This window comes from Arctopsyche grandis, chromosome 9 (genome assembly GCF_051622035.1).
Source record: "Arctopsyche grandis isolate Sample6627 chromosome 9, ASM5162203v2, whole genome shotgun sequence".
Classification (NCBI taxonomy): domain Eukaryota; kingdom Metazoa; phylum Arthropoda; class Insecta; order Trichoptera; family Hydropsychidae; genus Arctopsyche; species Arctopsyche grandis.
In genome coordinates this window covers 14033325-14101719 of record NC_135363.1, presented here as the reverse complement: position 1 = coordinate 14101719, position 68395 = coordinate 14033325, and the positions used below count along the sequence as shown (strand labels likewise).

Here is a 68395-nt window from a genome sequence, read left to right as displayed (position 1 = left end):
TCGCCCCCAGCGCCGCCGACGCCTCCGGCGCCCCCAGCCCCCCCGATGCCTTCGGCACCCCGGGGGCTTCGCCCCCAGCGTCCCCGATGCCTTCGGCACCCCGGGGGCTTCGCCCCCAGCGCCCCCGATGCCTTCGGCATCCCGGGGGCTTCGCCCCCAGCGCCCCGATGCCTTCGGCACCCCGGGGGCTTCGCCCCCAGCGCCGCCGACGCCTCCGGCGCCCCCAGCGCCCCCGATGCCTTCGGCACCCCGGGGGCTTCGCCCCCAGCGCCGCCGACGCCTCCGGCGCCCCCAGCACCCCGGATGCCTTCGGCACCCTGGGGGCTTCGCCCCCAGCGCCCCCGATGCCTTCGGCATCCCGAGGGCTTCGCCCCCAGCGCCCCGATGCAAAAATGAAAAAAATGAAAAAACTGAAAAAATGAAAAAAATGAAAAAACTGAAAAAATGAAAAAAATGAAAAAACTGAAAAAATGAAAAAAATGAAAAAACTGAAAAAATGAAAAAACTGAAAAAATGAAAAAAATGAAAAAAATGAAAAAATGAAAAAAATGAAAAAACTGAAAAAATGAAAAAAATGAAAAAAATGAAAAAATGAAAAAAATGAAAAAACTGAAAAAATGAAAAAAATGAAAAAAATGAAAAAACTGAAAAAATAAAAAAAATGAAAAAACTGAAAAAATGAAAAAACTGAAAAAATGAAAAAAATGAAAAAAATGAAAAAAATGAAAAAACTGAAAAACTGAAAAAAATGAAAAAACTGAAAAAATGAAAAAAATGAAAAAACTGAAAAAATGAAAAAAATGAAAAATATGAAAAAAATGAAAAATATGAAAAAAAAAAATTTTGTTCCCCATACTGGTTGATGGTTGATCGTCCGTCACATACAAATATACAAATATACAAATATACAAATATACAAATATATTTAGCGACAGTCCGTTTTTATATTATTTATAAATGTGTATTTAATTTTAAAATGTTCAATTATGGTTCAGAACCATATATGTATGTATATAAATTTGGGCTATAGCGACATCTATATGTAGAAATTAATAACTATGGTGCTAACGACGCTTCCTGCTTTACCGACGTGTTTGACACTTCGATAAACAACACCCTCTTCATAGGTTAGGTAGCCTAGTTGATTTTTTTTGTGTCAGATTTAAGCTTCACCTTTTTTGAGCCCGAAATGACATAAATTGTGTTACGCAATGTCGGCGGCGACTAGCCAGATCAAACTCGACGCATCACAACAGACATCTTTAATTTTACAGCACAGACAACTAATATGTGAGTTCATATCTAACATGTTACAATCTGCTTTCACAATGTAGTTATGTTTCCACTTGTAAATTTTGTCTCATTGGAAAATATTCATCTGCTTTTATTTCTCCGTTAAATTTTAGATATCTCAAATGTTTGTGTTAAAATATTGTACATATGTATATAATTGTTATAAATAACATATTCATACTTTTTTTTTATCATAATTCAATTTTGGAATAGATACAAATAATCCATAGAAACGATGACTCATAGTATATGTTTGTATTTTATTATTTGCACAATGTAACAACTTTCCATGGTATAAATTTTAAATCGTTTGAATTTTTATTTACATATTAAGTTATGAGGAAATAAAATGCATATGTTGTTAAAATATAGCGTGTGAATAAAATTATAATGATATATGGTTTTGGTCACCTATTGAATTGTCTCCTTATCATATATGTAGGCAAAAAATACTGTATGATTATGATTAATAACGAAGCATTTTATTTTGTTAGATTCAAATTTCGCTCTTCAAATTCAATTTAAATTTTTCACACGTTTTCAAATTAAAATTAAGTGTTTGTCGACGGTCTAAAATCGCACTGGAGTGTTCATGAATTCTGACTTATTTAAGTGGTCATCCAATTTTATCCTTAGATCCGTCTATTTCATATCATAATTTATGTAATGAGGACGAGCTCATCGTTTGAAGTGTTTTACCAAATTGCCAGCTTCCACTTTTCGCCCTTGAACCCCCCCCCCCCCCGTCCACAACGAATAATAGAATGTCAAAAAATGTCTTTTCCCCCACATTATCATAAGGTCGACACGCTATATAAAGTTTATTGGATTTTTTTTCTCTGAAAACGAAGGCCTGCATATATTGACAAATGCTGGGTACTCCGAGACCAATCTGGCAGCCTGTCAATTTGTCAATAAAAGGTTGACAATCGCTGACACATTCAATAAAACTAGTAATCCACGTGGTCTCGTGATCAGTTACTAATCGCATTTCAAACGTCTCATTACGCGAAAATCATACTAATAATTGCAACGACATTTAAACAACAAACTGATCCTTTATCAGTGTTATACATACGAACGAAATGTAATGTGTTGTAATTAGGACGAATTTTTTCGTAACAGTTTGCGGTTAGCTGTTCCACCATTTTCTGTCATTTTTTACTAAAGGAGATCAGGTATTTTTACATATACATACATAAATTACGTATTTTATTACAAATTCTTAAATAACATATGTGTATAAAATGTTGCAATTGATTCTTCACCTTTGCTCTTACATATTTTTATCGTCTTCAACAAAAAGACTCAATGAGTATGCATTTCGAGGTGTTTTTATTGTTGTGTACTATCTACATACAATATGAATGAAAATATGTTTCATTGAAGTAACATATGTATGATATTGTTGAACTATCAAACGTTTTACTAGTCAATATTAAATTGAAAATATCATAAATAATTTCGAATAGAAAGTTTAGTACGTAGGTATACGCAGATACATATGTACTTTTGTATATAATGTAAGTATGAAGACGTAAATTTTGACATGTTTGCACAATTGTGCATGAATTTGACATTGGTATATTTTTGTTTATGTTTCTATCGATTGACACAATTTATGCCTCGTAACAGTTATACAATTATGAACATCACAGAATATAAACTATGATTGATTTTATTAGGAATTATTTTTTTACGATAGTGTCGTCTTTACGATAACTGAGCGCACATGTCAGGTCATTATTATTAATTTCCCATGCTCGAACTAATAATGCATCATGATAGTGGGTATTTATGATTTGACGGCTACTAAATTCAAAACAAACAGATAGGAAAGATACGCTTTGACCTAACCACAAATTGAACGTTATATCTAACACAATAGATAATGTTAAAAGTTTAAAAAATAATAACACATACGCTGGTTAAAACAATTTTACGACAAACGAGTGGTTTTCAAATGCCAAACGACCGTCAACATGTCGAATATATGTATATACATACATGTAATAAAGCAGTATTGGAACAGTTGTATTCATTGCAATACGTCGAATCCTCCTTCGTAATGTAAATCGTAAATAACCGTAGCATTGTGCATAAGTATACTTTTATTTGTTGTTGTTATCGTAATCACAAAACCACTACTATTGTTCCGAAGGAAAAAATCTAGTTGTTTATTTTTTCTATATTCAAATATTTCAAAATCCGACAAACCTACATACATACATATTTTTGTCACAATCGTATCTCTACATACATATGTACATACTTACATAGTTGATTTGTGATACATGTGCTCGTTTGTTGTTTTTTTGATTTTTTACTATTTTTTGTTTATATTCTCCTTCATCAATGGAGAAAGCGTTACGTTAACAGAAAAAAAATTGAACCAAGACTGATTGGCAGCTGTCATATTCGTACTCTTTTCGCAAAGTCGCACCCCGATCGCCCAAGGCATTTAAACTTGTATTATATGAGAACGTTAGAGATATTTCCAAATTATTATCATACTCGGAATGCTTTCAAGTTCCATCCATATATGAAATGTAAAACGCCGAATAAATAAACTACGAGCAAATGTTTAATTTTGTTTTGGGTCGTATCTGTTATTTATATTCGTTTTAATAATAATAATTAATAATGTGAAAAGATCGGCAATGTGGTTATTTTTACATTATTTTTTATTTGTCGTTTGCCACTTTTCGTAATCTAATCGTTTATTACTCGATTATCGCATTATCCTATTCGAAAGCGACCTTGTGATATACATCGATTTCCTTTTTTTATTTCCATTATGTGTATGTATGTATGTTACAGTGAATGTTTCAATTTTCAGTTGTAATATATTCCAACTGGTGTTTTAGGTAATTCATATTCGATTACAGTTGTAATATAATATACGTACATATTTGACGGCTTTGATGTTTTTACGAATGCTTTAGAATTCAATGATGCGTTAATATTTGCTATTACGTATTATGGTACTGAGTAAAGAGTGGACCAAGTTTGCGCCTTTCATTGTTCATTGTTCGCAGTGCATTGTTCATTTTTATGATGAACCTTTTTTTTTTGCACTTTAGCTTTGTACTTTAGCCCTGTTTCCTGGAAAATAGACCCAAAACGCCCTGTTTCTTGGAAAAAGCACGCTTCCGGTCCTGCCTCTAGTAATGAGTATCATATTTACGATAACTCTCCAACTGAATTTACTAGTCGAGTGACGTTTTCACGAAAACATTACCTTTCTGGGTCTACCTCACGGCACCGAAAGTGAAAAGGTCGAAAAAGCGAATATCGGAAGGCAAAGATCGAAAATCGAAAGATCTTAAGTCGAAAGATAAAAAAAAAGGGTGCGTGGTAAACGGTACTACATATGTATGTATGTATATATAATATATATCAGTGGCATGCGGTGAAATTATAATACAGTTATAATTGTTTAATGTGCGCGTGCAGGATACGGGAGGAAAAGCCTGTTCCTCTTGTTCCTGTTGTATTCTGCTCGCGCAAATTAAGTGAGGCTGTACGACGGGCGGAGAGAGACTTTTACCGCACGCCACTTATATATAATATATACTAGCCGTTTTTCATATGTATGCATGATAAACGAATATTTTCGACGGATAAATATATACTATACTTTGACGGTAACATGTATAAAACTGTGTCAAATTTGATAATATTATACCTTTATGTGCATAAAAGTGATAACTTGACCTCGTTTGATATTTTGTGAATTGTATTATGTCTGCACATGTACTTAAGTAATTAATTTAAACAGAAAAACGTTTTTCCAAAAAAATCCAAGTGTGTATGTACGTACATAATATAATTAAAAAATAGTATTTGGTAAATGAATTTAAGCAAATAATCTAATATATAATTTCGAAAGAGACTTACATATGTAAGTTTTGGCTCGTAGAATCCGTGACGTTAAATTTAATATAAAACAACTTAATATTCAAATAAATTCAAACAAAATAAAACTATTCAAACAAATTTTATAAAATGTTAACTAATAGATTAGCAATGTTTAAGCGATTTATATTACAAATATCGAGTGAAGCCGGGTAAAACCACTAGTATTTATACATACGTATCTGACAGAAAATAGTGCTTATTGTTTTCAAAATATTTATACTACATATAAATATTTAATTCAAGAAAAACAATGAACAAGTGAGTATTATTTATTTTATACGACCGCCATTTTGTAAACAAGGAATATTGCATCGCTGAGGAAAAATTCCATTGTATAGCAAAGGTGGTACCGATTTTTCGTTTCTGTATGTTTTATTTTATTTTATTTTATTTTATTTATTTGGAAAATTTACAGTTTACAGTTTATTAGATTGATAGTAAAAAAAATATAATTATGTTAAGTAAACCATTAATAATTTTCACATATAGGTAAAAAAAGAAAAGCTCAAACATTTAAAATAAGAAACAAAAATGATAATAGAGTAAGATAGTTAAAGAAAACAAAAAAAGAAAAAAAATAGAAATAACAGTATAATAAAAATATCAGAATAATAAGAATAATAATATGATAAAAATTATGAAATAATATAAAAAATATAATATATAACAAAAAACAAAAAGACAAAATAAATACATCAAAATAAAAATTCATAATCATAATCATAAACTTTCATTAAAATTAATCATCGAAAAACAAATTTGCAATAATTACTCTAGCTTGTATAGCATTAATATTAAATAAGTCAAACATAGAAATTGTTAAGATTAGTGTGTTGACGGTGGAGCTTGCACGCCAGATGAATGAGCTTCTTCCATAATTAGAAAAAGTATTAGGTATGTAAAGGAGCTCATTACATCTAGTCATTCTATTTGGTACACGCAATGATAGTCTGCTCAATAATTGAGGACAGTCAATCGAGCCGTTAAGGATGTTCAAAATTGTTGAGATGTCAGCTATCTCCCTTCTTTTGACAAGAGGAAGTAGATGCTGACACCTACAAGCATCTTCATAGGAAGTATAGGTTAATCCAAAACGGCTACTGACGTACCTCAGGAATCTCTTCTGAATGCGCTCCAATCTGTCTCTTGCACCAGAGTAATCTGGGTTCCAAACTTGGGATGCAAACTCAACAATACTTCTTACGTATGCACAATATAGTATTTTGTATGATTTTATAGAAGTAAAGCATTTGGAGGACCGGATGACGAACCCGAGGGCCTTCGACGCTCGAGCTACAACATTGTCAATATGTTTACTAAAGGATAGATCAGAGTTTAAAAAGACTCCCAAATCCCTAATTTCCGATACCCTTGTGAGTCTATGTCCGTTAATTGAATGAGGAAAGTCAACTGGACATAGTTTTCTGGTGAAGGTTATGCAGGAGCATTTTGCTACATTAATTTCCAACTTATTTATGCTGCAATAAGCCTCTAGTCTGAACAAATCATCTTGTAGGGCCAAAGCATCATTTCGGTTGTCTATTCTCTTGAAAATCTTCATATCATCAGCAAATAATAGTACATTTGAATTCTGAAAACATTTTTCAATATCGAAGATGAAAATATTGAATAATAGAGGTCCCAAGAGGGAGCCTTGTGGAACACCAGAAGGAATATTCATCCATTTCGATATAAATCCATTTAATGAGACAGCCTGTGATCGACGCGTAATGTATGAGGTGAACCATCTATAGAGATCACCATGAATACCGATCTGTAAGAGTTTTTCAAGGAGAATATCGTGATCAATCTTGTCAAATGCCTTACTATAATCTGTATATATAGTATCAACTTGAGACCGATCGTTCATGGCATTAGTAACGAAATCATTAAATAGTAGTAAATTTGTTGTAACTGAGCGTCCTTTCTGAAAACCATGTTGTTGCATACTAAGAGATTGCGAGATAGCTGGAAAAAGTTGGTCGTACACTAATTTTTCTAATATCTTAGCAAATATACATAGCTTTGATATAGGCCTGTAATTGGAAATTTCGTTTTTTTTTCCTTTCTTATGTACAGGAGATATGAATGCTGATTTCCAGATACAAGGTACAAGGCCCTCACTAATAGATCTTTTATAGATAATGGTTAGTGGTAAAGTTAGGCTTTCAGCACATTTTGAGATAAAAATTGGAGAAATTAAATCTGGGCCTGCTGTTTTATGAATATCAGTTGATTTCAAAATATTTAATACTTTTTCACTTCGAATTTCAATTGATCCAATTTCAGAGGAAGATGTGACAGAACAGACGTTGGTTGGTAAGGGATAAGAGGAAGTCGATTGATTAGAGACCGGTTTAAGGAACGTCGAGTAAAAGAAGGAAGAAAACAAATTACAAATGTCCACCCCCGTATCAGCAGTAATGTCACCATGATACAGAATATGAGGTAGGACGTTGTTTTTGTTCCTTGATTTAATGTAGGACCAGAATGCTTTGGGATTCAAGGAAATGTCGTTTTCTACTAAAGTCATATAATTTTTGAAACATTCTTTCTCTAAAGTTTTTGCCCGATTGCGTAATAGTACAAAGGTATGATGGTCAGCCAGGTTGTTATAATTTTTGAATTTCTTAAAAAATTTGTACTTTTCCTTCAGGACTTTTTTTAGGGGTGCAGTATACCAAGCGGGAAATTTTTAATTTATTTAATTTATTTATTTATTTATTTTTAATTTATTTATTTAGTTTTAATTTATTTATCGTGTAAATGCTCGCGTTTAACGGTCAATTTTCACTTTTTAAACTGAAACGAAGTGTGACGGCACGTCTATTCGCAACACTCTTCAGTCAATTTCGATTTTTATTATTATATATTGTGTTCGTCATTCGCCACGAGCTATCGTACAGCACGTCCAATAATACTTAGAGAAAAAACAACGATACATTACATTATATATATATATATATATATGTATATGTACATAGAAAATCGTTTTTCTTGACGCGAAAATGCGAGCCGAATCCACGCCTGCAATGACGATTTTCCACGCTCCGTTCTATGTGAGTGGATATCTGCATGAATAGTTCTCTTAAAGTGCAATTATTTTTTGTCATTTATCGAAATTCGGGTCAACAAGCGTGCATAATACGTATTCAAAATATGTTTGAATTTTCCGACTTGGTTTTAATGCGGTAATTTTGTAGGAAAATCAAAAAGGCGCGAAGGACGTATTTAATCTGCAGCTAAAAATAATTCCGTACTGATGTTAGACATCGACGAATCATATGATTTAATACGATTTTAATGTAGTGTGTGTTTTTTTTATTATTATTTTATTATAACGATGATTAGATTCATAGTGAAGTCATGTAATTTTAAGTACGGGAAACTTCGCTGTAATAGTTTAGAAAATGAAATTTGAAATTAGTTTAGGTTTTGGATAGAGTTTTATTCAAAATTGATCGTTTTTTTAACCTTCACGGCTGGTTTATCTTCAGCGGATCAAATCTGTTCAAATTAAATACGACTATTATGATTTCGTCGAAAAAAAAGTGTAGGTACACAGGTTGCGTGCAAAATGTGAATTAAATTGTCAAGAGTATATATTATATTGTATATCGCAAAAAAAAATAGTAATTGCGAGGTCAAAAACTCGCATTTCCCGAGTGAATATTTATCAACTTGTGGGGCTGCTAAGACGACCCTGATTTCGCGGCGAAAATCGCAAACAGGTTGTGTGCAAAAGCTCGGAAAAAAAGTCGGAAAAGAGCTGCGTCATGTTTATGAGGGCTTTACGCTACATTCCGATCCAGGCAGTTGTTCCAAATACAGCTCATTTATAAAGAAGTGAAGCCTCGAGGGTTTTTTGCGCCCTTCTGTGTGTGTATGTATTTGTATACGTACATACAGACGTGTGTATAATACTACATATCTCCTTTCGTACTGATCTCGTGTGATCCAGAACCGGCTTGGCCGGTTCGGGTTCCATACTCACACATATGAACAGAATAAAAAAAATGTTTACATTCGCGCCTTATCTGATGAGGGTAATCAAAAACCACAAATATTTCAGGTGCTCTCAATCGCCTAAGGACGAATGTGAAGAATATGCATTCCAATACCGGTAATACTGGTGTTTTTTTTTAAAAACCAAAATTCATCCTTCAGTACTACCGGTATTACAAAATAGATAAACAGTAGTATAGAATATATTAATTTCGATTTTATTTTATGAATGGATTAGTCGAAGAATGAGTCGACACACAACATCCTTTTTTACCTGCTAAGTGTATCATACATTTAAAATCAAAGATAAAACATACTAAAAATATCGGACTTATTTATAAATGCATATATTGATTTGAAAGTGACTGATACATATAAAATATAATAATTTAAAGCTAAAACCATCTTCTTCAAAAATTCTTCAAAGCAAGAAATACGCAAATATTTATTTACTTTTTTTTTGACGCTCGTTGATCAACAGTGCGCGTTCGGTGCAAAAAATCTCGACAGATTATTTTGTAATTATAAAATTAGCTAGTGGTTTTACCCGGCTTCGCTTGGTATTTAAATCTCTTATACATGGCTAATCTAATAGCAAACATTCATTTGTTTTTTTTTATTAAATTTTTTCACCGGAACTGAAACAGGAATCCGAAAAAGGAACTGAAACAGAAATCCGGATTCGGAAGTGAAACACGCGTCGGGATCCGGAACTGAAAAAGGATAAGTCGATATCGTTGTCATAGAAAATTTAATTTTTTCGATAACGTCACGGATTCTACGAACTTAAACTTACATACATACATACAAAGTCTTTGTCGAAATTATATATTAAATTAATGTAAGTTAATTAATGATAAACCGACAATTGGGTCGTTATATTTGAAAGTAGTGGAAGTCTAATTTTCTGTTCCAAAAACGCTATTTCTGTTTGACTTAATTCACAAATTATTATCACTTATTTTAATTCGACATGTCCAGAATCTGGGAAAATCAGAATAAACGTATTACAGGCCACCAGTATTTTTAAATATTCTTAAACGCAAAACATAATATTTAATATTTTGTGAGATTTTTCTCAAAATGAAGAAAAGTGGACTTATGGCACTTTCAATTATAACGGCTCAATTAATAAATTAAATTTTATTGCAGTAATTGCTTGAATAAATAAGTACCGGTAGATACCGGTATTACAAATAGTGAGTTTTCGGTAATATCGATAGTGACAAATGTCGATATTCTTAGAATCCCTAGTTGCATCAATATGTATCAACGTTTTTTGTAGGCTCTTTCAAACGTGCTTTCAGTTTTGTGAACCTCTTAACGAAACGAATACGCACACATGCGAACTATCATAGTTCGCGAATTTTCGGGTGCCAGATGTTCTGTGATCGAGATTTTAGTGATGTGTGCGCGATCAATTTGTGCGGAATAATCACCAAACCATTGTAAAAATATATTTTGCTGCTAAACTTGTACTAAATCAATGTGTATATGAATTTCATATTATTAATATGTAGTTAATTTTACAGAAGGAAGAAATATTGTACGCGATTCCTATTGATAAGTTAAAATGTTCTGATCAAGAGGAATTGATATTTAAAGTTTGAATATAGCCAAATTAAAAGCAATATTATATACTTTTTGTTTGTTGTTTATCGTGTGATATTATAACGAACCTTTCAGTCTTTAAAGTAGTTGGCCTCCAGTCAGAAAACACTGTTCTTAAAAAAATATCGTACTACATACATATTTATATGTACATACTTATATCGTGCATAAATATATACATACAAATATCACATCACTTTTCATGATTTGATATTTAATGTTTCATGAATTTGTTGAACTCACATATTTATTATTTATTTAAAGTTTGGACTTGTGTGGTATTACACGAATACCCAATGCGCCACAATGGTTGAACATATGACAAAAAAGAAACAAAAAGTAGATTATTTATACAGAAATAAAATACAACAAAGTCAGAATAAAACAACAGCAGTAAAAGTTCAAATAATAATAGTTAAATATAAGGAGAAAAATGAGAAAAATGTCTTACATCAACAGTAAGTACCAATATATGTATGTATGTGTGTGCAAGAACCAGTCGTGAATAAAAAACACTAATAGAATAGAAGAGAGAAGATCAAAATTCACTCATACATCACGTCCAATTATGAAAATAATGATGAGCGCAGGCTACCAGTCAAATGGGTCACTGAGGTAGAAAATCTCACACTCAGGCAAGGCCGCAACGGTTTCATTAAGAAGTCGGATAGCTTGAAATAGGAGCCATCCAATGAAGAACTGTGCGCGCAGAGGTACAACCATTAAATGATGTATCTTATTGGTTTTGTATGTAGAAATGACAATAAAGGAGGTATGTAAAAAATAAGAATGAATAGTAGCGCCTGACTTTGAAAGGTTACAAGTTTATTGACTAATTGAATTCCAATGTTAAATGTGCTAAATTTTTTGATGCCAAATTTGCTATTTTTTTTTAATTAGGAGTTTTGTGTAAATTGGGCATTTAAAACTGTCAATTTTCGTCTCCTGATTATTTACAATATTCATTTCGAACACGTTGCCGCTAATTGAGTGTAATTCGATTGCCAATTCGTCGAGAAGTTAAAATGCATGAGTTCACTCGAAAAATGTGTACACAATGATCGCTCCGATGTCAACAATTTTCTAAAGTAAGCTTCCTGTTATTCATTGTGTAATTGCGAGGTTTGCGTAGATCGTTTTGAAATCGGTTGACGACCCCTTCCGGTGAAAATGATCGCAAAAACAAATCGTAGTAAACATGCATTCGTAGTAGAGAATCGTGCATTGTTGGTTCTTTTTTTAAAAAATTTTTTTTTTGCAGTCTCGCAAAAAGTCGATTTTTTGCAACAGCGTAATGATGCTAGAGTGTTTTTGCTGTGTGCACACATACGTGAGTGTGTAATTATTTTACGGTGTTGTTTATTGCTTAATTTGAAATAGTTTAAGATGAATCATACGTGTGTGGAAAAAAAATGACAAATCGCGATGTAAGTCGATTGGTTCTAAATCTCTGATCCTTCCTTAGGACGGTCTCGAAGTTTCGCACGGATCCTTGGAGCTTTTATTTTGTATAATCGGTATTGAAATGAAATGAAAGTGATTATTTTACATATTTCGATAATAAAATGTGTATATTAGTTGGAAGGGACTTCGACATTAAAAAAACGAGACTTCGACCCCATAGCCCTGGTTTATTAGTTTAAAAAACAATGTGCGGTGTGTATATTTTATTAAGCATTTAAAAGGTGCGTCATGAGGTCGTTTTTCACATAAAAATCAAATTATGCTAAGGATTCTTTTGAGCTGTAATCCTTGTCCTCATTTTCCTATCGTAATGTCCCTTATTTTTGTTTTACATAATCAGATTGAAATGATATAATACCATATATGAATAATTCCCTCTTTCTTCGGTTCTTCTATTTCCACTTTAGGTAATAGCAATTCTATTAATTTTCTTTTTATAATGAGTCAGTTTATGTTTTGCATGTTAAAATAACCAATAATCAGGGTGACCATACGTCCCGTTTTGGCCGGGACAGTCCCATTTTTTACGTTCGTCCCGTCGTTTTCGTAAAATTGTTCGATTTGTCTCGTTTTGTTTTCTAAACTTCGTTTTGTTTTGAATGGTCCTTGCGGCCGTATATAAAATAAAATAAACTGATACACAGAAGATTTTTTATTATTATTTCCATATTTTTCCAAATCAATGTGTTTCACAAAAACAAATATTATTAAATAAATATACATTTACATACATTCATTTTACAGTAACATTTAAATATTTTGTTACATTATTCATTTCACACGTTTCTGAAAAAAAAAACCACTTTGCGCTATTATTTTGATTTTAGTTATTTTTAAATAATCATAAAATGAAATATTATATTATATTTAATTTTTTTATCTCGTTTTATGGTCTTCTTTTAATGAAATGTACGTTCTGGTAAAAATTATATTAATAAACAAAAGAAGAAATGAAAATTTTAGTTCCACATAGTTTTTGCAATTAAAAGAAATCGAGAATTTTTTTTCGGAAAATTTGTAATTATTTTATTTGTTAATTTAACACGTTTCAGAAAAAAATCATCATGCGGGGGATGAACATTTAATCTTTTATGTTCCTTATACATGAGAATAATGGGTCTACGGGACTTGACAGAATGTTAAATTACAGAAAACACAAATATCTGAAGGCAAAGATCGAAAATCGAAAGATCTTAATTCTAAAGATAAAAAAATGGTGCATGGTAAACGGTACATACTCACGTACATACTCACTTAATTTGCGCGATCAGGATACAACAGGAACAAGAGGAGCATCCTTTTCCTCCCGTATTCTGCGCGCGCACATTAACACGGGAGGAAAAGCATGTTCCTCTTGTTCCTGTTGTATCCTGCTCGCGCAAATTAAGTGAGTATGTACCGTTTACCATGCACCATTTTTTTTTATCTTTCGACTTAAGATCTTTCGATTTTCGATCTTTGCATTCTGATATTTGCGTTTTCTGTAATTTAACATTCTGTCAAATCACGGAGACCGGAGAATAATATATTCCGAAAAAAATATATAATTCCTTGACAATAATATAAAATTTTTGGCCGTTTAAAAGGGGGCGGGACATTTTTTTGCCGAGCGTCCCATTTTGCAAACTACCAGTAATGCAAAATTTCCAACTTTTTTGAAATTTGCATTCGTTTTGATTAAGGCAGTTTTCCGAGAAAAATTGTAGGATACACGTGCTTTAATACCGTATTTCCGATTTATGCAAATATCGATTACGCAAAATTTCCACGATTTAAGTGCGTTGCGTCTGTTTTTACATACCTCTTCTTGGCTTGCAAGCGATTTTTTCTCAGTCATAATAATATATGATGTAATATGTGACGACTGGAGGAAAATCGTTTTTCCGTGGTCGAATAAGCACGTGTTGGAATTTTGTCGCAAAAGGAGTTGCCTTTGAAACGACCTGGTGATCGTCATTTTATACGTGTCGATATCGAAACGATCCCTCAGGCTTAATCGAATGTATTTTTGAAACGGGTTTTTGCATTCTGTATTGTACCTACTATGGTCTATTGTTTAGAAATTAGAGTGCGCCTACTGAGTCTCATTCTCAAAATCGTAACGCGAACAATTTACAACTTTCTCTAAATTTTGATGTAAGACAAGCAAATGCATTGAATAGAATCGCTTCGACAATCGAAAATGACGTGGCTTGGTGGGTTTTTATTAAATTTTATACCGGTAGGACTTTGATTTCAATACGCGTTGGTTTTTTTGGTACGTAGTGTTTGAACGTGTCGATTGGTTTTCCTTTGTTATCATTTTCCGATATGTATCTATCATTGATGAAGTGTTTCGTTGCATCAATCAATCAAAAACTTAAGAATGGTATTTTTATCTATCATCTAATCACTGCCCAATATATTTAGAGAACTTCTCTTTTTAGGCGTAGGCAATTTTTCTTTTCGCATCCTTGTCATATGTATGTCTTGGCAACAATCATAACTGCACAATTATATACATAAGTCATTGTCATAGTCCATTTTTTTCTAAAATGCTCATTAGAACTATATATGAGATATGCTGTATTATTATTTAGGACTTCTTTACGTAATTTTACCATAGGAACTCACAACGAACTCTTTTTAAAAGCTATTATTAGTTTCACCCAGAAAATTTGTGAGTTGATTTTCAACCACTCTTGTGATCGCTTTTGGTATTTTACCGATATACAGGGGGCCAGATTTCATTAAAGCAAGTTAATGTCTCTGACGTTACTCCTCTGATTAGTAATTTAATCATTAGCAAAATCATCAAAATTTTATCTGAATCGTCTTGTCAGATCGACGTGATGACAGCTGGCTATCCAAACGCACCTTTTGTCCGCCCCTGCGCAACTCACAGGTTAAACAATTGAACAGTAATAGTTACATTTTTCACTCATAAACATATATTTGTTACAAGCTTTCCCACTTTCCCGTATACATTTTTAGTTCTCTATTTATGACTCAGTACCTATGTACATACATACATGCTATATTTTGGAATAGTTGTTGAACGACATACAAATTGAGTTGTTTTATGTGTATTTAACAGCCAAAAAAGGCCAAATTTAATCAATAGAAACAAATAGCACACTTTTGATTGTCAAATCATGAATTTCAAAAAACGGCTCTTTATTCATAGATATAAAGGTAAACTCCTATAACGCGCTGGATCGGTTTAACGAAAAGGCGTAAGAAAATAAAAGAAAATGAGAAATAAGTTAAAGTATAAGTGGGCGTTTATTACGTTTACGTATCTTACGTATGTATATTATGTATATTATGTTTTCTATGATTTTATTAATTTTCTTTTCTTATTTTTTTTCCATTTTCTTGCGAAACAAATCCAGCGCGTTATAAGAGGATTGACCGTAGTCCATTTATATTTTTAATAACAAAATACAATGTTTATTTTATTATTACAAATCTTTAAGGTCTATGCATACTGGTACACCACAGACCGGCAACTGCTCATATACATCAGTATGAAAAGTTTTTTTTGGTACATTATATATGGACATATTTTTATTTTTATTTAATCAATCATGCACACTCGTCTAACAGATTGCTCTAACGCGACGAATAAGTTATACAGATTAAGAATTATTTAAATAGGTATAAAGCCAATTATTAAACATGACATCTATGGTCAAACGATAAATAGCCACAGAGACATCAATGGACAAATTTGTGCGGCATTTTCTAATCAGCGAAAATCGAGATGCTGAATAACTCGAATTTTTACGAAAGGAATGGGACGGGGTTGCCAATTTATTGGAACCGTTTCAATGAAATCACATAAATTGGCAAACTCTGATGTGAAACGATCGACCTTAGAGTCACATATCCAAGGTCTGGCCAGCAGCATACAGGATAGAACCCGTGACGACACAGTTGAAAGCATGCTATATGCTAATCATTGATCTATGCTGCTGGTTCTGATTCTATTTATGTTCTATAATGTGTACATGGCGTAGACTTAACAGCAGTAGCCTACGATAGCTATCCATATTATACAGCAGTACATGGCACCGTAATGTTTCAAGCAAAACCGGTTTTCTTCGGCCACTGTTGAAATATTCACGAACAACGTGATTGTAATGTGTATGTAAGCCGATTTTGTCTTGCACTCGGCCAAAACAAGTCTGAACGTGCCGAAACGTGCACTGCTGTATAGTATAAATAGAAGTATTTTTACGTAGACTACTTGCAGTACTGAACAGTATGAATAGACTTAAATTCTTCATTAATATTAACTACTTTATTTATTTTTAATTTATACCAGGACGGCCTAACAGGTAAGCACAATGCGCCTTCCTGGTCAGGAACATTGTAAATTTGATACAAGTATTATTAGTATTACACAAAGTTAATACAAACATCCACAGAGACATCTATGGTCAAATTTATAAATTTACGGCATTTTATATAATTCAGCTAAATTCGACATTACTGAAAACTCAAGATTTGCGAAAAAATGGGTAAGGTTGACAATTTGTTGGAACCGTTTCAATGAAAATCAGATAAATTGGCAAACTTTGATAGGAAACGATCGACCTGGAGTCACAAATCCGAGGTCTGGCCAGCAGAAAACTATTAGAGACTATTTTCTTCAAAGCATTATATGCTAGTCTTACACTAGTCTATTCTGCTGATTTAATATTAAAATCGTCCGATGTCGTGCTTACTTCTCTGCTTGTGTATGGATACGTGTATTTCTCATCAACTGACAGTATTTTTTTTTATAGTACGAAGTGGCAATAATTAATGTGTATATATTCAAATATTAAAACAAAAAAAATCATATAATATTGCTTTCGGTGTTGTTGTATTGTATTAGTCATCGAGCACGTGACGAATTTTCCCTCCCACAATGTTTATTTTTTATTATTTTCATTTTTATATCGACTTGTTCGCTCATCCTTCCCAGTATTTGCATTATACTTGACGCACTCTTAAGTTTTATTTTATTCAATGTGATCATTTCTGCGTGCATATACATATGTATAAGTACAATGTGCCTAAGTGTACAATATGTAGCCCATCATCACATGTTCTAGTCGTAACGTATTATTCGTTTTTGTAACCATAATACACTACGGCCTGCCAGCGTAATTGAATGATTTCACATTTGTCCATCATTTTACCCACCGACTGGGCACTGTAATTGCGCACGAGGATGATTTGCACTTTGGCGAAGGTGAGTGCAAAAAAGCTCAGAGTGTCTGTGGCAATTTAAATTTAAAGCTCGTACAAGAAGACACACGTATGTATGTATGTAGACTTTTCACGTGACTCTCTCGGCGTGCCTTCGATTATGTATTGTATTTTATTGTTGTTTTTAATGTTTGAGGCGAAATGAAAACATCACGTGACCGATGCCGTAAGTGTCCTCTTTCGCCGTATAATATTTTACACATCGTAAAATAATAATGCACTATTTCACTTGTGACTACTAAGCAACGCGAAATATATTCAAACAATACTCTGTTGAAGGGACTTGTGTAGTATGGGCGAGTACACACTGAGTGGTACGGAACGTCATGTCCTCGGCTCCCCGTTGTGACGGTTCGGTGATTACTAGTCAAATGTGAACCGGTCACAGGACAACCGGTCGCTCTAGATCGGTCACACGTGATCACCCGTCACACTAAAACTGGTCACGAGAAAACTGGTAACACCCGAAAATTGGTCACGAAAAAACTGGTCACACCCAAAAATTAAAAATTGTTCGAATTTTTGGGTGTGACCAGTTTTTTCGTGACTAATTTTCGGGTGTGACCAGTTTTCTCGTGACCAGTTTTAGTGTGACGGGTGATCACGTGTGACCGATCTAGAGTGACCGGTTGTTCTGTGACTGGTTCACAAATGACTAATAGTCCGTTTACCGTTGTGACAGTGGGTGTTCCCCAAACCGAATTCGGGTGCAGTTGCACGTGCAGAGTGCATGTGTTTCTCCTACATTTCTTCAAATATGGGATTCACCGTTATCGTTATGTTCAGCCAGCAGCATGGCTCGGTGGTTGGGCTTTTGCCTAGCACCGAGAGGCGCCGGGTTCGATCCCGTGAGTTGACCTCGATTGAAAATAATTTATTCTGAGTATATATGTAATGCTGCTGGTCAGACTTGGGTATTTGTGACTACAGGTCGATCGTTTCCTATCAGAGTTTGCCAATTTTTCTGATTTCATTTTTGGAACGGTTCCTGAATTAAATTGGCTAAAACCATCTTACCTACTATGTCAACACTATTTGACTACGATTAATGTACAATAAAATTTATCGACAGGTTTAAAATTCATAGATGTCTCGTTAATTTCCAGTTTTTCGGTGTCTCAAAATTCAGTGACTCGTGTAATAAAAACGCTAAATTGTTTGTAATTGGGCAGGAGGGCGCATTGGGGTTTACCTGTTAGGTCTTCCTGGTATATATGTATATAATAAAAATAAAAATGAATAAAATCGATCACTGTCGAGCAATCGATCACTGTCGAAAACACTCCAGGGGGTCATTTTTGAGACTGTGTACCGTGTATATGGGCTAGGGATGCCGCGTTTTTTTGGCATGTTTAAAAGTATCTACATAAAAGAAAACACATACCACGTACCGTCCAGTGTGTTTTCAATGTGTCTTGTTTTTTTTTTTAGATTAATAATACGGTCTTACTATAATATTTTTGGCAATTGAGTTGCTACTACGCATTTATGTAATGTACCTATTATGTATATGCTAAGGAATGGAACTTAAAATTTATGTTTCCTTTTCCGCGTTCATTTTTGTGTTTATTTTCGAGTTAAAGGGCTATAGTGCTTGCGCATAAATTAACGTTCGATTGACATGTAAATTTTTTTTTATCTGTGAATGATTACATTTTTGTCGGGCATGACGTAATATTGTACTGTCTGTTTGTTTTACCTTGCTTTTGATCGTACATATACATACATATATGTATGTATCTTCGAAATTTCGGTTTTTATTATTTGGTGGCGATATTTCTATGTCGTTAAATTATCATTCGGGTTATTTAGTATTGAAATGACTTTGATCACATGATTTCTCGTTAAACTATAATATTTTCGTTCGTGAATAATATAAGTTTCTATTTTTATTTTATTTATTGCCTTTTGTAGAAATGCAGTTTTGTTTTAATGTTTATTTTATATTTGAATTCATATCAGCACAAACAGGAAAAACGTTTTACATATCTTCCACTTTGAAATTATATTGTTTTTCAGTGTTCAATTTTTCTTTTGATCAAAATATTTTTTTATCCCATTAGTTAGACGTAGTTGTACAGAAAATCTACATCATGTGATTTTATTTATATGTATGTATATTCTGTATATGATCCGTTATATTTGAAAGTGGCAAAAGTTGACTTTTATTCATTTCGAGAAATATTTCGCAGAACATAAAATATATAATATTTTTCGTTTAATAATATACATACATAGGTGGCCTGTAATACGTTTATTTTGCTTTTCCGAGATTCTGGACATATCGAAAAGAAGTGATAACAATTTGTGAATTAAGTAAAACAGAAATAGTGTTTTTGGAACTGGAAATTGGACTTCCGCCACTTTCAAATATAGCGGCTCATATATGTATTTACTTATATATAATTTATATATTGTATTCGATCGTTGTATAAAAAAAAAATTAGACGTAGTAATTGTACTGTTTGGACGTACATAATAATGTAGGTGCTCTTAATGGAACTAATCCACGTGATTAGTTAGCTAAAACTAACCAATTTAATAATATTAAGCATATTAATCTCCACAAGCCTGACTTTTTATTTTTTGTGGAATTTTTTTCATTTAGTACATTAAAAATATATTTTTGCATTTTTCTGAAGTTTTTTGTCGAAAATATAGCATGTTGTCTAATTAACTTTTCATACAAAAAAAAAAACCGATGGTAAACATGGCATACCTGGATCTATATATTATGTGGTGTGCATACCATGTATCTAATAATTCTCGTACGTTATATGACAACAAAAATTAACGAAATAATATAATGTACACTGTGATAGACAAAAAGTACCAGACAAAAAAAAATATTTTGAAATTCTTGAGTATTACTAAATTTCAAGTTTGTGTTTATATCATCATCATGAACATTTACAGCCATTTTCCATCCAATACTTGATAAGGCTTCTACAACACGTCTCTATTTTGCGCATCTCTCATCCATCTCACCCCCTACATTTTGCTAATTTCGTCTACCCATCTTCCTTGCGGTCTTCCTTTCACCCTTTAACATTATCTCGGGTACCATTCTAGACACTTCTTTTATCCACCTTTCGTACATTCTCTAGCTACATAACCCGCCCATTGCAGTTTCAATATTTTCACTATATCATCCATCTCACCCTACTTTTTTTTTTCTGATTTCGTGTACCCTTCTTCCTTGCGGCCTTTCTTTCACCCTTTTTCATTATCTTGGGTACTATTTCAGCACTTCTTTTGTCCATTCTTCTAGCCATGTGACCCACCCATTACCATTTCAATCTTTTCACTCTATCTACCATATTAACTACTCTTTTCATACTTCTCACCCACGTATTCCGCTTCCTACCTCTCTTCGTTATGCCGAGCGTACAGCGTTGCATACTTCTTTGAATGTATTGGACTTTTGTAACATTTTTGCGTTCAACGTCTAAGTTTAACATCCATACGTCATCGCTGACAAAACACGTTGATCGAAGATATTTTTCTGAAGAAGCCAAAGTGGCATTCTTTTTATTTAATAAGTAAAACGGCGTTCATTCGCCCAAATGCACTCCATTGGATTCATGTAATACATAACATATTGTTAAAATACCCGTGTGGATTAGTTCCGTTGGATAAAGCTGCGTTCAATTATTAAATGAACATATGTATGTATTTTTATTAGAAAATATGCGGTTTGTTATCACAGGATGTCAGTGTTCGTTCTCATGATTTGAACCTTATCATGTCTCCACGAATATGCACATCATGCTCATAATACTGGCATAATTGTTTACCTACAAGATTCATCTGTCCCAATCGACATCTTTCAAAAAAATTTTCTCGTTTCTTATCATACTGAAATCTTATTATACTATTTTCGGAAATGTCTTAATTTATTTATTTTTGTTAAATGAAAAGTTGATCGAGTTTCCCGATCGAATCAGACACAAGACAACCTTCGCATATACACTTTTTTCGTGTAATATAATATCTACATATGTATACCGATAGTTCACTGTGACATAAATGTATGTTTTTGGTGTTGCCAAGGATGCAACCAGAGAGTCCTAGAATCAGTAGCCATTCACTAAAGGTTCTCGTACAGAAAAACCTTTTAATATCATTTAAAAAGAATTTCTTCGTAATAATGCATACTTAGACAAACGAATAAAATATGGGGATAGGATGTGTTGGTACAATTTGGTTGGTTACCTACAATTTGACGTCAAGGTAAGTAATTTTGCCATCGTCGGTAACGTTTCATTGACCGCCATTGTATCAATTACCCGTACAACGTAAATATTATGATTTTTTTCTGCATAGCGATTATTTTGTGCACGCAATTTGTACATTTATTATTCGTATGTATATATATGTACATAATATGTACACCTGAGCGAGTCGGACATACTATGTATGTATGTATTACATCAGTGCCGGTCTTACACCAAATGGCGCCCTCGGGCAATTTTTTCTAAACACCCTTAGAAAAAAATTATAAAAAATGGTTTACCATCGTCCTTTTTCCGGGCTTGGGACCTGATGAGAGTTGGGCGGATGAGTGTGCTAAAATGGGTTTCTATTGTCAATTTCTACTGTTAACCTTTTTTTGTTGCTCTCTAAAGGTTAACATTAGAAATTGACAATAGGAACCCATTTAGCACCGTCCTTTGCCTATCTTCACGAGTATAATACAGTATAATAAGTTGCTACAGTATCAGGTCATGTCAGCAAAACATAGCAACCCAAATATTTGGATATAATTCCTGTAAATTATGCTGTTTTATAAAATTTAATAGAATGAGTGGAATTTTACCACGACCTTTATTTGAAAGAAAGGCTTTTAAATTGATAGGTTCATTGCTAATAATACCAGATTTTGAATACGCGGTTAGCTTAATTTGAAGATCGGCTCTTGCCAGTAGATTGTTTACAAAATACAAAAACCCCATATCTTTAAATATTCGTTTAACTGTTCGAATCTAAGATATTTTTTTTAGGAATATAATTGCACGTAATCAATTAGAAAATTTCGCAGCGTCGTATAATAGCACAATATTTAAATTGTGGCTACCACAGTAAAATGTTAATTATAATACAAAAAGAAATGCGCCTTCACCCAATTAATGGAATTTGCCGAGTACAAATGTTTGAATTTAGAAAGTAGAGGCGCCTTTGGCGCTCTAATCTAAAATTTTGTAGGGCTTTTGGTGCTCTAATCTTAAATTTTAAAGCGCCTATGGCGCATCGAGCGGCACCCTAACTTATTTGCGCCCCTGGGTGCCGCCCAACCTGTGTTTTTGTGTGTTTTCGCCCTCAGCGTTTTAATTTCTTTACTCTCTCAGCTATAATATATCCACCTTGTCATACTCCTCACTTGTCGTATTCCGTTTCGTAAAACTTTGACGCTTTTCAATTGATTTTTGACTCCATACTTTGTAAAACTTCGCTATGCGCGTACATCAAATTTTATTCAGTAGTTTGTTGAATTAATAAAATAAGGTATCAAAAGTAGGCACCTTCAGCGGCTCTGCAAAATTATTATGATCGCCAAATCGGCGGAACAACAAATTTAATACCAAAAATATTCTAAAATATTTTCCCAGTGTTATTAATGCCACGCTATGAAACTTTCACGACAGACAAATGACTATAGATTCGTTCTTTGCAAACATATATATATATCTTCGTGAATGGCCACCTTTAGTAAGCTGAAAGTCGCCCTCATTGGCTGGTGGACTTTCATACAAATCCAAAACACGCTACGTATAAATGCCATCATCATCGTCGGCATCATCGCAATCAATATATATGTATACATACATACTGTTATTGCTGAGATAGTCGAGGATGACCAAATGGTTAAATTCTTTCGATATATCGGTTCTATTCGACGATTGGGAAAATGTGTACTAATCGATTTTCCAAAAGGCAGAGTGCAAATGCAGCTGTCAGATTTAATATCTAGACTTTCTTTGTTATGTTTGCAAGGAATGCCGACCGCTATTATGACTGTCAAACAATTCTTATGACAATTCCACATTGAATGGCGGCATTGTTCCGTATTGCACTCGGGCAATTGAACCAATAAATCGTGTCGACTTCTTTGAACTGATATCAAGTGCAGTTCATTCACTCTCATCACACACGTGGATAGTCGGTCGTAGTCGAGACATTTTTTTCTCCCGATTTTCCGACACGACCGCGGAAATTTTCCTCGTAGTACTTTGACACACTATATTATTTTCAATTTGGCGAAGATGCTCAGTGATTTGTGTGTGTGTGTGTTTGTTGTATAGAATACTAACTGCTAATGGTATATATTAGTAGTAGTATAATATGAAGTAGTACTGGTTGGCGCCGCTTAATAATACCGAGCCGTCTGCTGTTGCAAAACAAGCTGAAGAATCTAATCGACCAAGTATAGCAACATCGCTGGAGAAATCTGCACAATACGTTCGACTCGTTTTTAGTAAGAAATATCTCCATATATTCTATACATATGTTCTGATATGAAAATCATTCCCAATATGAATGTATGTATGTAAGTGGTATGTAACTGTTTCGATACAGGTTCAATGTTTTTGTGTTGTTCTAATATTGTAAACATTCTCAGACTCGTTTTCTGCATGTGCTACATTTAAATGTGGCTTATCATAAACCGGAATCGCATTTTTTCAATTTTTTTTTATTATCGCTCGTATGATTCATTCGCGTTTATGTATGCTAATGTATGTACATATGTAATTCATAAATATTATGCGAATGGGGGGGACGTCTCGAATGCTTTTGGCAGGCTTTAATTCTTTTTGGTTCGAGTCTGTAAAAGGTGAGAATTGTGCAGATTTTATGTCGGGTTTTTTTCGGAATATTCATTTTTCGAATTTAAAATACGTTTCGTTTGCGATTGCAAGGTTTCCATGGAAGACCGTGACCCAAAAGTTGCCGGTCAAAAATCCCATTGTTTTTTTTTTTATTTGGTACATTTCGACATTGATTATGTACATATGTATGTTGAAAATTAAGATTTAGATAAAATCAATTTACGTACGATTTGACGTGAAATAAAAATCATGATGAAGCAGGGTTGAGACAACTGACTGATGCTTACAATTTTTGTACAATAATTTCAATTGAAATTATAATGTTATGAATTATGCTGATATTTTAATAAAGCAATGGTTTTTTTACAAGATTTTTATTAGTTTCACTTGGTTAGTTCCCAACCGTCCGAAATTTGTGAGCTGATTTTGAACCACCTCCACACTTCCGATCGCTTTGATATTTTATCGAGATACGGAGGTTAGCTCTCATTGAAGTAGGCAAATGTCTCTAACATAAAGCTAAAGGAATCATCAAAAATTACATCGGAATCATCTGTTGGATCGACGTGATGACGCCCCTATTTATCTTCACATGTTGCATAGTTGAACAGTTATAAGTTATAGTTATAAGTAGAGGTAGGATATTCACAGTGCTATCCATTGTTCCATTGTTGTAAATCCTTTGTAAAAAAGGTTCGGCAAACCTTTAAAAATGCATTTACAACCTTTGAACAATATGCGGCACCTTCTGGGTCCGGTGACTAGTTATAAGTAGTGGCCGAATCCACAGCGCGCCGTTTGTTGTTCAATTGTTGTAAATGCTATTGTTCAATTGTTGTAAAAGGTTCGCCCAACCTTTTTTTTTGTACTCTAGCTTTGTAAATACATAGAACCAAACCACCCTGATTCCTGGAAAAAGCACGGTGTCTATCCGCAGTCTAGTTATAAGTTTAACTTAGTTTAACTCTCTAGCTTTGTATTTAATTGTAATTGACAATGGTAAACCCATTTTTGTTCCCAATAGCACCGAGTCGCGCTTACCTCTCGTAATAACAGTTCCTTTTTTCACACTATCTCACATAAACCATATTATTTATTTTTAAAAAGCTTAAATTGTATGTATTTATTATTTTTTACTAACGTCTTCTTAGCTTGCAAACGATGTGGTCGTGTGACGAAGTTTGGGTTCCTATCCGATCGTTTTCAAACTTTGCCATTTTTTTCTTTTCGAAATATAGAGCAAGTCCAAAATTTTTTTGAGAAAATAAAAAATTGGTTCTGGTTTTGGATTGAGATGTTTTATAAAATTTCAAAATTTACCGACTCCGACTTTATTTTATGATTCGACTCCGACTCAGAAATTAAATAGGTATAAATAAAAAGTGAGTACATTAATAGTATATGTGTATAAATTTTATACACAAATAAATACACAAGTCAATGAGAATAAAAAAAGTATGAGATGGAGGAAACAATGGGTTTTGGCCGCAACACATCAAAATACGTACAATTCAACGATTTTATTTATGTATAAGCATTTAAATTCATGATTTTTATAAAGGAATTATTAAATTTAAATTTCGTTAAAGTTCGTGGATTTACTTCACTAAAATTGGAGACTCTAGTTGACGCATACTGTGATATATTAATTAAAGTAAATAATAAAAAGGCATCAGAGTCGGCTGATTTTTCACGAGTGCCAATCGGCTTGAAATGCATTTATTATAAAATATCAGAGGTCTTGGAACTGTAATAAATACCCTTATTTGGGTAAAAATTAAAATCTTGGGGCAATGAATGCTCACATATATCATTTTTCAAATTTAAGGTTGATCCACTATCCAAATATATACATAGATTCATTAAACTATTACGAATTTAAAATTTAAAATATATTTTTACTTAAAAAGAGACCCTTGCGTATATATGTATGTATTTACATATACACGTACTTCTATTTCCTGTTATAAATTAAATTCGTAAGATGTAACAAAATGTGCACATTTTTAACATTTGTTTGAACTTGAACGGATATGAATGCACTTTAAATTATTTTTTTCAACCGTGAAGTAGTCGATAGAATATTTATCCAAATTCGAAAAGGAAGTAAAAACATGCATAAAAAATAGTTTCGTATGTACATATTTATACGTACACAATCACCGTTGTAGAATTCGAACTACCTGTAGCTACATATAGCTACCTACATATGTATGCTTAGTCAACAGTGGTGTAGTTGTTAAGGCCGTGAGGACGGTCAGTGCACCTGATGTGACCGTTGCCAATATTATATAATCAATATTCCTCAAGCGATTAAGCTACATTTAAATATATAATGCAATTAGGAATTCATTTTAGAGTTGCGATTAATTTCGTATGATACCTTTCAGCAGTAGATGAAGTGTAGAAATAGGCTTATTATTATATATAAGTCTATGAATCATCTGTTGTGCAAAATATTGAATTTTATTATCGTAAATGAACTTCACTCTAACTCGCCCATACCCAAGGTACAAACACAAGAAAACATGATGGATGAGTCAGAGTTTCTTGTGTGTGTAATTCAGTTTTATTTTAATTATAAACTGCAGCGTAATTGATGGCTGATGCTCCAACTCGTAAACTTTTTAACGACCAAAAAATAAAAACTTCATAAAAAAAGAAACCACTTATTGGTTTTTGCGTGCTCGGCCCAGTGTTGGCGTCAGTGCGAAATCTCTCGCAGCCGTTGGTTGGATGGTGATTGGCGAATTTGTGGATTGTGACGCAAGAGATCAGCGATGGAATCCGATTCCAGTTTGTATGCGATGTCGCCGTGGTCACGAGGAAAATTCACACGGTAAACGATTCGTGGCGCTCAAAAGGTTAAGCCAAGATCATTAACTAAGACGGTCAAATTGACGTCAACTTTGAGCGTTTGGATCTCTATTTTTAACGGATATGTCCGTCCTTTCTTTTGTGTGTACGTCTCTGGCGGTTCTATTATAAGCTTTTTGCCGCTTGGTTAATCTGTGTTGTTGATATTTTCAATTCATCTATTTTTTTTGTGAATGAATGATTTTTCAGCATCTTATATACATACATACATACATCTTATTACTAGACTGCGGATAGAGAGCGTGCTTTTTCCAGGAATCTGGGTGGTTTGGCTCTATTTACAAATCTAGAGTACAAAAAAAAAGGTTCGACGAACCTTTAACAAAGCATTTACAACAATTGAACAATGAACGGCGCGCTTAGGGTCCGCTCACTACTCAGACTAGTATATAATTATTTGAACAAAGTGAATTAGACTAGCATATAATTATTTGAACAAAGTGGTCACGGGTTCAAATCTCACTGGTTTCTGCTGGCCAGACCTTGGATTTGTCACTCCAGGTCGATCGTTTCCTATCAAAGTTTGCCAATTTATCTGATTTTCATTGAAACGGTTCCAATAAATTAGCAACCTTACTCATTCTCTCGCAAATCTCGACTTTTCAGCCATCTAGAATTTCGCTGAATTGTATAAAATGCTGCAAATTTACAAATTTGACCATAGATGTCTCTGTGGATGTTGATTTATGTATATTTACTTTGTATAATAATAACAAATGTAAAATTTTGCTGGCCAGGAAGGCGCATTAGGGTTACCAGTTAGGCCTTCCCAGTATAAATAAAAATAAATAAATGTTTCACAACTTATCAATTTGAAAGTTGATTTGAATAAAGTCATCGCTTAAGTAAAGCGATATGCAAATTTTAATTTATTATTCAATTGCAATTCATTCGCGTTACGCCAACGTGGAAGTCGTGACGTAAATTGTAGGTGGAAATCGTAGGTTTAATTTGAAAAATAAAAGGAATGTTTCTTATATTGGTAAAGCAAAATCAATAGGTTAGCATTAAATCATAACATATAATTTTTCAATCAAATATGATTCTGCCGATATACTATAGGTTATATCGGATTGGTACGATACGAGTGCACTCAGACCGACTCACTCGGACGCTACTTGAAACGTGGCAACGTCCGAGTTAGTTGAATTAGCGGACTCTGTCTGAGTGCACTCGGGTCGTATCAATCCGGTATTATGGCGAGATATCAAGCTACATAGTTGATCATTTTGCTTTTCTCTTTATGGGAATTGTGAGTATTTTTTAGAATTAGTCATGATTATCATCATCTTAAAAAATTATGTCCAGTCAAAACGGCTCGGTACGAAAGCGCCCCGACGAAACCTCCCCGACATAACTGCGAAGCGTCAAAACCGCAATTTATACCTTTATTTTATTTACACATTTAATTTTACAAGGTTTTTTATTTTCATATATTCTGGCGCGGTTTTGTCGCTGAGCGCTTTTTGATGGGGTGTTTTCGTGGGCGCGCGATTTTGACATCTCTTGGTTATGTCGGGGCGCTTTTGTCTCTCGTGCTTATGTCGGGTTCTGAAAAAATATATTCAATTTAATGTTTCGTAAGACTAATAAAAAAAAAACAAAAAGAAAATATCCAACTTAAATGTCTACATCTAAATTTTTTTATGTGCATATTTTATACGCTTAAAAAAAAGTCTTCGATCAACGTGTCATTATTAATGACGTATGGGTGTGAAACTTAGGCATTGAAAGCCAGGATGCTGCAATGAAGTGTGAAACGCTCGGCAAAACTAGGAGAAATAGAAAACGGAATATGTGGATGACAAGGGTATTTGATATAATGGAGAGAATAACTAGATTGAAAGGGCAATGGTCGGGTCATATAGTTAAAAGAATGGATGAAAGAAGTGATTGGATTGTAAAAGGGTGCAAGGAAGGCAACGGGAGATGTGTAGATGAAATTGGAAAAATGTATAGAGTGATATGGATGAGAATTGCGCAATATAGAGGCGCAAATAGAGTAAATGATGATGATGATGTTGATGATATTTTATACGTTGAAGTTTCTAGTGCAAAAATACGTAAATTATTACTAAAAATTATTAAGTTTGACCATTAATATGTAATGGTTAATAAATAATTAAAGTGATTAATATATATATATATATATATATATATATATATATATATATATATATATATATATATATATATATATATATATATATATATATATATATATATATATATATATATATCATCATCATCATTTACAGCCATTCGCCATCCACTGCTGGATGAAGGCCTCTCCAACACGCTTCCACTCGTCTCTGTTTTGCGCAACACTCATCCATCTCATTCCGCACACTTTCCTAATTTCGTTCACCCATCTTCCTTGCGGTCTTCCTTTTACTCTTTTGCCTTCTCTCGGGTACCATTCAAGCACTTCTTTTGTCCACCTTTCGTCCTTCCTCCTAGCTACGTGACCCGCCCATTTCCATTTCAATCTCTTCACTCTATCCACTATGTCCACTACCCTTGTCATATTTCTCACCCACGTGTTCCGCTTCCTGTCTTTCCTCGTTATGCCAAGCATACAGCGTTCCATACTTCTTTGAGTGCATTGGATTTTATTTTGCATCTTGGCGTTCAGTGTCCAAGTTTCACATCCATACGTCATCACTGGCAAAACGCATTGATCAAAGATCCTTTTCTTCAGGCAGAGTGGCATTTTTGATTTAAAAACAGCATTCATCCGTCCAAATGCACTCCATCCTAATTTCATACGTCTCTTTATCTCTTCATTTTTACTACCAGACATGTCAATTATTTGACCTAAATATAAATAATTATTTACTACTTCTACTGGTTTATCTAAGGGGATGCTATCAGGCATGCAATAACTATTGAACATTAGTTTAGTCTTATCTACGTTAATTTTTAATCCTACTTTTCTACTTTCCCTGTCCAGCTGTGTTAGTCTGATAAGTAGGTCAGCTGAATCACGAGCTACTAAAACTATATCGTCTGCGAACCGAAGGTGACTCAAAAAGCGACCATTGATGCTTACTCCGGCTGTATCCCAATCCAAGTTCCTGAAAACTCCCTCAAGCACCGCATTGAATAACTTGGGCGAGATTGTATCTCCTTGTCTTACTCCTTTTCCTATGCTAAATCTATCTGTACCTGAAAAAATTTTAACCGAAGCTGTGGCATTCTTATATATTGCAGCTAACAGTCCCACATAGGGTTCCGGCACTCCCTGTGTTTGTAGAGCGTTAAGTACTGCATTATGACTAACTGTATCGAAGGCTTTCTCATAATCGACGAAACCTAGGCACAATGGCCGTTGATATTCGTTGGCGCGCTCGATTAGTTCGCCAACTACTTGGAGGTGGTCCATTGTGCTGAAATTTGCCCTAAACCCTGCCTGCTCTATAGGTTGGTTCTCGTCGAGGATATTCTTCAGCCTTTCTGTAATAACCTTCGTGAAAAGCTTGTAGACCGCTGAAAGTAAACTAATGGGTCGGTAGTTCTTGATATCGCTTTTGTCGCCTTTTTTGTGTATTAAAATGATAGTTGCGTTATTCCTTCCTTCTGGTATAGCTTGGTTCTGGATGCATTTGCTGAAAAGCCTAGCTAAGATATTAATTAGGGGGGGGGCGCCACATTTTAGTAAGTCAATGGGAATATTATCTTCCCCTGGGGTTTTACCGTTCTTTGCAGTTTTTAGCGCGGCCTCTACTTCGCTAGGCAATACTGCAGGAACCCTTTGGCCGTGTGTCGATTCCAGAGCGGGGAATTGGCCGTTGTCGTTCTCGTATAGTTTTGCATAGAACGTGTAAACTCTGTCTATGATTTCTTCTCTATTCCTAATTATTACTCCGCTCTCTGATCTGATTGCGATCATTTGGTTTTTGCCTAAGAAAAGATCCTGTTTGCACTTTTTCAGGCTACGGTTATTCTTAATGGTATTTTCTATTAGCTTGCTGTTAAAATCCCTGACATCCCTGACTATTCTCTTTTTAATTTCCTTATTTACTAGATTGTATTCTTGCTTATTATTATCCCTATCTAAATTCCTTTTATGCTTAATTAGGTTTTTTGTTTCCGCTGAAATTTTGCTTAATTTAATCTGTTTCCTGAATCCACCTAATTTCTTACCTGTTGAGGTTAGAACCGAACTAATTACAGTGTTCAATTCCTCGATGTCTGCTTCTGGGTTTAATTTCCCGTATCGATTTCCAAGTTCGAGTTCGAATTCCTTTTTCCTAGACCTTAGTTGAGCGAAATCTGGAGAGTTACTACATCCTTTTATTAATTTCCTACGTTCGCAATTTATATTAATGGCCATCTTGGCACGGACTAATCTGTGATCGCTACCTATATCTACTTTACTTAAAACACTAACGTCTTTAATATATATATATATATATATAAATATAATAAACTAGTGTTTTTACCCGGCTTAGCTCGGTATTTGTAATATAAACAGCTTAAGCATGGCAAAACTATCTAATAGTAAACTTTCATTCGTTTTTTTATTAAATTTATTTGAATCGAAAAAAAAAATTCAACGATGTCAATATTATCGTCATAAAAACTTTGATTTGTTTTCGATATTACCCACAAACCTCACATACTTACATACATACATAGTTACAAAGTCTCTTTATAAATTATATATTAGATAAATATAGTATATGAATATATAATATGTACATACATATATGGATATACATTTTTTTCTTTCTTTATTTTTTGTATTATTGTATATTATATGTATGATTTACACAAAAGATATCTTATTTATCGCAAATTCGAGTTTATAAGCATCTCGAGTTTGCTAATATTATGCTACCCCCACTCTCTATGATACTGTATAATTATATTACTAAGCCCGCTTTAAAGGTCAAGGAATTTGACCCTTAAAACCCTCAACATGAGGCCACCCCCCCCCCCCCCAACGAATACAGTCTAAGAGACCCTTTCGTCGGAGAACAAGACGGTTGTTCATGAATATCGCACAAGAACAACCGCACATCACTGTTCTAATAAAAAAAACCACACTGTACATAACCCAGTACAAAATAAACAACAAAGCATGAACACATAAAGCGCGCATGCGTTAGGAAATATAATTATATTTAATTGGCCAGAAAAGAGCATTGGGGTTTACCTTTTAGGCTTTTCTGCTATATATGTATATGAATAAAATAAAATGTTGTAGAGGCTGTGGACGGTGAACGGCTGTAAATGATGATGATGATATTTTATACGTTGAAATTTCTGGTGCAAAGTAGGAAAAACCAATTAAATACTTCGTAAACATTACATAGCCAGCAGTTTGGCTTAGTGGTAGCGTATATATTTAGCACCACTGAGGTCAAAGGTTCGAGTCCCCGCCATCTGCTGGTTAGATTTGGGGGTTTTGTGACTCCAAATCGATCATTTCTCTATCAGAGTTTGCCAATTTTATCTGATCATTGCTGAAACGGTTCCTGAAAATTGGTGTTAGATCTATTCCTGTTATCACAAAATCTGCCTGTGTATAATTTGTAATAATTATACACAGTAATCTGAAATCTATAGATATCTCTATAGACATCTCTGTAATTTCGTATTTATTATATGTATAAAATTGTACACAAAAAAAACTAAAAATAATCCATAGATGTCTCTATGATTATTATTTCTGATGAATTGTTATATGCTATATATTCTGATTGTATATGTATTACTGTATTTCTGATTTCTGATTGTTTATGTATTCTGTATTTCGTTAACGTACACCCGTCGCATTGGAGCAAATCTGTAATGACGAGTGTATATTGATTTGTAACAATAAAAAAATATGTATGTAATATGAATATGCAAGTAATTTTTCAATATAATATTATTTCAACAAAGAATATGTATAGTGGAAAATGTAATATTTTTTTTTTTAGTACAAATATCCCAATAGTGAAGTTTTTTTTTTATAAAATTAAATGAAGATATCGCTTCAATTCTGAGTGAAATTGATCTCGAGTTGAACAATCCGTAAATATTGAAATATGCTAATGTGTGTAGATTAGTCGATTTCGGAGAATCGATCAGTATATCAATATTAAAAAGTAGTAATCCAACTATGCAAAACGACACAAAAAATAATTTCGTGAAACGTATTCGGGGAAAAACCGTCGGCGATATTTTTGTCCTGGCATTTCGTTTAATATTTTTTTCCGACTTGTTTGTTGACCATGATAAGGATACCCGGTTTATGATTCAGCATCCCCGCTCCTTCTCGACCGATCAATTTTAACCCATAGTCTTCGCAGCAGATAACAAACCTCTCACTCCTCGCGTGGACGCCGTTGTCGACGGACCACTGTTGTCGCTCCTCGAATTCGATTTGTAAACAGACGTGTGTTTTGTTTTCGTAGTAACAACCGGTGGTAGAAGTTAGAAGAAGTCGCGATGGCAACCAACGCGGCCACTTTCAGCCTCAAGAGGCACAACTGGGCCAAGAGGCTGGTGAAAAAGCGGGTTCCCATCACGAGGTGGCTTCCGAACTACGATACTGAGAAGCTGGTGGCCGACATGATCGCTGGAATCACCGTGGGACTTACGGTCATGCCCCAGGCTTTGGCCTACGCCACTCTCGCTGGACTCGAGCCCCAGGTACACATCTGATTCTAAGCATAATGGTTGTGTTTATTTTGTGCAAAACTGTATCGAAAAGTATTCATCGTCTCGATTTGCAAAAGTGATTGGCGATTTTGTTGTGTTTTTACGTTTTTGACCTCAATCTGATTCAATTAAAGTTACGCAAATTTGGAATGAAATCGTTCTGAAATGTCTAATAAATTTTCGGAAGGAATTTTCGTTGCATGCAAATGAAAATAAACGATGGTCGTTAAACGTATTTTTTTTAATATATGTATAATATTTTGTTAACCTTTTCGGATGAATAATTTGCGATTTTTAATTTGATTCAGTTTACGAGTGTGAGAAAATAATTAAATTTTATGATTGACTGATTCTCATTAATTTAGAGCTCTCGAGTGCAACGTAAATTTGTATAATCTTTATTAATTAAACTTACGGAATAAAATATAAAAAAAACGCTTTTTTTATAGTACATAAAATTTATTGATGATCAAGTTTTTATATACATATGTATGTACATACATTTTTTTTAAATTAATTAATACTTTGATATATTTTATTTGAACAATGATGAGATCATTCAGCAATTATTTGTTGTACTTTGTGCTTCATTTTTTTTACTGTTAATTTTTTGTAACAATTACCTCGATCAGACATTTCATAATCTCATTTTGAAAAATATTTTTTGTTTTTTTTTGCTTTCAGTATGGTCTCTATTCTTCTTTTGTAGGGTGTTTTATTTATATGATATTTGGATCCTGTAAGGATATAACGATTGGTCCAACTGCTCTTATGGCGTTGATGACTTACCAACAAGTCACCGATAGAAATCCTGATTTTGCCGTTTTATTATGTTTCCTGACCGGCATTGTACAATTGTTGATGGGAATATTACACTTGGGTAAACCTTTTCGTTCAAATTTACAATTTTTTGAATCTCTCGAAGGCGTATTTTATTATTTACAAATTATATTGGGCAGGTTTTAGATGTATGGGGATAGTAAGCAAATATATATGTACATAAACATTGAAAATGAGTTTCCAATAATTGTAAAAATTATGTATGTATGTGTTTATTGGGTATATTTATGAAGACGTTTTTAAGGGAAAAAAATACAACTGAGATAAAATACGCCGTTCTGAGATAAAAACATTGAATTGGATGCATTATAATGTTTACATATTTTTAATAAAATTTTTATTCAACAGGTGTTTTAATCGACTTCATTTCTATACCTGTAACGGTCGGTTTTACATCTGCGACCTCAGTCATAATAGCCGCATCTCAGTTAAAAGGCTTATTAGGATTGAATTTCACCTCGAAAAATTTTTTGGACAACATGAAAAAAGTATATCTTCATATACACGAGACTCGATTGGCTGATACTTTGCTTGGATGCAGCTGTATCGTTATACTCCTGCTTTTAAGGGTAATATATAATAATACATATTTTTTTGGAACGTTCTATTTTGTTGATATTATATAAAACAATTATTTTTATATGCAGAAACTTAAAGAGTTGAAGCTGAAAGATGATTCCAAAAGAGGCAGAATAATCGGAAAATCACTATGGCTACTGTCTACATCCAGAAATGCTTTGATCGTCATTCTTTGTTCTTTATTTACATTCTTCGCTGAAAAGTGGTGGGGTGGATCGCCTTTTTTATTGACCGGCACTGTACGGTGAGTTAAAAATTGAAATGTTATTTCTGTTCTTTCTTCATTTATCATAGTAACTTTTTTTGATAATTAATTAACGCAGTTGATATCTTTGCATTCAGATCAGGTATGCCAGACTTTGGTCTGCCACCGTTCAATACCACATTGAACAATCAAACGTATTCCTTCATCGATATGTGCTCGGAGCTCGGTTCTTCGATTGTACTGGTGCCTGTTATTGGAGTCTTGGGAAACGTCGCTATAGCAAAAGCGTTCGGTAGGCTTGAGAATACATTGTGTGCGTTTTTTTATTATCGTTATACATTGAGGTCTTATAAATTATTTTAATTGTTTCATAGCCAGCGGCGATAGTGTTGATGCGACTCAAGAACTATTAACTCTTTCGTTGTGTAACATTTTCGGAGCGTTTGCTAGATCGATGCCAATTACTGGATCGTTTTCTAGATCTGCCGTCAATCATGCTAGCGGAGTACGAACACCCTTAGGCGGATTATTCACCGGTAATTATTTATAAATTTAAAAACATAGTGTATTAATAGATTTTTATTATAATAGCATTGATTTTTATAGGTGTTTTGGTACTACTGGCGCTCAGTTTGCTGACACCGTACTTTTATTTTATACCGAAAGCTGCGTTAGCCGCCGTTATTATATGTGCAGTTATCTTCATGATTGAATATGAGGTATACACACATATATTTATAATTAATATTATTTTTAAATGCACTTTATATAATCCGATTTTATTTTACAGGTGGTCAAACCAATGTGGCGTTCCAGTCGAAAAGATTTGGTGCCAACTTTTGTGACATTCTTATTGTGTCTAATAGTTGGTGTAGAAATTGGAATCCTCTTGGGTGTCGCTGTAAATATAGTGTTCCTACTTTATCCAAGTGCCAGGCCGACTCTTCACGTAGAAAAAGATACTGTACGTATCAATATGCCTTCAATGCATTGCAATTTATGTATAAATTTGTATTTGTTTACTAAATTTCAATTGTTCTATGTTTTATAGTCACATTCTGGAGTGGAATATTTGTTAGTAACCCCTGGAAATAGTTTATATTTCCCTGGAGTTGATTACATCAGAGCTTCTGTCAGTAAAGCGGCCACTAAACAAGGAGGCTGTCATTTGCCTGTTATCGTCGACTGTAGATATGTTCTTGGTAAATAAATTTAAATTAAGTTGATTTGTATATTGTTTCATAATATTGCAATGAAAATTTGTTTAATTTTAGGAGCCGATTTCACGGCTGCTAAAGGTATTGCTGCATTAGCTGAAGATTTTGCGAAGAGAAAACAATTACTGGTATTTTACAATCCACGGTCGACGGTTGTGGATGTATTTAAGGGGGCGTCCATTAATAGCTTCACATATGTCACGGGCTCGAGTGAGCTGGACAGATTGTTGAATGGTATCTATTTTCGCTGATTTATTTACGTCGACAATGTTAATTCGTCTAGTTGTTGTTATGCCTATTGATATTGTGATTTCAGACTATGCAAATGCATCTAACGGAGTTTACAAAAAGAATCAAGAATCTTTAGAGTCATCGGAGAAAGTCCGTGCATCTTTACAGGACATTGCCGAGGAACTTTCGGAAATAGTATCCCCTCGGAAGATTGTCGATAGGCACGATCGAGAAGAGCAAAGTGTTCAACCGCTGTTAGAGCAGAGGGATCACAATAAAATTGTAATAAACCGAACGTCCACTGAAAAATTGAATTGATATGTGATAAAAATCGCACTGTGTTCATAAATCCATATCATTCAAAACTATGTACATATATATATAATCTGTAGTATTTCTTCTTTAAAAACAAAAAATGTGCTTTTTTGCACATTAATTTACCATATAGTATTTGGTTTTCTTGGAAGCATGTAATTTTGATCATGTTTCAGAATTATAATTGATATTTTTTTTAATAAGAACTATATATCGGTACTATGTACTGTCGCATGCCTCAGTGAATAATGAATTATGTATAAATATATGTATTATATTATTAATTAAGTACTTAATTATGGTGTACATGCATATTAAAATGTTATTATCTGTGTACAAAATGCTATGACTGTGAATTTTATATGTATGTAATTGTAATAATTTTGAGTGCTTTAACTCAAAAATATTCTATCAATCTAAATGTATATGTATGTATTATGTAATATTAACATGACCAGGAATTATATATTGATATATTCTGAATTTGCAATGTCAGAATTTCATCATTCTAGCATTATTCCTTTTTTTACTAAAAACTATACTATGTAATTTTAAAATTACATTAATTTCCTGTCTAATTCGAAAATTGAATTATGCAACCCAGTTATATGAGTATTTTTAAAGATTTTTCATTAATTGCTTTTTTAAGTTTTCCGATTTTCATCTCCTAAAAACTTGTTGAAAAAAAAGTTAAATAAAACTACCACTATTTGTTCCAGTGAAGTATAATATTATACAAAATGATGCTAGTAGTATATGTACTATGTATTTTATGTGAATGTTAATATCATAGTATTTTTTTTATTTTAAGGTATATGATTAGACATTATCAGTACAATATTTAAATTTAAGAGGTTTTTGAGTTTCTCATAGTATAATTTATTTGGTTTTTAAAAAATATTTTACATACTTGACACATGCATTTAAATTTATGATAAATTAGTAATTTATATCTACATAATATTTTAAGCAAAAATTTACACATTCATTTAACTATTTCCATTCCAATTTTTTACACTGTCTGAAGTTGAAAACGGTTTTTACCAGATAAAATAAATCTTTTGATTTGCAATAAATGTCAGCATTTGCTCTAAAAACATTATTTGACAATACTTCAAATCAAATATTGAACGTTGCATGACATTATTTACAATAGATATTATTTTGAGTTCCTATTTATGATATATTTGTATTTATGCGGTATTTTATTTGAAAATAAATTTCTATTGCAAGTAAATGTGAACTTCAAAGATTGTATTCCAATATAAAACTGGAGCTTGCTGCAGAAATCATCGTCCAAATAATTCTTCATTTTGTCTACGATATTTGTAAAATGTTACACTTTTCTAGTGTTTTTTGAATTTTTTTGATGTGCGTTATATATATACATATATTATAAGATCTGTACTCTCTATTTAATTTACTTGTGTCAAAATTAAATGACTTACATAACTGTTTTTTATTTTACTTTTTAATATCTTTTATTTTCCAAACTCCATTAATTTGAAGCTTTTCTCAAATTATTATTTAGTATCAATCCAAGAAACACTGTCAGCATGATTATGTGTAATTTCTTGTAGAAAAGGGTATCAAATAATATACACTTTATTTTAAAATTACACTTTATTAAATATGTTTCTCCACAAATAAATAAATAAATTACTTAAATATAAAATCAAAAGATTTTAATAATAATATTTTACTTTCGCGAATAAATGCAATGTTTTATAATGGAAAAAAAATTACCATTATTAAAAAAATACATACATACCACTGTTGTATTTTTTTTACCATTAAATTTCCCCCGTTTGTTGTAAAATCCACACACCCAAGACCCTTATTTAAATCTAAATTCCACTAGATTAAAATAAATGCATTTAATTGAACAGAGTATTGAATATGTTTGATTTTTATAAATAAATACGAAATTTTGCAAATTTTGCATACATTCAGCATCACATAGAGTAATACACACATATTTCAAATATTATATTCAAACATACACCAATTACTTGTATATAATAATGAAAAAAAGTTTAAATCTATTATTAAATATGAGAAATGCAAAATGTTTATGGTGGGTATTGAAAGGCACAACATACTGTGATAATGGGCACGTTGTGTGATTTTATGATTTGTACATTATTGGTATGTCTGGCAATCACTTTGTTATTTGGACTAGATAACTTCACTTTTTAAGCAATGACTTGGTGACGCTCGTTAGCTTTTGCGATACGACATGAGCTATATCTGAACTACGTCTCCAAATGAATTCTCTTGTTCTGTCATGGTTGTCAACACTATCAACACGAACCTAGGAAATTTAGTTATCAATCGTTTACTAGTAATATTCATATTGGTTCACATTCAATGCGGGCTAAATAATTATATTCTCATTACCTGTTTCGGTTGTAAAACTCTGATTGAATGCAGAGTGGCACCACTTCCATTTGGTATCCTCAAATTTAGTTTTCCAAACATTTCAGCCGTGGTTGCCGTAGCACTTTTCAATTCCTTCTTAGCACCACGTCCAAACTATTCATATATAGAATTAATATTAGTAAAATTTCAACTTCTACAAAATAAACATTAGTTTAAAATTTCTTTATGTTTACTTACTTCTTTTTCAACCTTTAATATAAGTGGGCCTATTAAGAAGTTGGTTTTTACTGTAGTATGGTCTGCCATTATGTTGACGGTAACGTCTCCGCTTCTTCTCAAAGTTGACAATCCGTAAAGTGTACCCCTGGCTCTTGGTTTGCTCTTTTTATTTTGCTTTCCCTTATTCTTCTTTTTTATTTTTTTCTTTGTCGAACTTTCATTGGAAGCTCTGTTACCTGTTGGTATCGGTGAAACAGTTGCTGAAACTGAATTTTTAACGGGTGAAATTGTGGCAACACTTTCAGTAGTGCTGCTTACTAAAACCAATTGAACAGTTGTTGCTTTAGATGTGGTAGCTGGTTGAGTAGATCTAGCCGTGATAGTTGTGGTGGTAGTGCCTGTTGTTTTGGCAACTGAAGCTGCTGTCGTTTGAATCGAAGTTTGTGTAATGGCAGACGAAGGAGCTTTGGACGAGGTCGTTTGTAAAATTTGTGCTGTTGTTTCTGTTGATATGGGGAGAGATGAAATTCTAATAATGGAAATATCTTCAATTGGGGACGAATCGTTCTTTTTTACTAAAATGGTTTCATTCTGTTTCAAATCTGTGGAAATCACTTCTTCAGGCTTTTGAGCCTCAATGACCTCACCCATGGATCGTTTCTGGTGATTGCGCCTCTTTTTCTGTCCTTGTCGCCTCCTACAATTGATAAGTATATTTAATAAAAAACTAATAGTTCACCTAAAAGTAAAAAGGAATTGGAAATTACCTGGAAATATTCTTCTTTTTACCACTTTTTGACCGTTTGCTCTTTTTCTTGGGATCAACTGGTTGCAAACGCACGCTAACAGGATCATACCTCTTTCTTAAAATTTTGTTCATGCGGCCCATTATATTGTCAATGTAGATATTATACTTCGCAACATATAAAGTTGGATTGCGAGAAGGTGGCTTCTCTACCAAAGCTCCTGTTACAAAATTGAACATTTAAAATTACAAAATTCGGTTATTGTTATTTTTATTTTGTTATTATTCTCAATTTTCATCATATGACCATATATTAGATGTATATACTTATCTATAAAGAATTTATAAGTAGAATATTTACATATATCAAACAGTATTATCAAAATGTAATATAATTGTTTAAACTAAAATTTTACAAATAAATTTCAGAAGATATGTATGTATATTCTTAACTTTTTATTTAAATATAATCCAATTAAATGAAACTTAAACTATACATATTAACTATGTTGAGATGTTATATGAGTATAATTCAGAAAATAATTAAAAAAAAAACAACAAAAAAATCACCAAAAAGTGTTATTATATTATGTATTATAAATATATTATTATTATATTATGTATTATATATTATAAATGATATTCAATATTTCCAATATTATTACACCTTTTGTTACGGATAAATAGTTTAGTTTGTTAATATTACATTTAATTATTTTGATTTTTTATTTTTCTAATTCAACCACGAGGAATAGCATCATCACAGTATTTTGTGGATAAGAATTATATTATTAGTATCACACATTATTTTAGTAAGTATGTTTTATTCAATATTCCATGTATCAAATATACACAATTTCATCTTCCAAACTAACTCACTTCAATTATCCACAATATGTAAGTTAGTTTCATCATAATTTTGGATACCAATGAGTTGTTATTATACTATGTAATATTATTCAAATCAATGTGTACTAACTTTTTATTAAATTTAATGTCATATATGTATATGTATATTTGTTTTTAAAACTAACGTCATTGCCTTCTTATATACCAGAAGCAAACAATAAATATGTAAAAGTACACAATGAGCTTCCATGTGTGTTTTTTAAGGTCATCGAAAGTGTAAACATCAAATATGCATGATGTACTTTGTATTTTGAGTGCCTAATTATTCGAAAAGGTCGTCGAATAAATACCACATTAGAGATTCTCGCTATTGAAATGCTTTTACCGACCGACACGGTAAACAACGTCTGAAATGGGAAAACGTGAAAGTATCTGAAGATCTCCGATATCCACTACAAAATCGGCGATTCTCAAACCAGTTACGGAAACATGTTCGTCGCGCAAAACTACCCGAACACGCACACATTTAATATTAATCAATTGGTGTCGCACAAACCACAGTTTGGCGGAAGAGTCCGTCAACCGCGAGATCGATTCGTAACGACAATTTTGCGACGTCGGCTTTTAATTACGAATTGCGGCTACGTAGCGGAAGCTTCAACTTTTAACAGTTAGTCGACCCTCTTCTGGATCGGCCAATAAATTTATATTACCATTAAAATGTGTCTTCTAGTCTACGAAAGCGATTAGCCGACAACGAGCAATGCATAAAAATTGATTATTCGTCTTCATCTATATCCACTAAACGTAATTCGAATACAGAGCCGGCTTGGGAACAAGACTCTATGTTTAAAGCTCAATATTTTATGGAAAATCTTTAATATGTCACCGACGAGCCGCTAAAACGCATGTGAAAACATTGTCAAAATACACTTTTGTATCAAACTTTTACTTTGTATGTGCGCATATGTAAATACAAATGTTCTTTCAGTTTTCCTGGAGTGAGTAAATATTTTTATATTTATATTTTTTTCATTTAATAGACTTACAAGTTAAGCTCTAATATGACTTCGTCTGATAAAAGGACACTATTCGGAATTGAATATAAATATTTCATAGAAAAAATTTCATTGCATTACAGAAGAACATTCGTTGACTTTTGTTTTATTACAGTTATAATTGAAATTAATCAGTATTGTGTGGATTTATATTACGCTCAAGCTACGAAAACGCGATCCTTTTCAGAATCAATTAATATCAATTCGGAGAAAGAGTCGAGTTGGCTACAGGAGAGACACTTGACGTCTTCTCTGTCAGCCGACCTTAATAAAACGTGTTTGAGTCGGAACTACCGTTACACTAACGCTCAATACAGGTCTCGTTGGTGTTGAACCAACTTAATAGAGATCCTCAACCACCTGTATGCGTTGCTCGATCAGTAAATTAAATATACAAATGTATATTTAACCGATTCTTATGCTAATAATAATGGAAAGAAGAAGACGAAGGGGCGTTTGACACTAAAACACAATTTTTTAATGTCAATATTTAAACATTTTTCTGAATTTGAATATGAAAAACATGAGTTTTCTATGTAAATTTGGTAAAAGTTACAGGAGACATCGATGCGCGGTGGAGCGCCAAACCGTTACAATCGAACATTCTTTGAATTTGTTGATTTAAAACGTAACGAGAGTGAATTTCACTGGTTTAAATTTCGATTTTCATCAATACGACCATATTGTTGAACGTGCATATGGAAAAGACGATGATGGATAGTGGAGAGACGAGAGTCTGACGCGCCAAGGACGTAGAAAGTTCGTGAAGGCCGAACTTGAAACTGTCTGGTCTCCAAGCCGGACATCAGGTTGTTCAATTGTCTGCTGGTCTGGCTGGTTAGGTCTTAGTAGGTGACACACTGACACCATTTCTAAGTGAAACACGAACGATGACTTCACTTCGAAAACCAGCCGCTCTTTCTGGATTCGAACCAAAAAGAACTCACGATCGAGATAAAACAATCGTCTCATTATATTTTTTAACCAGTAGAACAGAGACGTCATTAAATTTATCATTACACCCATCTTCTGTTTAAATTTTTCATATCTTAATAATAAAAATATGAACTATGACACTACATACATGCACGTTCTAAGCGTTTCAATGTAGGGCCTTATATACTTTGAATAATCTAATTTTACAAAGATATTTTCCCAAATAAAAGTTTAGATTGTTACAAAAATAGTAGCATAGTTTTTATATAAAAATATTATTTAAATATGTGTGATACTAATAATAAAATAATGTATTAGTCAACGTATGTATATGGATAGTAGTCAATGCTGTCATAATGTTTTTCCCATGTTAGTTTAGAAATATGTACGTCGGAAATTCAATAAAGGACACATTTAAAATCAAATAAAATAAATTTAAGTGTATGAGGATGGGAATATGGGTTCTTTGCGGTCAAAAGTCTAGGTCAGTTGTCGTTAAACGTTTCGTTAAAGTCAGATAACATCAAGCTCGTGATTGGACACCACGGGGAATGTAATAAATGATGGATGAAGAATATAACTTACTAAAAGCAGCATTCTCACAACTGTTAACTACTCGTTTTTAAATATAAATTATATAAAGCGTCATTAAAGAGATGTCTAAAAACAATTAGTACATTATATTATAAAGCGGTTTTTTTCACCTTTGGTTATTTTCGAAGCAAAAAATGATCAATATAGTTGAATTGAAATTAAATTAATAACACTAGACAATGTCACGAAAACTCATTTGATTGACAAAAATCCCAATAAATGCTGGTTACACAGCATTGATGTTCTGACAAACGTGATGATCCGTATGCAAAAACATCACCAGACCTTCTGACCGTTAAATTAAAACACACAATCAAAGTGAATAAAAAATGTTTCTCTATTGCATTATCATATTTCTGTACATGTTGTTATTTTACAATGTTTATGGAAAAAATTTATTGTTAAAATATTTCAGAGTTAAGTTATTCTGCCACGACTGAAATGTGACATTGATCTAGATATTAATTTAATTTGAATCGCTCGGAAACGGTGTGATGTAAAAGTTTTCGCCTTTTGTATCAATATGCATTTTTTTCTCCAACGGTACATAAAAGTTTTAAAATTAACAATAAATAAATAAATACTTAAGTTTAATTAAATCGTACTTGTAGGATTTTAATAAGTTAAGTGAGTGGCTGTTTGATATATTGTGTAATTTCAATTGATTTCGCCTCGTTTCAATTGTGTCTTTAAAGTTTTATATCTATTGTATATAAGTCAGTCTTTTCATATCTTTTATATCGCGTCATATTATTATTTTTTCATAAAAGAAAGACGTAAAAATACAATAAAATAATATCACTAATTACGAAATTTTTAATAATGGCGATACGCGATTATTAATAAATTTCTTTCTTAAGTATTGTTCGCGACAGTGATATAAATAATATTATCAGTGTTTTTTTTTCATTACTTTAAAATAAATAAAATTGAATAAATTAAGATTTGGTTGTAGAGGCAAAATCGTGACTTAATAGAATTAAAAACGAATGAATTGCACACGTTCATTCACATAACTATCTGATCATTTTGGGCTTTACGGCAGCGTTAGTATTTTTCTGGACTTTCCTACTGGACTTTTTGCGGTGTTGATCGCTCTTCCCCCTGCTCTTCTTAACACCACTACTTTTGTGGCCCTTCACCGACTTGGACTCACGTGCTCCTGCGCGCCTCGCGTCGATCACATCTTCTCCCAGGATTTCCTCCTCGTCGTCGTCATCGTCATCGTCATCGTCATCGTCGTCCTCGTCGTCGTCGTCCTCGGGGTCAAGTGCGTCTTCGATATCGTCACCGTCATCGTCGTCGTCGTCTTCGTCATCGTCAGAGTCATCGGCGGTCGATGCTTGCACTATCGGTTGCACGATTTGTGGAGCTGCTACCTCACCGGTTTGAGGTACAACGTCAGCTGCATCTGCAGCATCCAACTCAGCTCCTTCAGCAAGATCGTCAACGATTTCACCGTCAGCTGCCTCTCCTACAGAGTTCAATTGATCCTCAACAGTAGCGATCACTGCAGGTGATGCTGCAGGAGCTTCGGGAACGGCGACAACGGGTTGAACCAATCCAGTAGACGGCGATACATCATCATCGTCATCGTCATCATCATCATCTATGTATAAAAAAAAACACGCACACATTGAATGAAACGATCAAATAAATTACTGAAATTATAAAAAAAAGAAATTAGGTTACATACCTCCGAGAATGTCGTCGAAGAATCTTTCCAAATAGTCATCATCGTCGTCATCATCTTCATCGTCATCTGAAGCATCGTCGTCCTCGTCGTCGTCATCGTCATCATCGTCTATCAAAGAAAAAAACTTAGGTTAAATTACGTTTATTTGGTTATTATAATCAATCAACGCGTAAAAACGTCGGATACTATTTATGCGTGTTAACAAGAATCATTTAATAATTAATTCTTAGTGTAGCGATACGGTACTATGAACAGGCGATAAGAATAATTATACGCGTTCAAAGAATACACGTGAGTAAAAAAAAAAAAACCATTAAATTTAAACGACTAGCGTAATTGCATCTTTCATAAAAACGCAATATTTGTGGGTGAGGAAAAGCGTTCACACAATAAACGCTCTTTAATTCATAAGCACGCGATTAATTATACGCTATTTGTTTTACTAACTCAATCAGCATCGCTATAAAGCTTTCCATTTCAATTGATCTACATTTTATTAGACGAAATCAAATAGCGATGCAAATTAATCGAAAATATTTCATCCTATTCAAAATTTTATTTAAACCGAAACAAAAGATATCATATTTTAAATACGGATACCTGATTGCTTTTGTTAGTAAAAAATACATATTGAAACTTAACCAAGTGGTTTGATTTATACATATATATCAAACCCCTTGGGTCTATCGGCTTTGCTGCCTCCCCCAAGTATGTAAAATAAATTAATTAATTATTTTTTTGACACCCATAACTTCTTGAATATTTTCAAACTCATGAAATTAACAAAAGTACATACATACATCGTTTTCTATTGTTACTTTATCTTTGCTCTCGAAGTGACCATTTATCTGCAGACAAGTCTCTAATAGAGTCTGTAGCTATGACATTTGTTATAGTTAAAGATGCAACGACATAACCTACTTGACAAAAAGATTTCTTCGTTTATTTAGAAAAAACATTTAATCAATTACAATGTTGACAAAAAAGCTCATCGACTACAAAAATTATTGTGATTGCAATGTCTAGTCCATTTTTTAACAATATTTCAAGTCATTGACAGACAACGACGAATACAATTAAGACCACCTGACTGATTGATTGTATTATCAAGTTGACAAATTGCTGATCTCTGATAGGCCGCCACAACGGATTAATTGCTTAACACTCATCTGCCAAAGATCTAAGTAAACTTAAGCCACCAGGGCCGCGCCTAGTATATGTACAAATGCGTGCAACGCACACAGGCGGCCGAAAGAAATCGAATAAATTATATTCCTTAAAAAATACGAAACTAAAATATAAATTAAAATGCATTTAGGTTCTCATGTTGAATACTTTTGGATTGCTGTTGCAAGTTAAAACTTGTAACACACCCGAACTATAATTCAGGGAAATAACGGGATAGCGGGTATAGCTCTGGTCCGCATAGAGCTAGGTCATTTATGTTATATTATCTTTGCAACTACTAGATGTACTTCTCTAACGATATTGAGTATTGGTTAGTCATCGAAAGAACAATATCTTTGATGTGGGATTGGGGGTAAACGTTCTTGAAAACGTTCAGTCTCTCTTGTTGTCTGGTTCTGTTCAGAACTAAACTTTTTGTTTTTCTGGTTAATTTTTATTGTGGTTAAATTTTTCAACACTATACCCCGAATGGATATGATACGATTTACATAAGTTTGCACACAAGCGGACGAACTCCTAGGCCACCTTTAGGTTCTTTTATCTTTTTTATGAAACAAATTGAATTAATGATCGGATCAAATGGTCAGATATGTAATGCATGTACATATGTATGTACATACACGCAAAACAATCATCCTGGGACAAAACAAATGCAAGTTGAATGGAGGTGTCAAGTTGAATTAGTGGGGCACGCAACGGTTATGTTAATCGGTGCGGCAGAGGACAAACGACGGATCATCGGTCGGCCACTAAATAATCGGCCGCCATTAGTCCGGCTATGGCTGATCGATCGGAGACGGTCAAATGGACCGGGCCATCTTTATTAATTCGAGATAGCCGGTCAGTGGGCCGTAATTGCGAATTCTTCATCGAGAAAGTGACGGAAGTGAGCCGCACGCCCTGACACGCCGCCGACTATTACGCACCGTTAACGTTCATTGGCCAAATGTCAATCTGACCAAACCAAACTAAACGAAACGTTGGAACTAATTGTGAACTTTTCACGCGCTATTTTCCACATTGGTTCAATTGAATCCGGGAAGAAACCCATCAATGACTAATCACACCATTGTGACTAACGTTTAATATATTGAGCTTTTTCCTTTTGTTCTTCGCGTAACTTTTGTATGCAAATCAATGATATTCGACCGCAAAATATGTATGTATGTAGATGCAAAAAAGGTACGACTCATTAATCTATCGTCGCGACACAAAGACGGGTGTTTATGGGTGAAAATTTTCACCTTCCAATAATTTATTGGTTAAGGTCGCATTCCTGAACGACCATTCATATTCTCAGACATAATAAGCAATAAAAATATGTAGGTACATACGTAAAACAACATAGGTGAAACTGATAAACAATATATTGAATAAAATTCTATTAATTACTGGTAAACGGGAATCATCATCGAATGCATCGAAGTACTAAAGATTTTTTTTACTTTAAAATCCAATTGGTCAACGACCAATACATATGTACGTGGTCAATGATAAGTAAAGGGCGGATAGGAAGCGTGCTTTTTCCAGGAATCAGTGGCGTTTTGGGTATATTTACAAAGCTAGAGTGCAAAAAAAAGGTTCTTCATAAAATTGGACAAAGCACAGTGAACAATTAACAATGAACGGCACGCTTCCGGTACGATCTCTAATGATAAGTATTCGTAGGCGGTCGATGGATGCTTTTCGCACAAAAAATAGTTCACTATTGTACTTTAAACTTGCTTTAAACACTAATGGAGCAGTCTATTGTTATTTGAAAGGCATCCATCCAATGCCGATCTTTGATGATAAGTGTTTTCCTTACATACGATGAATATGTATGTATAAAATACTTGATTTTCAAATACTTGGTAACGAAATGATTTTTTATACGTTAAATGCGACCAATATAACATTATTAATATAATATATGTAAAATGTAAAGATGTCTATGCGTTGTAGTATTTGTAACATTATCTAAAACAATCGTCTTAATAGACTTAGACTTAAAAGAGCCTTTAGTTAAAATAGTATATGTGTATTCAATATATTATGATCATTTATAAGAATAAACTTAACAGGATTTTTTCCTACAATGATGTATATCTATACACTGACGTACTATAATATAATATAAGATAATACTATAATTACTAACAAAATTGTAAAATAGAAATGATCAGTATCTATTTAAATAGATATAATATGTATTGTGAACATAATTTAGTAATAATAAAAAGCATTTAAAAATCAAATTAAAAAAAATTTAGATAATACTATAAATACTGACAAAAAAATTGTGAAATAGACAATTATCATTGGATCAGTAGCTATTAGAATATACCCAAGATATATGTATTACGAACAATACAAATCATTTAAAAATCAAAATATATGCTTTCACACAGCAATAAATAAAACTATTTGTATTTTTTATTTAAAATTGAATTTTTCACGCACTAAGTACACCTGCCAATAAATCAAATTTTAATATTAGTTTATATTTCAATTTTGTTAGATGAGTATAGAATATTATTAAATACAAATATGTAGATATCCTTAATTAATTTGCATTAGTTTTATTTTATTTCTTTTAAAATGAAAGCCACTTTTACAGAACATTCAATTGTATGGAAAATTGCAAACGTCATAGGCGAGCAGCAAAATATAACACCGAGTATACTGTGTACATGAAGTATAAGATTTAATTCGTGATAAGATAAACAAATTCGTCATGTCAAGAATTCGCCACTTCCAAAGTCGAGGTTTGATATCGATTAAAAAAAACGTCAATTGCTAACAATGTCCGTGACACTTACCACATATGAGTTTGTGGTTCCTCTCGGCTCATTAAGGTTGCGGGGTCGGCTGAAAGTGTACCGTCCGCATTAGCATAAGTATGCAGGTGTGCTTGGTCGGCTGCCATAAGCAGAAGCAGAAGCGTTTCGCCAATAAGGTGAGGTTCGTGAAACACCCGCCAATGTGGGCCGGGGCTAAAACTTTCACGCGGAAAAACTACAATGCGATCAGCTGGCCACAAAACCGACCAAAAAACCGACCACGTGCCGACCGGTTGCTCCGGCTCCGGTATCACTACGATGAACGGGGTCTCCTCTCGCAAAAACTCCTTCGCCAAAACCGGACCCCAATTTACCCACTTATTTAGCAACAACAAAGTTTTCAATTCTAATACTCCGTTATGTTCGAAGAAGAAAGTTTTTAATCGACGCATTTGACGACAATGACCTTTAACATTGATCGTATTACAAATACAGATGATTACTCGGAATGAGAAACACAATACCATGGTTCATAAGTATGAGGCAACAGAAATAAATGAGCAGAGGTAAAACGAAAGTAGCAAAACTTAACGAAAGCAAAAAAAGGATAATTCTTTAATGAATTCATACAGCTACAGTAAGAAATAGAAGACTATTTGGAAAATGCATTTGACGAGAATGACCTTTACATCGATCTTATTACAAATGCAGATGATTTCTCGGAATGAAAAACACAATACCATGGTTCATAAGAATGAGTCAACAGAAATAAATGACCAGTGATAAAATGAAAGTAGCAATAACTTATCGAAAGGAAAAAAAAAGGATATTTCTTTAATGAATTCATAAAGCTACAGTAAGAAATTGAATACAATTTGGAAAATGCATTTGACGAGAAAGACCTTTAACATCGATCTTATTACAAATAGAGATGATTACTCCGAATGAAAAATACAATAATATGGTTGATAAAAATGAGGCAATAGAAATAAATAAGCAGTGATAAAACCAAAGTAGCAATACTTAACGAAAGCAAAAAAAAAAGAATATTTCTTTAATGAATTCATAAAACTTCAGTAAGAAATAGAAATTTGGATAATGCATTTGACGAGAATGACCATTAACATCGATCTTATTACAAATAGAGATGATAACTCGGAATGAAAAACACAATACTATGGTTGATAAAAATGAGGCAATATAAATAAACGAGCAGAACGAAAGCAAAAAAAAAAGTTTATTTAATGAATGCATAAAGCTTCAGTAAGAAATAGAAGACTAGACGATTATTGAATAATTTCCTAATAAAGTTGAGGTATCTTATTGGATTAGATGGTATTGCTAATGAATTTCGTTTGAAAAACTTTGGAAAAGTCAAATAGAAGATGTCATATGTTATCTAAAAAGTGACATGCTGATGTCAAAAATATAAGATGAACAACACTTACCATCATCAAGGGCGTCTTCTAAGTCATCGTCGTCGTCGTCGTCGTCGTCGTCGTCATCGTCGTCATCGTCGTCATCATCGTTGGACGACTGGGATGGTTGAGCATTCTGCCTGCCCTTTTCTTGGGCGTGTTCCAAGGCTTGAGGCTTCACAGGACTATCGTTGGGTTGGGTGATGGGCGAGCCCTGCGTCAGGGCTATCGCCATACAACTCACCAGCAGGAATAAAAAGGCGACCTTCATCTTCGAACGACACCCCTGCAAAAACAAAATCGTGCTAAGAGTGAACGAATGAGTGATTCCCAATTAGTAGCTAATTAACGGTAACCGTTGCAGGCTTCCGTCGTTGCACTCTTCGCCCCGTCGAAATCACACCGGTGTACAGATATGCATGCATAAGTCGGTCACCTGAGGTGAACCAACTCATCAGACACCTTAAATTTTCGAAATTTGCATATAGGCGGCTGTCAAAAGTTAAACATTTTAAAATTATGCGCGAAAATGCGAAAACGCGATCCGCCACATAACGGCACCGGTCCGATGAACTCGAATGTCAATACGGACTTGAATTTACGTATATGTACATATGTAGGTACATAAGAAACTATAGAACGGACATATTGTACATGTGTTATATTATAACTATCCACCATACAAGGATTCAGTCTAATTTTCAATACTATCGGTCAATTTGCACTATGTTAAATATAAATGCAATTGTTTCACATTCAAATTGGTTTTAATTTGATAATACTATCAATTGTATAAAAACTATATTCTAAAAGTAAATTTTCATATATAATATATTAGTGGTTTTACACGGCTTAGCTCGGTATTTGTAATATAAACCGCTCAAACATGGCTAATCTAATATTAAACATTTTCTTAGATTTATTTGAATATATTCATTTGTTTTTTTACTAAATTTAACATCACGGATTCTACCATCCAAAGCTTACATTAAACCTCACATACATGCAAAGTCTCTTTCGAAAGTATATATTAGAAGTACGTATATGATAATATGTGCATATTGGTTCAAATTAAAAATGGCGTCCAAAAAAACGGCGATATATCCATGTAAGTTGAAAACGATATTTAAAAACAAAATATATGTAACTGAATTTCTTTTGTTTAAATTTATAATTTGAATGCAAAATAAAATTGTACCAAATTAAAAACAAATCAATATACAGACATACATTTTAAGTATGAAATAAAATAGCACCGAAATTCAAAAAAATAAAACACACTTCAGATACAGTGGCTGAATACTCGAACACACTGTATATACCGAACTTTTAGCACATTCATATATAATAATATATCACACCGAGGACGAATTCGAATAAAATATAATAATTTTACAATAAAGCACAGGGGGTTGGTTGGTCGACTTTCGCGGCTTACCTAATCCGGGTGCGATCCGACACGTCAATCACTCAACACTAAAACGTCAATCGAAGCACTGTAACAGTGTACTTTTGTGAATATATGTGTGTGTGTGTGTGTGTGTGTGTGTTTGTGTATGTCTGGATGTCTCTCTGTGCGGGGTGTCTGTGTTAATGTCGCGTGCGGTGGGTCGGCTCCCGCTTTTATACCGTTACGTCACGGGAGCCACGTGACCCTCCCCCTCCCGTCGAGCCTCCTCCCCACCCCTTTTCCGGGTCTGAAGCTTCCCGCGCGTTTCCTCCCGATCAGGTTTTCGAACGCGGCGATAGCTTTGGCCATATAGCCATGGCGGCCGAACCTTTTTTCGTTCGGTCGGAAAATCTTCGGAAAAGTTTGCGCTTTCGATGCATATTTCCATGTCATATCAAAAGTCATCGGGTTCATGTTCAGCATGTTCCTAGAGACTGAGAGGTCTTGGAATCAAGTCTTAGTTAGATATCGATTTAATAGAATCATACGCTGTATGATTTGAAATATTTCTGCGGTGCTGATGATCAGATTTGGATATTTGTAACTCTTAGTGGATCGTTTCCTATCAGAGTTCGACAATAAATCTGATTTAATTGTTGAAACGGTGCCTCAAAAAATCGGCTACTTACTACTCTATTTGTCTGATTTAATTTAATTTCAAATGTTTATACTTACATCAGTTTTCAGCCCCCCACCCCCCCCTTTTATCTTTTTTGAGCAATATTTTTTATAAAAATTATTGAAATTGTTGAAGAAAAATATACTAAAAAAACAAAATTAAATTAACATTATATATCGTTTAAAATAACGTTTCAGCAATATTTTATTTAAATACAATTCTATACAAATTAAATACAATCTGTATCAATGATTTCTTTTTGACAAGTTTTATTTGTGAGTCGTTGATATTTGACAGTCGATTTCCTGCGTTCTTCGTAAATTATAATATTTAATAGTCAGTATTGTAACGTTGAGTAGAAAAATTAAGTTAAATATTCATTCGGGATGTTTTATAAATTCAAAAAAAGCCAATTGTTATATATGTATTTGTTTCAATTTTATAATCAGAAAAAAATGAGGGCGCGCCAGGCGCGTGTCTAGTCTGTTGCACCTTTGAGCCGACCCTGCCTATATACAATTCATAATATATGTATGTATGTATGTACATACATATATTATGAAACTACATAGGCTGGAGTGAATTCTGGCGTATGCCACTTTGTCTGAAAAAATAGATCTTCATCAATGTGTATGACGTATGAATGTAAAACTTGGACATTAACGCCAAAATGCTACACAAAGTTCGATGCACTCAGAGAAGCGTGGAACGCTGTATAGCTGTAACGCTGCTGAAATAGGAAACGGAATACTTGTGTAAAACGTATTACAAGGGTAGTTAATATGGTGTAGAGAGTTAAAAGATCGAAATGGTAATGGGTGGGTCACATGGCTAGAAGAATGGAAAACCCAAGTGCTGGAATAGTACCCATGATAATGTGTGGGGTGAGATGGATGAGGGTTGCGCAAAACAGAGAGGAATGGAAGTGTGTTGGAGATGTCTTCATCCAGTAATGGATGGTGATTGGCTATAAATGATGATGATATACACGTATATGTATAAGTTTGGTTTGGTTTTTTGACTATGTGAAAATGAACACTTGACTATGTGAAAATGAAATTAAAAAAGGTTTTTTTAACGTTGTAAATTCTGTACGGCTAATAATAGGCATATATTATTTAATTTTTGAATAAATCAATAAACAATTGAATTTGGAAAAATGAAATCTACTCTACGATTTGATTGAAAATGCAGTTTTAATAAATTTGGGATTGATTGGGAATGTGCTCTGATATTCGTAAAGTCATTGATTGAAAGTCTGGTCTGATTTAAAAGGATGAAATGTAAGAAGAAGAGAAATGCTCAGGACGCAACATTAAATAACAAATAAGGTATGGCCTAGTTGTGAAAAGAATGTTCTTATTTGAAAGTTATTTTGATAGTTTTTGGCATTTGAGGCATAACCTATTTTATAAGTTTAGCATGAAAGTGAAGTTTTTAATTGTATATATAATATGTATGTACATATTTAAAAATGAAAAGTAAGAATGTTTCGTAACAGTTAACAATGCAAGATTTTCTTTGATTGATGTCAGCAATCAACTTTTGGAATTTGGAATCATATGTAAAAAACTATTTAATATATTAATATTATCAGTTGTTTCGTAAAATAAAAATACAACTTAATTCTATCATTTGATTATAAACCAAGTACTAAATGTTTTAAAATAATATTTGACAACCGATTTGACAATTTTCATTCACTTATACATAGGTTTATTTAAGTACATAAATTTACGTACGTACATATATTTTTTGTTTAAAATAAATGTTCGCCATCTTATCGTAAATTCATGCGCTTTTCTCCGAATCAAATGTAATGATTAATTTACTGCCCACTAAATCAATAAAAGCTAATGAAACGGTAAAAGAAAAACATTAGACCGTTATATTATATTTTATGCAGACATTATAAAAACTTTGCAGCATCCGTTGTTAATTGCAACTACCAAATCCGCAAACAAAGTAACTGTTATGCCATGTAAAAGGATTTCCTCGACATGTCGACATCATAGCTGTTAATATTTTACGATTCGGTCTCGTCCGCTGGTTTACCATCTCTGTCCGTTTTGCTGCCGATGTGCGAAGTGAAAAGGCTCTCTCGACAGAGATGTAAAGTAAAATCTAGATCACACTAATCGCCGGTACGGACGATTTGAAATCGATCATGGTGTGGTTTCGAACCCTGTTCGATCAATTTCCCGCTAGCACGACATACCTAACTACTGCCAATTGACTGCTCGTACAAAAGCTTCATTTATTATGAAATACCTCAATTAGACATTTCTGCTGAAACAAGCACTGAAAAATATAGCTGAAACTATTCAAATCATGTATAATACATATTCATGAGTATCACTTCGGCAGATCGGCTGATCGGCGATGTCGAGTACGGAAACTGTTTGATTGCACTTTTGTTTCAAAATGCACAAATTACACGCGCTATTTTTTAAGATAATGGCACTATTGTCGTCGCAATCTTTTCGCCGATTTCGTGTTAAATCTGCACAAAGTGCTCCTCGTGTACAGTTATAAGTGGATGATGAGAGCACAGCATCACACGCTTCGATCCCTCTATCGCACTGTTTCTCAAAGTTTCACTTTAGCGAGGCGAGAACTCGACGGACCACTTGCTCTCCATTTTTGCTGCCAATTAAACAAGCAAAGCTATTGATTCGGATTGAACGCAAAAAAAAGCGAATCATTATCCCTATTTATTGTATGTTGGCAATTTCTTTTGAAAGTGGAATGATTCTATTTTTCACTGATTTTGATTAGCGTCTGTTCTGCAATTTAAAAATTATCGATAGGTTGTAAAGTTCCAATATTATACCCTGCATTTATCATTTATGTTCAATAATAGCATTAAAAACGTATGTATAGTAAAATCAATATAAATATGCATTCGTAAATAAAGATTTAAATTTTTTAATGAAAGTTTTATTTCTATAACAATACATCATCATCATTTACAGCCATTCATCATCCACTACTGGATGAAGGCTTCTCCAACACGCTTCTGTTCATCTCTATTTTGAGCAACTTTCATCCATCTTACCTTACATATTTTTTTAAATTCGTCTATCATCTTCCTTGCAGCCTTTCTTTCACCCTTTTACACTCTGTCGGGTACCGTTCTAGCACTTCTTTCGTCCACCTTTTGTCTATTCTTCTAGCTACGTCACCCGTCCATTTCAATTTCAATCTCTTCACACATATATCAACTACTCTCGTCAAACTTCTCACCCACGTATTCCGTTTCTTATCTTTCCTCGTTATGCCGAGCATACTTCTTTGTCTAAACATTCTCCCTACGGCCTTCCCTTTGCCCTTTTACATTCTCCCGGGTACCATTCTAGCACTTTTTTTTGCCCATATTTTGTTCATTATGTGACCCGCCCATTGCTATTTTAGTCTCTTCACTCTTTCCACCATATACACTACTCTTGCCATACATATAATATAATATTTTCTGACAAAAAGGTCTTATGTAGGAATATAAAGTTTTGATACATGAATTTTTCTACAATACCCTAATTTTTCATAGTGATTGCATGTAAAGATTAAATATTTTAAGAAACTCTATCTAACAACAATTAACAGACTGACAAAATAATGTTTGTTGATTGAATGGTTTTTTTTTCTTCAGGAGACGTCAAAATAAAAAGAAAATATCGAGAAAACGGTAGTGAGGTATCGCAAAAAGATCCATTTATGAAAATTATTGATATTTAATTAGATTTCTATGAAATAAGTTATTTAAGATGCGACGCAAGAAAGGCATAATTGGATAAAAAAAATAATAAAATAATTGATAGTAATGTAAATTGCATAATTTACACCTCTTTGAGAAATACTGTATCATGTTTGCATCGCATAAAATTGGCGAATGCTAAAAGAAGCGTGCATTTAGAGGTCGCTCCGTTTCCAATTAAAAATTATACACGGCCTCTGTCAAATCGAGAAAAAATATAATCTTTCAATTAAATAATGCAACAATGATCAATTTCGATTTTACATATGTAGAAACCTTGATGCACTGGAAACCTTGGCGTGCATCGTCATGTGAACAACAACGTGAAATTTGTAAAATTCGATCGATTTATTTGACGATCTGAAATGCTGTCTGTCAAAAAATACAACACGCCATTGTGAGATACGTGCGAGTAATATGCAACGTACGATTGCACTGGAATTCGATGGTAATTCGACGAGAAGAAAGTAGAAGTGAGCATGCGCTGAATAAGTTATACCGCGTTTTAGAAATTTAATATAATTGTATCCTCGATTCGACATGGAAAAGTGTCAATTGCCCATATAAACCAGCTGATGACATTTTTACAATTTCTATGATTTCCCCCTCGGAAAATCGGTCTCGTCGATAAGCCGCGTTTCATTATTCACCGTCTGCACAACTGAGATCGGCCATTCGTTAAAATGAAATAAAATAAATAAATTAATTTCATTAAAATATCAAGAGACATTCCTAAGCCGCGGGGAAAGTCTTTACAGTTATCCTGATTATCATTCATTCAATAAGCTCGAAGTTACTACAAGCCTACAATAAAAATATCCATTATACAATTTATCGAATTGAAAGTCAAATACTATGTACAATTATTAAATGCTTAATGCTAAATTGTATATTTAATATTACTATTTGCATAATATTTTCTTTATCGCATAGGCTCTTCTAATATTTATTCATATTCATTGTATCTAAGTATAAGTGTATGCTTATGCTTATTAACATTTTTATTTTCTTCTCAGGCTTTCTCGTGTTTCTCGACTTTTGGCAAAATTAAAAAAAAATCTTTTAATAGTCCATACGAATAGTAGCTCTGATATGAAAAAAAATGAATTTATGATATAGCGCTTTTAATGGTTGATTGATTTTTTGTGCTCTCATGTGCATGAGATACAAAAAATTCCATTAACTTTTTCTAATAAAAAATATGTTTTATTATATACTAGTGGTTTTACCCGGCTTCACTCGGTATTTGAAATATAAACCTCTTAAACGGGACTAATCTTATAGTAAACATTTTATTAAATTTATTTGAATAACTTTATTTTATATAAATTTATTTGAATATTCATTTGTTTTTTTTTTATTAAATTGACTGTCACGAACAAACAAACATATATACTTTCTCTTTCAAAATTATATGTATACCAGAATCCGGTGCCTGTGCCCGGCAACTGCGCCCTTAGAGCTGGGGGCGAATTTGATTCGAAATGAAAATATATCGTCATAGAAACTTACCTGTTTACAAAGTTTCCAACGACAGTTACATATAAATATACAAAGTCTCTTTCGAAATTATATATTAGATGTACATATATGTTTGTATATGTATGTGGGTGACCGTAAAAAAGTCGAAAATGTTCGTTTACCATGAATACATATGAAAAACGTTTAATATATTTTTTATTTATATATATATATATATATATATATATATATATATATATATATATATATATATATATATATATATATATATATATATATATATATATATATATATATATATATATATATATATATATATATATATATATATATATATATATATATATATATATATATATATGTGTGTGTGTAGGTGTGTATGTATGTATATGTATATATGTGTATTTTTATATATATATATATATATATATATATATATATATATATATATATATATGTGTGTGTGTAGGTGTGTATGTATGTATATGTATATATGTGTATTTTTATATTTATGAATGTATGTATGTGTATTTGTGTATACGTGTAAGAATTTGTGTATATATGGATGGTGTACATATATGTTTATATAATTGTCTTTGGCCAGGAAGGTGCATTGGGTTTACCTGTTAGGCCTTCTTGGTGTAAATTGAATAAAAAAATAAATAAAAAATAAAAATAAATATCAGTGGCGTGCGGTAAAAGTCTCTCTCTCCCCGTCGTACATCCTCACTTAATTTATGCGAGCAGGATACAACAGGAACAAGAGGAACAGGCTTTTCCTCCCGTATCCTGCGCGCGCACATTAAACAAGGCTGTAAGACAAAAAGAGAGGTAATTTCACCGCATGCCACTTATATATATTATATACATACATAGTACCGTTTACCATGCACCTTTTTTAGATTTTTTTTTTCGATCTTTACCTTCCGATATTTGCTTTTTCGACCTTTTCACTTTCGATGCCGTGAGGTAGACAAGGATTCTAGTTTTTATATATTACTAGTGTATTCACCCAGCTTCGCTCAGTATTTTAAATATAAATATAAGTTATTTAAATATTTAACGACAGCCAATCAAAAATGAATTTGACGATAGACAATCAGAAACGAATTACACACGCACATTGAACGATTTTTGTTTTATCTAATACATATGCATATAATTTCGAAAGAGACTTTATATGTAAGTATGTATATATGTAAGTATCTTTGGTTGGGAACTTCGTAAACAAAAGTTTCTATGACGACAATTCAATTGGTTGAATATTATATTTTTTTCGATTCAAATAAATTTAATAAAAAAACAAATTAATATTTACTATTAGATTCGCCATGTTCAAGCTGTTTATATTACAAATACTGAGCGATGCCGGGTAAAACAACTAGTTTTATATATTTTATAGTGACATTGTTGTTGTATAGTTTCACTGAGTCGGGTAGTGAGTACGGATGTAACAATAGAATTACAAATTCACTTCTCAATGTCAGTGAATTCGGAATTAGAACGATAATGCACCATGCGATAGCGAAAAAAATACGAGCGATTTCGCGAAAAATTAGATTGTTTATTTTATGAAATACATAATTATTTCTACGATAATATGTGTATTTCATTCAGCTTGGGGTGAATGTAACAGCTTCATTCGGATCGTGTAATCAGAAAAACTTTATTTTCATGGTACGCAATATCAATTATGTAATTATTGAATCAAAAAGCATTATATAAAATAATCTTAAGTTAGTATTTCACTATCATTCAACTGTCAAAAGTTATGATTTCACTAATAGAGCCCAGTGAATATGTAATATCCGTAGTGAAAATATAACTATTATGTGTAAATTGGATATGAATTCACTAATTGTTAGTGTAATTATGATTTCACAGTTGTTATAATTTCTCTGTGACATATATATGTATGTAAGTACTTACACTAATTTTTAGTTTAAATATATCGTATATTTAAATAACACGATATATTTAGTTTAAATATATCATGTTTGGTTGATTGTACTGCCATTGACAATGACCTTGTTTCTAAAGCTGTGGGCTGGACTTGGTTGATTTAATAACGAACAAGTTTTCAATTCTATTATTATTCACATATATAATATTAACCCGAAAATTATCGCAGTAAATCATATATCACATTATGTGTTATTATTACAATGTCTGCCATAACGGTAACGATAAGTAATGCTTATGAATGTACGGTAATATGACTAAAAGTAAGCAAAGACCTGCTACTTTTTTTACTTTATATATGAACGTAGTAACAATAGATATAGTCTGGTGATTGTGAATAGTGGATTTGGTGAATAATTAAAAGGTTTCATATTATTGAAGAGATGGTGTCGAATACGTGCGCTAAATAAAATTTGGCACGATTCGTTAATTGGTCGGTAAATGAAGAGTGCTCTGATTTATAATAAAAATTGACGAACAAATCTGCAACTATGCATTGAAACGTTTAGAAATCACTACCGACTTTTTACAATTAGATGAGACGTTCACAATTTCAGTAATGTTCAATTTGTTTACTTGTCGTTTGTTTACGTTTCGAAATGTGGAACGGATCGTCGATGACCGTGCTTCGAATCGTTCGAACTGCACTCTCCGGCGAGATTATGAAGATGATGATGATGGGTTACCGACGGTCGCTTTCTTCGGAAAAGAAAATCCTTGGTTAATGACGTGCGTGATCATCTCATGTTCGCTTCCTTGGTTCGACGAGGATTATAATTAAATTGCGGCGGATTCGATAACCGGTTTGTCCGTTTGTAGGTCAGACGAGAGTTCAAGAATTGGAGAAATGGAGAGGAAGAGGCGGCACCGCGCTTCAGGTCTGGACTGGTACTTTCCAAATTCCTAATATATAAATATGACTAATTATAGAATAAAGAAACGCCATCGGTATAGCACAAAGCGACGACACATCAATACGTAAACGGATCGGAGATTAACATATGCGATCTGTGTCATAAAAACAGTGATTCTGGCAAAGGTTCGTTTCGAAATTTAAAAACTGGATACGGCCCTGCTCAAGAAAGTGACATTTAATATAAGTAGATAATGCATTTATTTCGAGTGAATCAACGGCGAATACTTGCATAATATTGTGTTTTAACTAAATTACGAGCACATTCAAATCTTGAGTAGTCGTATACTTAATTAGGAAAAAATGTATTCGAAGATACTGCATTGTCCAAAAGATGAATATGTTTAGATAATAAATATTATATTTGCATTAGCTTATGGCTAATTTTCAATTCCAATGGGTATATATCAATATTTTTATTGCGAGATTTTCAAATGAGGTCATTATTATGCGCATAAAAAAATTCATACATAATTCAAAATATCTAATTTTAAATAAATAATAAAAATTTAAATTTAAATTTTTACATTTATTTAGCTGAAATTTCTAAATCTTTTTCAAAAGCTGAAATCTGTAATAATTACTGATTTTTTGTGACATCTGTGTATATTTAGTAAAAACGTTTTATTTTCGTTGGTTATTTACATTGATCAAAGTGGTTTGCATACGCGATATCACGTATTTTTCCTTGTGATTTTTCTTTTTAGTTTAAATTTTCTTTCAGAGATGTCTCTAATAAGAAAATTAATTTTCCAATATCAGCTATTTTTATAATCAAGGATAGTTTACTGTGATGATATTCAATTAATTGATATTTCTACATAAAATGATGATCATAACAATTTTAATTGCTACTAATTATAGGTACATACGTAACTGTATTATAAATACAATAAATATTTACCTGTTTTTTTTTTTTAGTTGAATCCTAATATACGCTTAAATGGACACATTTTTAAATTGCTTTGTGAATTAAGTATTTGAGAAATTGAATACTCTTATAAAATATAGTTAAATCAAGTCTTTTCAACGTGTAATTTATTCTTACCGCCTTGCAAAATTATTGCACAGTTTTAACGATGCATTGTTTTCAAATCACATTCATGTATGAGAAATTCAAAATAATCCATTTTACATGATTTGTCGTTCGTTGACGGCGTTTTAGCACATCTAATAGCGTTATGTGTTACGCAAAAGCTCTCTATTTTCGCGATTAGGCAATCCGAACCCCGAAGTGTTTTCGAAAATAAAGTCACATGATGCTGCAAGAATGCAGGATGCGACCTTCGTAAAATTGCTTTTCGTATTAGTAAATTCAAAAGGCGACAACGCACGCCGTTGAGAAATTTTGATATCACATGATGGGTTTTTTTTTCGATTTGCACTTTCGTCACTTGTGTTGGTGTGGGTCATCACGTTCTTAATATATGATACGCTCGTTTAATTCATTCATAATACTGTCAGTTATTAGAAACGTGTGATTGACAACAAACAATGGCAAATTTCGTTAATTGGTCTTGCACACGTGTGAATTGCAATATTTATTCCACGAACCTTAATCGTTTTCCACGTTGCATTAATTGCAGTGGGCTGTCACAAAGTCATGTCAAAGTGACACTTTTCAACATATTTTCTCACAATGATTCGTGATATTCGAAATTTAGATATGTATAAGTTTCTGCAACTAAATAATAACAAATTCAATTGTTTTATCACAACAGGTAATGACTTAATTACAGTACCTACATATAATATACTAAAAACAAAAATGTTTCATTTTGCTACTACGTAACTTTCTTCATATTAAATTTAATTTTCAAAAATTACATACGTAATTGAATATACACTTGAGATTGAGCAATATGACATAAAAACACGCAACTACATAAATACAAATAAACACACATGGGTATGTGTAGATGATAAATAATAACGTATAATACATACAATTCGTGTAAATTCGCTATGCATATTTTACAAAAATGGTTTGTAATATCTATATACTTAGAATTATAAACGAATATAAAATGTAATTAGTTGATTTTGAAGTAAATTTCTTTGTAAAATTACATACATACATATGAATGTTAAGAAAAAAGTGAAATATTTGCTCAGGGACGGGATTTTTCCATTCATCCGAGTACAAAACTTCATTTGACAAGAAGGTAAATGACACCATTTCATTGCCAAAACTTCATTTGCATAATTATTGCGGTTTCCGGAGAGTGCATTCGCACACAAGGCGACTTCGCAGTCCCGTGACCAAGGAGAAAGCAATTGTCGCGCTATGCACAATTTCGTAATTGAATTTTTAAAAAAAATTAAAATAAATTAATAGAATACCTAGTAGAAAAGTGAACAAATTCAAATAAAAATAAAAGTAATTTAATTATACCGTCGTGTTGTATTTTGAGGATTTTACGGAAAATAAACACTTAAATGATTTTATTGACCAAATAATGAATGCTATTAATTGTGTGTACATTATTATTATGTATGTATATACAAACATAACCATGACAAATTGAGAATTTCCATGAGTAAAATAATCTATTGGCGCAATCAAAATCAAATGAGATTTTATTTTTAATGGGGTATTTTATACATGTCGCAAGTTAGTTGGATTATAGCGATTTGGGTGCAGCGTAAGACTGTAATTGCCTGTTCATGAACTTGCTGGTCATCGGCGGCTGCCATTTAATAAATATGGCGTCTTGACCACTTTCTCCGATGGTCGGGAAGGGACCTTCGTCATTCTTTCACCAAACCTGTTCTGCACCTCGGCGACAGATGCTGACCGCGTTCGTTCGCAAGGATTTTCCGAAGTCGACTCGCATGATCGATATTCCAAAAACTCGAAACGCAGCTTGACATAAAATACCGATTCCAATTATGAACCTCACACATCCTCGGATAGCTTTCTCGAAAATAAATGTAGAAAAGCTCCACGGCGGTACGTGAGATGTGAACGCGTATTAAAATTGACATTATTGAGAGGGCTTTCCTTAAAATTATATCCGTCGATAGATTGATGGGAATCGTTAGAATGCTTTTTTTTACTACGACAGTGTGAGGCTGCTCGAAGCCTTGGTTTGTTGATGATGACGCCATTGAGTATTTGTCATCGGAATGAAATCAACAAGGCATCACGGAAGTGATGCTATGCGAATTGAAGCTTCGACGAATTGGAAACATCAACGAACGAGTAAGTTAAAAACCAAACCAAACCAAAATAAAACATTTTTCATACATGATGTACAATGTCAATGGAATAATTTTGATGATTTTTATCCAACTATTAAAAAAACATCCTGTGTTACCTAGCACCTAGTCGACGAGCTTTTAGAATTTTTCATTAAATGACGATGGCTTTATGGAATACTTCGATAAATTTATCTAACGATCTTAGTAAATAATCAACACATATCGATGGCTAATATATTATAAATTTAATAATTATTAAGTATTATGTATTATTTAAAATACAGATACACATACGTACATATATTTTCTACATTTATAGGCTCAATATATAGCTTGTATATGCATATATACACTCAAATGTTTAACGATACCATAAAATTGCTTTGTCTCGCAAACATCGGTCGTGCTTGACTTAGAGGTCACTGAAAAACAAATCGTTCGTTACGGTTTTATAGGTCATAACGATATTTATTATTGAAGATGAACTATTGTTTTACGATAGCAAGTTTCTTATATGTGTGTTTACACGTACATTTTTTTTTATCTCTGGTAAAAAAAAACGCGACGCGTTGTGGATTCATCTGCGCGTGATATAGATATTGAAAATGAAAACAAACCTAGTTTATTAAAACAAAATTGATCCGATCGTGTCAGAGTTAAAGAAATCAGCGGCCTTTCTAAGCATTAACCTCAAAAGTTTATCTGGTCACGATTGAACCAGAACCCATTAATTCGAGACAAAACATGAGTGTCGAATCTTTGGCGAAATAAAAAATGACCCGTATTAAACTATACGACTAATTTGTTATTTTGATTTGTCATCTTGTTACACTTTCACATCGATTGATAGAAAACTTATTATAAATACGTGAAGGTTACTTTCTACGTACAAGATCAGATTGCCTCGTCAGATTTTAAAGGGTTAAGAATTTTTATTCATTTTTAATGTTTCCAATGTAATTTTTAAATTAAATAAAAGCATGAAAATTGTCTATACAAATGTAAGTCTTCATTTTTAGTTCAAGCTCAACTTTATAAGTTTATTAACCTATTCTAATGACGTGATTCCGAATTCCAGTTGTGGTTGAGTCTAAGAATACGTAGAAATCACAATCACATTTTTATAAATCATGTGTGACCTCTGACATAAGACAAATTGATGTTTATAAAAGGTGTTCGTATGTAAATGTATATATGTATATGTATTTACAAATTGTTCAGTTACAGATAGCGCATATGTATTTGTTTTTATTTACTTTCAATTTATGTTATATGCTATTCCGTATATGTGTATGTACATATGTACGTACATACATATGTATATCGTTTCGAATGCTTTGTAAAAAAAAGGGTTTTGGATTTTTATAAATTAAGTTGAATTGACATTTTAATGCATTGCCAAATTTTTCAGCCCAAATTTTATCGTCGATAAATATAATTTAAGGTTTGTCCAATAATCTTGATTTATTTTTAACGCATCGAAGCATTTAAACAAGTTTTTATAACATTAAATAAGTTCTCAGATGACGCAGGATAGAGATTTTTTTCAAATGCAAAAATTAAATATGTAAATTTTCTAGTATTTTTACCAAACAAGTTTACTGGAAACCGTCTAATAAATTAATGTTAACAAGTTAAAACTGGCGCCTATGAGTTACATATACTCTCCAATTCGTACCTAAATACATACATACATAAGTTTTGTTTAGGATGTTTAAAAAAAACATAAAATCTTCAAATATTTTATAGGATTACACATTTTAATCTAAGAAAAATACAATATTCATTAATTTAATTGAATTCTTAGAAGCCCGTGACAAAGACTAAATCAACAAGTGAAAAAAATATTAATAATTCTTACGATAATAACTTAAATCATAATTTACAATTCTTTTTTCGGCCATCAACATAAAAATGGAGAACACCTTTCTCCTCAATGAATTTTACATAACGCTTTCTTTATGAGGAAATACAATCTTCGTCTGAATTCATATCCATTTAAGATAATGGAATCTTGAAATTCGATACAAGTATTACATTGAACGAGAATGAAATTGATCTTATGAATAGAATAGAACGGTCAGCACGAAAAAGAATCCATTTTCAGACTCAAAATAGTTTTGTAAATAAACAATATAATGTTTCGCTCTATCGTTAACCACTTTTGACGTTTCGATACTAATGGAATAATCAATTCAAAAGAATGAAAAAAATATTCAAATCGAACAATCATTAGATGGTATCTAACGAAACGTCTATTGATTGATTGCTAGCTTTTTTTAAACACCAAATTTCTCAAATAAATCATTCGAACTCAACAAATACACATGTAGAATGATAAACTTTTGAAATATGTCTTCATCTACATACATTCTTTTCTATTCGTTGAATATAATCTCAAATTTAAATTTCGAATACGATTGAATTCTACATTATCAAAAAGTAGGCCGATTACTTTAGTTGTCTAGAACTTTTGCTATACAAACTAGCCGCAACTTATTAGATTATAGTGAATTGAATCGAAACAACGGCCATAGACATAACCTGTTCGATACAAAAGTACTTATGTGATTATCAAATCGAACTATATTTATAGAATATATTATCTTTAGAGTCTATATATCTCTTTTGTGGAACGCCACGACATTCGACACGCGCTTTACTTTCACATCGAAGTTTACTCGAGCGCCAACACTAGAGCTAGAAGGCGAATGATGACCACCAACAACATTACAAAATCAGTAACACAACTCAAAACATTTTTGATAATGACCTTCGCATTTTATAATACACACATATGTACGTTTTCCTCGTGATTTGACAGACGATGCAATTTTGGTAAACCAAACGGGAGGTCAAAATGTGGCATAAGATAAATGATAAAGCGTGACTGAAATTTCGTTCGGGGAATCGAACAATTATCAGGTTATTACGCACAAGTGGCAAACGGAATTTCCTATTCGCGGTTTTATTATCACTTTGTTTTCGCTTTTTTGTGTTTGTTCTTCTTCAATTACATCACCAATTCAGTCATTTGTTTTCGCACATTACACATTGTATTATATTTTTTTCACTATGATTTTGATTAGACAAAAAATGGCATATTCCATTGTTTTATATTTACAATGACGCTTAATCGAAGTTTATTAACGACTGTTCGTGCCATTCGATTTTTTTATTATTGTCATTCTAAATAAAAACAATAGTCTTAATTTTCTACCAAAAAAAGAGAATAGAATCAAGAAACGAGAATATTTTGACAAAATATTCTCGAAGAATGAGAGGCAATCTAATTGAAGTCGATAAAATGATAAATAGCCATTACAATAATTGTAATGGCTATTTTAACTAGGACAATTATTGTCCTATGATAAACATTCAACTGAGAAGTCATACTTTAAGACTGTAAAAAGATATTTACTTCATAATAATTAGAGAATCCTTCTTTCTAACAGAGCAGTAAAATTGAAAATAGTCTATCCAATGAATTCGTGATTTCTACATAGTAACTTACATATGTAAATGGTTTTTGGTAATTCTTTATTTTTTTTACGTATCTATGTACGTAGTAACAATAGATTGTTGAGTTCATGCGGAAATTCGAACTCGAGATTTTGACTGATTCGAATTCAGAATTGATCACTGATTCACGACCACGCTTTCATGATCTAGTTTTAAGTTCATTTTATCTATTCAAGTATTTTCTCTTGTTTGTTTTATTTTCGTCTATTTGAGTGGTCAATATTTTCTTTTCAATTTTTTTTTGTTTCTTTTTTCATTATCTTATTTATTATTTGTACTACCCTTGGGTCCATCGGCTTTTCCGCTTTCAAAAGTATTCTTAAATAAATAAAATATGAAAACAAAAGACCACAAAGCTTTTT

The 68395-nt window shown here is 32.9% G+C and overlaps 2 protein-coding genes across 2 annotated transcripts; one reads left to right on the top strand and one right to left on the bottom strand.

The window, feature by feature from the left end:
- The first annotated feature begins 33558 nt into the window (after nt 1-33558).
- On the top strand, nt 33559-38734 carry LOC143916783 (sodium-independent sulfate anion transporter-like). Its single transcript, XM_077438032.1, has 11 exons — nt 33559-33884; nt 34578-34773; nt 35082-35302; nt 35381-35556; nt 35655-35809; nt 35892-36053; nt 36124-36236; nt 36308-36481; nt 36569-36719; nt 36792-36968; nt 37051-38734. The coding sequence occupies exons 1-11, from the start codon at nt 33681-33683 to the stop codon at nt 37281-37283; spliced, it is 1962 nt and encodes a 653-aa protein (XP_077294158.1). The 5' UTR covers nt 33559-33680; the 3' UTR covers nt 37284-38734.
- Nucleotides 38735-39468: 734 nt separating this feature from the next.
- On the bottom strand, nt 39469-64936 carry ect (ectodermal). Its single transcript, XM_077438765.1, has 8 exons — nt 64806-64936; nt 51158-51413; nt 45760-45867; nt 45220-45672; nt 40649-40847; nt 39900-40578; nt 39681-39815; nt 39469-39594 (listed from the first exon to the last, which is right to left on the bottom strand). Exons 2-8 carry the CDS (start codon nt 51396-51398, stop codon nt 39469-39471), a joined length of 1941 nt encoding a protein of 646 aa, XP_077294891.1. The 5' UTR covers nt 51399-51413; nt 64806-64936.
- Nucleotides 64937-68395: the final 3459 nt, after the last annotated feature.

Excerpts from the sequence above, each read along its gene's own strand:
- LOC143916783 (XM_077438032.1), top strand. The coding sequence starts at position 33,681 with ATGGCAACCAACGCGGCCACTTTCAGCCTCAAGAGGCACAACTGGGCC. Across the intron at positions 33,885-34,577 it reads TCGCTGGACTCGAGCCCCAG|TATGGTCTCTATTCTTCTTT; the intron begins GTACACATCTGA and ends TTTTGCTTTCAG. Across the intron at positions 36,969-37,050 it reads GCTGGACAGATTGTTGAATG|ACTATGCAAATGCATCTAAC; the intron begins GTATCTATTTTC and ends TTGTGATTTCAG.
- ect (XM_077438765.1), bottom strand. The coding sequence starts at position 51,398 with ATGAAGGTCGCCTTTTTATTCCTGCTGGTGAGTTGTATGGCGATAGCC. Across the intron at positions 40,579-40,648 it reads AAAAAGAAGAATATTTCCAG|GAGGCGACAAGGACAGAAAA; the intron begins GTAATTTCCAAT and ends TATCAATTGTAG. Across the intron at positions 39,595-39,680 it reads GAGTTTTACAACCGAAACAG|GTTCGTGTTGATAGTGTTGA; the intron begins GTAATGAGAATA and ends TAAATTTCCTAG.